The following is a 72,089-nucleotide window of genomic DNA, read 5'->3' on the forward strand; positions in this document are numbered from 1 at the left end:
GGCTCTGACCAAGGAAATTTTGCATTGGTGACATGTGAATGCTAAAGGCAGGACCTCTCAAGGCCTTGCACCTTCTTCTTGTCCTGAGACTGCCATGTGAAGAAGCCCTGACCAGCTTCTTTGAGGGCAGCAGACCACATGGAAAGAGTGGCTTTAAGGATGTGTGTCTACTCTAAAATGGGGATATTTTTCTCTTACTTTACAGTTACCAGTCCATTTGTTTCCCCTTTTGGGGAATTACAAAAAAAAAAAATGTTCTAGTACCAGAATTCCTATTTTCCAGATTTTCTGGAAATGTTAAATTATGAACAATAAGCCAAGAAGAATTTACTGGTTTCTCCTTGCTACCTCACATAGATGGGAGCTAATTCTCATGCCTAATCAGTTCTGTGGTGTTCAGTGATTGTAAAGGGTGACTGATGACCAGCAATCCACTGCCGAAGATCTTGTACATGCAGAGGATCCCTTACTCATATGTCTTGTGTCTGAGCAGGGAAGACTTGAACTGCTAGTGGTTATAACAGCTAGGGTTCTTGGCACATCTCTATCTCAAGTTGATCCCTGCATGGTAGCCTCAAGGTGGTGAATCTCATATGCCAGCTCAGAGCTCCACAGACACGCGCGCGTGCGCACACACACACACACACACACACACTCACCTTCTCTAACATTGTCTTGGACATACCATGGTTTAATATCTATTGTAGATATTACAGTACAAATATGTATAACATATTTGTGCACAATCAAGGAAAGGAAATACAGATGTTAGTTCTCAAAGTAGAAGTGTCCCTATCATCACAAGAAGATCATCTAGATAAGGATGCATGAAAAAATAAAAACAGTGCTTTCCAAAAGCACCTCTGATAGTTACTTATTCAAATTCAGACTGACTATTTCTATGTTTGAATAGATTTATTCCATTTTTGTGCAGTCTTTAGAGAAACTTTCATATAAGAGGCTTCAAAATGAATCTTCTTCTTATAATTAGCCTTAGGCTTATCTTCTATTGTTCATAGGGTGGTTCTGCTTACGGTGAATAAAGAAGGATATTGGATTTGACAATTTCAACGTTGAATCTTTCTCAAGTATTCTACATGTGAAAGCTTAATATATTGGCATAAAGCATTTTTCCCTCCTAAATATTTTTACTAAACATACCTTGAATTTCCTGTGCATCATCATATTAAGTTAATACCTGGATATCTCACATATCTTCATATGTCAGTTTTCTTAAAATTTTCTGATATATGCCAGCAATTAATTTATCTTAATATGTCTTCTGGTATTGTGAAAGTAGTAGTAAATGTTACATAGTAATGGGATAGAGATTCCTTTAGGGTGTCACCAAGCAGTAGATTGCTGAGGACTTCCTGTTTCATCATACTTAACTGGTAAGGTTATTTATGTAATGGTAGGAGATAAAAATTATACAATGCAGTAGGATGCTGGATGGGAAGTGATGAGAACTGTGTTCTAACTTCTAAAAACATCGTCTTATGAATAATGTTGATCTAAATGGGTATTTATTGTGCCAAAAGGATCAAAATTAGTTAATATAAATTAACTTCCATTGAAAAGTAAAACAGAATTTTATTATGTACCAGAAAATGTAAGTTGAAGGAGAATGTAAAATTGATGAATTTCTGAAAACACAAGGCTGAGGTGACCGAAGACTTCTGTTAGAGTCTTGATTTGTGTTAAATGGTATATGTTCCCAAATTCTGTGGTTTTCAGAGGTATCCTACCCCTTTTGATAGGAAAAAAGTGCAGCTCAAATACTAACCAGGTATACCTTGAGGAATGATCCGGAGAAACTGTTGGTAGCAATTGAGAAGCAGGAGAAGGATGAGATCACTAGGAAACAACCATGTTTTGAGAGTTCTGTGGGTCGTGGAACTTGACGGGTAGGGTAGACCCAAGGACTTTAGTTGGGCTCATTGGAAGCAATATCCTGAAGGATTTAGACACCTAGTTTACATTTTAAAAGTCTGTTCTATGTCTTTGCTACATAGAAGGAAATCAGAAAGGGACCATCTTTTGAAATACTATAGCTAAAATCTATAGCTAAAGGGTTTGACCAAGGTTGGCAACTTCTTTTCTGACTTGGAGTTGAAAACACTGGGTTTAGAATTGTTAACTGAAACGAAGTAACTGTGAAATCTACTGCAGAGTGGCTATGTTAGGAAAACAATCATTTTGCTACCAAAACTCTACTAAAAACAATGGAATTGGAGAAAATATTGTTGATTTTTCTGATTACACTTACACATATACATTATAGAAATTTGAAGAATGGAGAAAAGAGTAAAATGCATACCTTTTCTCTCTGAAAATGATTACTTGATTTGAGTCCTTTTCCATTCCAGTAGGAGCCATAATGCCTCTATGATCTTTTAAAATCTCTTTCTCCCTATCTAATATTAACTAGGGTTGTTAAATATTTTTTTATAATCTTGATATTTAATGATATTTTTGATGATCTACATTTTATTTAGTTATAGGAATTTAGAGAGCATTCTCAACTTTTTCATCTCACCGGTTTACAAACTGAGATAGAGATGTGGGGAATGAATTGAATTAAATGTGGAATTGGAAATTAGGTAATCTGATGTTCTACTATTCCTCTATTCCCCTTAGAAAATAATGGTTGCTTTTTGACTCAAGGGAATAATTACACAATTTCAAAAGGTTTACACATGTTCAATTAGTATAGTTTCTAATATCAGGAAACTGAAAAGAACCCACATTTCCTTGTTAGAAAATATACAAATAAATTAGAGAATATAAACACAAGATAATATAATGCTATCGGGTAAAATGACAATACAAAATATATTGCTCTAAATAAATGTCCATGATGGCTGTTATTTCGAAAAACTAAATAAAAACTAATCACAGAACAGCACTGTATAGTTAGTACACTATAGTCCTTTGTGTTTAAAATTATAAGCCTGCATCCACTTGGGGACTGAGTACAGGGAAATATCTGTAATAATGTTAAATGTATTAAAATAATAAAATACAGGGGTGCCTGATTGGCTCAGTCGGTTAAGCTTCCGAATTCGGCTCAGGTCATGATCTCACTGTTGGTGAGTTTGAGCCCTACATCTGGCCCTGTGCTGACAGCTCAGAGCCTGGAGCCTGCTTCAGATTCTGTGTCTCCCTCTCTCTCGGCCCTTCCCCTGTTCACACTGTGTCTCTCTCTCTTTCCAAAATAAATAAACATTAATTTTTTTAAATAATAAAATATAAATTACATGAATATATAACATTATAAATATAAAAAATGTTAAAAGTGTAAGAGTATTAAATTATTGAATTATTTTATTATATTATTAATTATTGAATATTATTTTCAATGATATTTTAACTTTCTAAACTTTTTGAATTTTTCAGATATGTATAATCATTTACCATTTATACAAAAATAAAATAACATTATTTAAGTCAAGATAGCAATTCTTTTTTTTTTAATGTTTATTTATTTTTAGAGAGAGATAATATCCCAAGCAGGCTGCATGCTGTGAGCACAGAGCCCCATGCCAGGTTTTATCTCATGAACCATGAGATCATGTCCTGAGCTGAAATCAAGCGTCCAACACTTAACCAACTGAGCCACCCAGGTGCCCCAAGACAAGACACCAAGTTTGATCCTGTGTGTTGTCTTTAACTGTTCAAACTAGTTTTTATTAAATTCTCTAGCTGGCCTTTTCATTTCTAATTCCACATGTAGTTTCCTACAATCCTGGCCAAAAGACATTTTTTTTTTCCATTCATTTGTTTTATATCTTTCTAGGTAAATGGAACCTTGGAGTTTCTTATATTTTATTGCAGTTAGCAAACATAAGTTTTGGGAATCATTTTCTTGAAGTTGAAGCACACCATTATATAGCCTGTAACACTACTCAATAATTGCCTTTCCCAAGAGAGATCTTTTATCTTCATACCCTTGACTGAGGATCTTCTCTGATTTTATGGCACTGTTACCTGTTTAAATGTATGACCAACTTGGGAGTAATCATGCTTCCCAAGAAACAATGGTAATTGTCAGGCTATTCAGCAAGTTGAAATGAAGTCTTAGAATGTTAATTTTAAACATATTTCCTTTGTGCATTTTTATAAATGTCAACTTTGAGAGAAGATTTTATTTCTCAAAGTTAATATGAAGGTGTAAAGCATTTAAATACCTGCCTTAAATTAGTCTTAAGAATGGCAATTTATAAGAATGAACTAAGCTTTCATTAATAGATGCTGTATGGGTAAGAGCCTAGACTTGTTTTTGTTTCTAGCCTTGGCTTAGTTAATTTCTTTATAGATTTTATTTCAGTATTCAGCACTGATATGCAAGTAAGAATAACTATTACAGTTACTGTGCATTTAATATGTGTCAGTCCATGCACTACAATACTTTACATTTGTTCCATTTGATTCCCAAAATGATCCTAAAAGCTTGAAACTAAAATTACCTCATTTTGCAAATGAGTTAATTGAAACTTAGAGTTCAGCAACTTTATCGAGGTTAAAATGATAGGAAGTGTTAAGTTAAATATGAGTCAAAGTATAACACTTGACTACAACATCCAAACTCTTCATCTTTGGGCTATCATTTAAGATTTCCAAATAACAGTTTTAGAACATACTAGAGTTTTTGTTTGTCTTTGCTTTTTAATTAATTAATTAATTAATTCTTTTTATTTTTTATAGCAGCTAGTATATTCCTGGCCTTGAATTGTTTTGATAATGGACTAAACTGTGTGCTATCTGCTTTGTTTAGCCATTGACACTCTCCTAAAACACATTCTGATCGACTCTTAGACAAGAACCTCTCTGCCATTTCATGGAAAATTGGTTCTTACATTTTCTTCTTTTTTAGCAAGGGAAACTCATTGGCCCATCACTGTCACTGAATGATGTTTACTCTAACACCTACCAGGTTCCAGCACAATAAATCCCAGGTATCGGTAACCAATTAAAAATTGAAGATTTTTATCATAACCCCTGTTATCATAGTGTGAATAGTGAAACTGAATAGGTGAGCTAAAGAATTCAGAGCTGGCAAGACTTTGCTGCTCACGGGAAGCTCTCATGTTTCATTCAGAACTAACATTGAAAATGATGGGAAATAAACAAAACTTATCAGAACATACCATCAGGTTATGTTAAGTATTTCTCTCTGCATATCACCTGCCTCCCCTATCCTCTGTGCCCTTCTTTCTCCAGTGTTGCCTCCTTCTTCCCTTCAGGACCTCAAATTATTTTTGAATTATTATTGAATTATTATTGACTATTAAATGCCATAGACTCTGAAAGGGGTTTTAAATTTTATCCAATATTATTGTGAATAATGCTTCAATAAACATGGGGCTGCATGCATCTTGTCAACTCAGTGTTTTCATTTTCCTTGGGTAAATACCCAGCATTGGAATTACTGGATTATATGGTAATTCTATTTTAATTTTTTAAGGAAACTCCATACTGTCTTCCATACTGTGTGTACCAGTTTGCATTTTCACCAACTGTAGTGAAGGATCCTTTTTTTCCATATCCTTGCCAACACTCAATATTTCTTGTCTGATGTGAGCCATTACAACAGGTGAAAGGTGATATCTCATTGTGGTTTTGATTTGCATTCCCCTGATGATTAGTGACATTGAAAATCTTTTCCTGTGTCTGTTGGCCATTTGTGTATCTTCTTTGGAGAAATGTCTATTCAGGACCTCTGCCCATCTTTTACTTTTTTTTTTTTCTTGGTGTTGAATTTGGTGTTGGTGTTCTTTATATGTTTTGAATATTAACCCCTTATTGGATATATTATTTGCAAATATCTTCTCCAGTTCAGTAGGTTGCCTTTTTATTTTGTTGACGGTTTCCTTTGCTGGGCAGAAGCTTTTTATTTTGATGTAGTCCCAATAGTTTTTTTTTGCTTTTGTTTTCCTTGCCTTAGAAGACATATATAGAAAATTGTTACTATGATGTCAGAGAAATACTGCCTGTGCTCTCTTCTAGAGTTTTTTATGGTTTCAAGTCTCATATTTAGGTATTTAATCCCTTTTGAGTTTATTTTTGTGTGTGGTGTTTTTCTTTTCTGTAGCTGTCTAGTTGTTCCAGCATCATTTACTGAAGACACATCTTTTGGGATGTCTGGGTAGCTCAGTCAGTTAAGCATCAGACTTTAGCTCAGGTCATGATTTCATGGTCCATGAGTTCGATCCCCACATTAGGCTTTCTGCTGGGTAGCTCAGTTGGTTAAGCATCAGACTTTAGCTCAGGTCACGATCTCATGGTTCATAAGTTCGAGTCCCATGTCAGGCTCTGTGCTGATAGCTTGGATCCTGGAACTTACTTCAGATTCTGTGTCTCCTGCTCTCTGCCCCTTTTCCACTCGTTCTAAACATTAAAAAAATTTAAAACAAATTTTGAAGACAATGTCTGTTTCCCATTGTATATTCTTGTCTGTTTTGTCATAGATTAACTGACCATATAAATGTAGGTTTATTTCTGGAGTCTCTATTCTGTTCAATTGATCTATGTGTCTGTGTTAGTAGCATACTAGTTTTGATTACTACAGCTTTGTAGTACACCTTGAAATCTGGAATTGTGTCCATCAATAGATGAATGGATAAGGTATGTATGCATGTGTGTGTGTGCATAAATAATTACAGTGGAATATTACACAGTCATAGAAAAGGATGAGATTGTGTTATTTGAGACAACATGGATGGACCTAGAGGGACTTAAACTAAGTAAAATAACAGAAACACAGATACCATATGATTCCATTCTTAAGTGGAATCTTAAAAAGAAATAAGAATAAAGAGCAGAATCAGACATATAAATACAGAAAATTAACTGATGGTTGCCAGAGGGAAGGGGGCTAGGAGATGGGTAAAACGGGTGAAGGGGAGGGAGATTCAGCCTTCAAGTTATGGAAAGAATAAGTCATGGGAATAAAAGCACAGCATAAGGAATATAATCAAAGATGCTGTAATAGAAATGTATTTGGAAAGATGGTAGCTACACTCCTTGCAGATATGGCATAATGTGTAAACTTGTCAAATCACTAAGTTGTACACCAAAAGCTACTGGAACATTGAGTGTCAATTGTACTCGAATTTTTAAAAAAATGCATTTATTCATAAAGAAAATGGATTTTATCCAATATTGACAACAACCTTTCTAGTCTCAGAAAGATTAAATGCCTTCAAGGTCACAATTTCAAAAGAGGCTAAAATGAGATCTTATTGTAGGGTTACCAGATTGCCAAGGTGGTATTTTTGTTTGTAAACAATGCTTTCTTTTACTAAGCTCCCACAATCAACAACATTTTGCAGGACATATTTTGGTTCCAAATATTTTCCTAAAATGTAAATTTCGGTAATGACACAGTATCTATCCCCTCATAGGGATCTGCTTATGTTTTAAGGGCTCTATGTTACTGGTGAATGGAAATTTATATACTACTGTGGATATTTTATGTAGCAGTATTTGAAAAAGTATATTTTGGATCAGCAGATCTCTCCTGTGATTTTGAAATGGATTTCAAGTGGCAAAACACCCATTTTACTTATGTGTAAGAACAATAATTTAAAATCGTGATAGAAAACTAGGGAGACTTAAAATTATGGGCATCTTCCTGCACAAAGGAAGACCTGTCTTTCCTTGAGGATAAAAAAAATAGTGTTATTGACAAGCTGTATTATGACCATCTAGGCTTTTCTTTCTTCTTAAACTCTTGCTTGAAAACTCTATTCCTCAAAATATATTTGAAAGGGAGATTTATTAGTGTACTCAATGTTGGTAACATATGCACTGATGTGTGTATATATGCATGCAGTATGCCTGTATTTGTTTAAGTTAGTATAATTTTTAGTGTATTGTAAAACAGTAAATAAATGGTATCCCAACTTTGCTATTTCATGATCTTTGTTATTAAGGAAGGCAGCTGGGTCTGGGTCTGTTAATTCAATACTATATATGCTTAGATCATCCAGACACCATCTTAATTGAGATTTCCAAGAATGCCAGGGACATTCTATTATTTGTCACATGAGCTTCTTTGTTGAGATTACAATCTATGAGATCCATTTAGCTTTGTCCCTAACTGAATTAAAAATAAAGTTTGCTAGAGATAACTAACTTGATCTAATTATTATGCGGTCCTAGGACCAATTCCAGTTCATAAATTACTTTGTATCTATGTAGGAATATGAGAGTTCTCTGAGGCCAAAAAGAGGCTAACTCAGGCTTTGGATGGTAGTTCATGAAAGTAAGGATTTGCGGTGTTAAGGGATATCTTTATGAAGATCTGATTCTTTGCTCAACCATTTTTATTTCACAAATATAGAAAGGAAGTCTACTGAAGCCTCACTGGATGTTTCTGAGTTTCTAACAGAATTATTTTGACTGAAAATAACAAAAAGTCATCTCAGAATTGTTTAAATAAGGCTAGAGGTGGGATTCAAGTTTTATTTAATCAAGATGCCAGTTCTTTTTTTTTTTTTTTTTCTGACAGATTCCGCACCCCGCCCCCCCCCCGGCTCCCTCCCCTGCCCCAGGTATATCCTTCTGTTCTAGATTCATTCTCAGGATGCTTTCCTCATGATTTTGATGTGCCTGCCACCAGAAATTTAGGTATGTTTTCTTCACTCACACCTGAGGGGCAGTAGAAATTTGCTTCTTATAAATATCAACAAAAATTCTGAATTTTGATTAAAATATATATAGTGTCAAGGAATTCAGTGACCTGATTTTTCTTAGCCCTGCATTACAGAGCTCTTAAACTGACATTGTGTCAATTTGAATGAGATTGGATTCCTTTCCCTTTAACTATCACCCCCTGAAAATATGAGAGAGGTGACAAAAGTGGAGGAATGGAGACCAACTCAGCAACAAAGTCCATTACATGAGAAAAAAAAAATTTTTTCTGTAGTCTTCTATATTAGATTCCTTTCTTTCTTCCTTCCATTATTATAAAATACAAAGATTGTAAAAATAACTATATTTTAAGTTTATTTATTTATTTTTGAGAGAGAGAGAGAGAGAGAGAGAGCGTGAGAGAGAGAGAGCACATGTGAGGGGGGAGAAAGGAAGAGAGAGAGGGAGAGCACAGAGCCCGCACAGAGCCCTACATGGGGCTGGAATCATGAGGTCATGACCTGAGCTGAAACGAAGAGTCAGGACACCTAGTGGGTGAGCCATCCAGGCATCCCTAAAAATGACTTTTTTAACCATTTTTAAACGTACAATTCAGTGGCAGTAAGTTCAATCAATCACTGTGCAACCATCACCACAACCTCATCTTAAACAGAACTCTCGACCAGTTAAGCAATAATTTCCCATCCCCGTCTCTAGCCCCCATTAACATCCTACTATTCTCTGTGTCTATGAATGTGTCTATTCTAGGTACATCATATAAGTGAAATCTTACAACGCATGTCCATTTGTTTCTGATTGTTTCATTCAACATAATGTTTTAAGGGCTTATCCATGTTGTAGCATGAATGCATTATTTTTCATTATTTTTTAAGGTTGGATAATATTCCATTGTAAGTATATACCCTATTTTGTTTACCTCTTCATCTTTCAATGAGCATTTTGGTTGTTTCCACCTTTTGGCTACTGTGAATAATGCTGCTGAGAACACTGGTGTACAAGTATTTGGTTGAGTCCCAGGGAGGGACTCAATTTTTTGTATATATACCTAGAAGTAGAATCATATGGTAATTCTATGTTTATCTTTTTTTAATTTTTTAAATGTTTTTATATTTTATTTTTGAGAGAGAGAGAGAGACAGAATATGAACAGGGAGGGGCAGAGAGAGAGGGAGACACAGAATCCACAGCAGGCTCCAGGCTCTGAGTCATCAGCACAGAGCCTGATGCGGGGCTTGAACCCACGAACCATGAGATCATGACCTGAGCCGAAGTCAGATGCTCAACCAACTGAGCCACCCAGGAACCCCTCTATGTTTAATTTTTGAGGAACCACCAAAGTGTTTTCCACAGTGGCTACACCATTTTATATTCCCATTATACATTTGCACACAAAACTTCTGAATTCTAGTTTCTCCACATACTTGCCAATAATTGTTATTTTCTTCTCCTCTCTCTTTTTTTAAATAAATATCCTAATGGGCATCAACTGGTATTTCAATATGATTTTAATTTGCATTTATCCAATGGATGCTTATGTTGAGAATCTTTTCATTGATCTATTGGCCACTCCTTTTTATTTTTATTTTTCTCATCCTTTTCTTCCCTTTTTAGTTCTCTCCCTATTTTTCTTCTTTTTACTTTCCTCTTTCCACCCTTCCATCCCTCTCTTTCTCCCTCTCATCCTCCCTTCATTTTCTTTTTTGTTATTTTTGTCATTTCTGCCTTCCTTGAAGGGCAATGCAAAATTTGGATTGACTCTGAACACTCAGAATGTGTCCCCCATTGAATCAAATCCCTAACTAACCCAGAGTTACATGTCTAGTAGATTATAATCAGCATTCAGAATCATATGTGTGGTTCTGGCTTTAAACTCATAAAAATATGTTATACCAACTTGAACAGCATCCTCTGAGTTTTATTTACACACATTTAATAAACTGCTATGTTTCAAGTATTATTTTACCTACTGGGGATCCATCCTTGAATAAAATCAATAATCCCTATCTTCTTGGAGTTTACTGTATGATAAAAGTAAAGAAATAAAGGTTTTAATGGATTTTCTGAGTAATCAATAAATATATCACTTCTCTCTAGACCTGTTTTGTCAACTGAAATTAGAACATTTTGCGTTATCATTTAGCGCTGGTTCTCTATGACCACAAGGATTTCTTTTTAAATGCCTACTTTTTTCTCCTTTAGCTCACAGTCCCAGTCCATTCTATCTTTAGGCCACTTTTAGTTCTTTTAATTTTATGGCTTTCACTAGGTTTCATTTTACAGTATTTTATTTGTCCCAGACTGTCAGTAACCATGAATGAAAGCAAAAAGGTGATCAGGCTGCTACTATGAATGCCTTGGCTTGGTGGCAGCAATATTGTGCCAGCTCTGCTCCACCCACTCTTCCCCTACCTGTGCCAGACAGCCAATGGCCAATGACTGGCCACTGTGCTTGTGGGCTCTCTGCCATTCTCACAGATGGGCCCAGATGATGGGGTCAGGGCATCATGTGTCAGAATCAAATGAAGTCATTAGAAATTATTGCCAGCAGCTGTTCATGGGTTTCCATAAAATGAATTGATCCACCCATCTGGGCCTCAGAAGATGTCATGGGTCAGTATGTTTGAATTCTTAAGCAAGATGCTATAATTTAGGCATTTCTAATATGGATTTCCTTCTAATAAAAAGAACTTGGGAGATACTGGAATTGGGAATGTATTTGCTGTAGGATAACTCTGCCACAAATTGTTGTTATTAGATGTTCCTCTCAATTTTACAGTTAATTTTTAACAAATAACTAGTTTATTCATTCAGCCATATACATCAGCATACATTTAATATACATATTAGCAATATATAAATTATCCACAGAGTGTATCCCTTGTCCTTAATGAGTTCACATGGCATATGTGTGTGTATACTTTTTTCCATTTTAGATAAAAATTGGATATGTTTAGTAATGGTAAGAAATTTTAGAGTTTTAGAAATGTGCATGCAAGTAATAATGGAGATACACAAATGAAGACTGTTGATGTATGAAATATATAAAGGTACCCAGTTTCATAGGAAAATAGCATAAAGCTCATATTCACGGGTAGTGAGTTGGTAGAAGAGGAGAAGTTATTGGTGTCTCGGGGATTTTCTGGACTTTGCACAACCTGGCAGTTCAGACAGTCTTACAAGTAGACAAAATAATCTTACCGATTATTCTCACATTGCAGGGAAGAGATAGTTTGAATCTACAAGAATGTGTTTAGATTCCTATCAAATAGGACCCAAATACACAGCATTTGCCTTTCTTCTATTTTGAGCAAAACAGCCTTTCCTTTTGAGCACTCTAGTGCAAATAAGTAATTTAGAGTGACAAGTCTTTGGATTGCCAAACAAAGTCTAAGAATTTTACATGTCTAAAGTACTTCACATTTAGACACATTTAGACTTCATTTATGAGATGAAGCAACTCATAACTATGTAAATTGACCCAAGAATAGTCTTCAATAAACACTTATTGTTCAGATGTCCTGTCCACTTCCCTCTCCAAAACTTCCTAGTTGAATGTTATATTTTATGATCACTGTACATACAGAGATCTTCACATTCTCTCTACAAATTCAAATCCCAAGACAAATGTGATACCCCAGCACTTTACAGGCAGATATTTGGCCAATACAGGAGGAAATTTGGTAACAGAAACTGTCCATGTGTCTGTTCCCTGTAGTTAAATTTTCCTGACAACTCAGATATTTCCTCATACTCTAAAGCCAACTAATGTGATATTTGCCTTATTGCTTTAGCAACAGGGGAAAGTAGAGGGGGCTTGGGCAGAAAATAAAATAACAATAAAACTCAATTGCTTGTTTAAATGGATTCCCATGTCTAGTACAGAAGGATGCGATATGTATTTAATAGGCCATGGCTGAACATTACGTGGTCGTGAACAGCAAATTGCTGAAAACAGCAGAATGGAACATTCTTTTCCAGGTTGCAAAGTATGGTTGCTGCTGGGAGGGCTCAGAGAGTTCCAACAAGAATTGGAAAGATTATTTTTCTTTAAGAAGATAGTATTAGAATTAAAATAAGGAATTTCAAAGTACTGTAGATCTGGGTTTAAATCCTGTCTTTAAATAACTGTCATTTTAGGTCTCATGCTTATTAATTTAAATGCTTCAGTTTCCTAATTCCTAGGAAGTGAGTAATAATTCCTTTGTAGAGTTTTATGAGCATTGATTATATAAATATATGTGTATACATGCATTACTTACAGCATAAATATATACTATATACTATGTAATGTGTGTAGGTATATATGATTGTGGATATATTTACACATGAATGTGTATATGTGGTGTGTTAATAGCCCTTGATATATACTAAGAGCTTAGTAAATTTTATAATTAGTGTCACTCTTCTTATTAGAACTGATGCTCTGTATCACCTCTTTTCTTCCTTTTTATTTTCCCTCTTTTTTTGGCTTTAGCCAAATTCTGGCTGTGTATGAAGGGATTAATTATTTCTTTGCTGTGTGTAGCTTCAACGCATTTATATAGCTCTTTGAAAAAGTCTGTGCTTACATTATATACAGGGCAGACTCTCTGCTTTTTTTGTTTTTTTTTTTTTTATCTCTTTGATGTCTCCATTCTTCACGGTTAGGGTAATTTATTTGTTCAGTGTTTTCAGGTTTTACTCTTATGTGTGAATTTGTTTGCCAGTAATAATTATTCAGTGTTTTCCTTGGGAACAGAAGCAGGAGAAAGAGGGAGAATGCTTCTGCATGTCAAAGGATCTTTGCTCTGTTTATCCTGTGCTTCTCATCCTGAAGTATACTTTAGGCCCTTTTTATCCTTCTTTGCCTGGGTTTTATGCCAGCCTACACTGTGATTGCTGGTGTAACCACAGCAACCCCAAGCACAGTTTTTGGAAGGTTTTCATTCTTGATTTTTGGAACATTGTGCTGAATTCAGAAGCCAGAAGTTGCCATCACTTGAAAAGATAAAGGAAAAATGGAGAAATAAGGAACTCTTTGAGCATCTTAAAAAATAAATACAAACTAAAAGAGACAAACTGTTTTTTTTAATTTAATCTGCTTTGGAATTTAGAAAGTGAAGGTCTTTCTGGAATATGAGGGAAATGGGAAAAGCAACTAGCATCATTATGTGTGAAACAGTGACCCTGTATACAATTGGAGTTACCTCTGGTCACAGAAATACTTAAGTTAACATTCCATTGGCTGCTTCTTAATCCTGCAGTTATGGGCAATTCACTTACCCACTAAAATAGTGGTCCTTCCTTTCTTCCTCCCTTCCTTCCTTCCTCCCTTTTCTTCTTCTTCTTCTTCTTCTTCTTCTTCTTCTTCTTCTTCTTCTCACATGTAAAATGTGGGTAAAAGTTCTTATCTCAGCAGATTGTTTTGTTGAATGAAATGAAACAGATCATACACATAAGCTAATTACTAGAGTACTTGAAATATTAAAAGTACTCAATAAATTTTAGTTATGATCATTAAGATTATGGATTGTCTGTAATTTCATACACAATCTTAGCCTAATATGCATTATCTTCTTTTATCTATAAAATAAAATGATAGATGTTAAGCACCCCCAAATCAATACTAGCCAACTGAAAATTCAAAGAGCTAAACAACATCTTCCTGTAAAATGGAACTGGATTTAATCCCATGTTTGCTTGATCCCAAAGACGTCTTGTTTTCATCATAAGGCATCCAGGATAAAGTGAATACATTCTTATTAGACTCACAGTAGCTTGAAAACTGTTTCAAAAAGAAAAATCAATGGATACAGAGAATTTGAATAAAGTAGAATAGAAGAAACTATAAATATTTAACATATTTAAATAGGAAATACTTCAAATGCTATATATAACCATGATAACAGCAGAAAGGTAAACTCTTCCAAATATTTGGTGAAGGGTTTGATAATTACCAAAAGATCTAAAGAAATTTTTTTCTGCCGATCTTCACCTTAAATTCCAGTAAGGAAAGATAGGCAGTAAACAGTGAACAATAAATAAATTTAAAATGCGTGTTTTAAAATAACGTAAGTGCTCTGTAAACAATGATATCAGTAACAACAAAAATAATAGACCAAGATAAGAAGGATGCATGATTGGGGATGAAATGAAATGGAGTGATGAAGTGAAATGAGGTGACGTTGAAGTAAAATGTAGGACTCATTAAAGGTGATGATTCAGAAAGACTTTAAATAGGTGAATAAGTAAGCCATGAGGATATCTGAAAAAAAAAAAAAAAAAAAAAAAAAAAAAAGGTCCAGGAAGAGGTAATAGCCTGAAATATTGAGGAGGCCAGTGTGGCTGCTTTGAATGACTAGGGGGTAGAGAAGACGGAGCTGGATTTAGAGAGAGCACAGTGGGTCAGGTCACATAAGTACATTTATAGTACACTGGGAGAAATGAGACTTTGGAGCGTATGATCAGAGATGTTCCTTCTATTGTTTACCCACTTCTCGTCTATGATCAGGTAACTCTGTTCAGAATCTACACCCTTCTCACTTAACTCTTAGAAGGGGTTATTGTGTAGATAATTATTGAAGAGAGAAAAGGATTCCTCCTACCCCACCAATTGGAAATTTTCATAATATGTGAACCATTTTATTGTTAAAACAATTTGGCAGAATAAACATTTAAAATGAAAAAGATTAAAAAATTAGCCTTGAGAGGTCTCAAAGTTCAAATCAAATCCTATGTAATAGTATTGAGAATCCCCCGTCTCTCACTTTTATCAGTCACAGGAATGGAGATATACTCAAAATGGATTGCAAAAAAAATTTTATACTCTCCAAAGTGCTACACACCCCTTCCAGAGGGAAGGAACACTCATATATATTAGTCATATTACAGAATTGAACTATGATGAGAGAACAATCACAACTTTTAAAGACAAATTACACAATGCAGTGTTTACCATCTGTTATTTTTTTAAATCAAGGTATAATAAAATATAAATATAATAAAAGCACATTTTATTTTGATCACAACCACCAACACAATAGGCCATTTTTTCTATTATCATAGAAATTTCCTTTGTCCCATTTATACTATAAATGTAGTTTAATATCCTTGTGTTTGAACTTCATCTAAATAAAATTACACAATATGTATACTTTCGTGTCTGGCTCCTTTAGCACAAAAAATTTGAGATATGTTGTTGCAGATAGCAGTAGTTTATTTGTTATATCAGTCAATGTATAGTTCACTATAGGATATACCACTTTTTGTCCATTCTTTCCCTGATGGACATCTGGTGGGGTCCAGTTTGGGGCTATTATAAACAAAAGCTTCAATAAATATGTACAACATATGTTGCAAACATAAGTTTACATTGTATGTTTAAATCCCCAGGAGTAGAATTATTGGGTCATAGGGTAAATGTATGCTTAACTTCATACGAAACAGCCAAAGAGCTCTCCAAGTTGTTAGGACAGTTTATATTCCATCTATGATTGTGAATTTTTCTATTTCTTCTACTTAGTTCTTCCTAATTTTTATTTACTTCTTTTGAAGCTCTTATTAAATAAGTAAGCATTTAGGATTGTTATATCATCTAGGTGAATTTTCTACTTTATTGTTTTAGAATGTCACTCTTATCTCTTATAATACTCCTTAATGTTTGTATAGAATGTTTTTCCTTATTGTCTTACTTAAAACCTCACTACACTTTTATACAAAAAAAATGCATCTATTATATACCACAAATATTGGGTATTTTTCAATTCATTCATAAAATCTCTCTTAATTTTAGTAAATATCCCATTTATATTTAATATAATTGTTGGAATAGTTTGGTTTAACATACTCTCTTGTTGTTTGTTTTCTGTTTGTCCCTGTTCCTCTTCATTTCTTTGATCCTTCTTTCCTACATTAATGTATGCTCATTGTTTCTAGCTATTCCATTTTGCCTATTTTATTAGCATTTTACCTATACCCTTTTGCATATTGGTATTGTTGGTGCTTTTATGGTTATGGATATGCATTTTTTCCAACATTCATTCTTAATTTATCCAGTCTATCTTAATGTTATACTATTTCACATACTATGGAAGAATCTTAAAACAGTATAATTCCCTTTGTTACGTCTTTGTGCTATCTCCTATGGCATTTTCCTACATTTACTTCTATGTATGCTATAAACCTCAAAGTACATCCTTTCAATTTTTGCTGTAAAGAGCCGATGTCTTAAAACATTAAGAGGAAAAAATTGTATATTTGACCATATATTTAGCATTTCCACTTATCTTATTTCTTCTTATAGATCGAGACTCTCTCTTAATTTCATTTCTCTTCAGCTTAACAAACTGACTGCCTTCTTCCCCACACCCAGTTCTTTTAAGGAAAGTATTTGGTTGTCTTTTATTTTCTCTCTTTCTGGTGAGAATTCAGCCATCCTACTCATTGTTTTTCCTTCACATGCAATGATTTTTTTTTCTAACTACTTTTATGATGGTCTCTTTATCTCTGCTTTCTGGTGAGAGTAATAAACTGTGCTCAGGTGTGGTTTAATAATTGTTGAATAAATACTTAAATATTTCTGCTGTGCAACAATTCTTCCCAATATAAATGATTATTCTCTTTTCTCCCTAATTTCCAAAGGTCTTCTCAAAATTTCTGGTTGATTTTAAAGTTTGGTTATTTTTCATTTCTTTAATATTTTTTTAATTAGCTCAGTGGCTTTTACGAACCTTCCCATGAATAATTCAACATGTATTTACTGTCACAGAACTCTTATTTCTAGTCTTAACTGCCCTCCCTCCTTCATCTTTTGCTTGACTTTATTTTAGCCTGTTTTCTTTTTATTAATATCTGTGTTTTGGTAAAATTTATTTCACAACTTGACTTATTAAGCCTAAGTTCTTTTTTTTCTTCTCAAATATTTTTATTTTTTTATTATAAATTTTATTTTTTTAAATTTACATCCAAATTAGATAGCATATAGTGCAACAATGATTTCAGGAGTAGTTTCCTTAATGTCCTCTACCCATTTAGCCCACCCCCCCTGCCACAACCCCTCCAGTAATGCTCTGTTTGTTCTCTATATTTAAGAGTCTTTTATGTTTTGTCCCCCGCTCCCTGTTTTTATATTATTTTTGCTTCTCTTCCCTTGTGTTCATTTGTTCTGTGTCTTAAAGTCCTCATATGAGTAAAGTCATGTGATATTTGTCTTTCTCTGACTAATTTTGCTTAGCATAATACCCTCTAGTTCCATCCATGTAGTTGCAAATGGCAAGATTTCATTCTTTTTGATTGTCAAGTAATACTCCATTGTATATGTATACCACATCTTCTTTATCCACTCATCCATCGATGGATATTTGGGCTCTTTCCCTATTTGGCTTTTGTTGATAGTGCTGTTATAAACATGGGGGGTGCATGTGCCCCTTCAAAACAGCACACCTGTGTCCTTTGGATATTGTAGAGTAGTTCTATTTTTAGTTTTTTGAGGAACCTCCATACTGTTTTCCAGAGTGGCTGCACCAGCTTGCATTCCCACCAACAATGCAAAAGAGATCCTCTTTCCCCACATCCTCACCAACATCTGTTGTTGTCTGAGTTGTTAATGTTAGTCATCCTGACAGGTGTAAGGTGGTATCTCATTTTGGTTTTGATTTGTATTTCCCTGATGATGAGAGATGTTGAGCATTTTTCAATGTGTCGGTTGGCCATCTGGATGTCTTCTTTGGAGAAGTGTCTATTCATGTCTTTTGCCCATTTCTTCACTGGATTATTTGTTGTTTGGGTATTGAGTTTGAGAAATTCTTTATAGATTTTGGATACTAACCCTTTATCTGATATGTCATTTGCAAATATCTTCTCCCATTCTGTCGGTTGCCTTTTAGTTTTGCTGATTGTTTCCTTTGCTGTGCAGAAGATTTTTATTTTGATGAGGTCCCAATAGTTCATTTTTGCTTTTGTTTCCCTTGCCTCCGGAGACATGTTGTGTAAGAAGTTGCTGCAGCCAAGATCAAAGAGGTTTTTGTGTGCTTTCTCCTCAAGGATTTTGATGCTTCCTGTCTTACATTTAGGAATTTCATGCATTTTGAATTTATTTTTGTGTATGGTGTAAGAAAGTGGTCCAAGTTCATTCTTCTGTATGTCGCTGTGCAATTTTCCCAGCACCACTTGCTGAAGACACTGTCTTTATTCCATTGGATATTCTTTCCTGCTTTGTCAAAGATTAGTTGGCCATATGTTTGTGGGTCCATTTCTGGGTTCTCTATTCTGTTCTATTGATCTGAGTGTCTGTTCTTATGCCAGTCCCATACTATTTTGATGATTACAGCTTTGTAGTATAGCTTGAAGTCCGGGATTGTGATGCCTCCTGCTTTGGTTTTCTTTTTCAAGATTGCTTTGGCTCTTTGGGGTTTTTTCTGGTTCCCTACAAATTTTAGGATTGTTTGTTCTAGCTCTGTGAAGAATGCTGGCGTTATTTTGATAGGGATTGCATTTAATATGTAGATTGCTTTGGGTAGTATTGACACTTAAACAATATTTGTTCTTCCTATACAGGAGCATGGAATCTTTTTCCATTTTTTTTTGTGTCTCCTTGAATTCCTTTCATAAGCTTTCTATAGTTTTCAGTGTACAGATTTTTCACCTCTTTGGTTAGATTTATTCCTAGGTATTTTACGGTTTTTGGTGCAACTGTAAATGGGATTGATTCCTTGGTTTCTCTTTCTGTTGCTTCATTGTTGGTGTAGAGGAATGCAACCAATTCCTGTGCTTAGCTTTTATATCCTGCTGAATCCATGAATCAGTTCTAGCAGTATTTTGGTGGAATCTTTTGGGTTTTTCATATAGAGGATCATGTCATCTGTGAGAGTGAAAGTTTGACCTCCTCCTGGCCAGTTTGGATGTCTTTGATTTCTTTGTGTTGTCTGATTGCAGAGGCTAAACCTTCCAATACTATGTTGAATAACAGTGGGAAGAGTGGCCATCCCTGTCTTCTTCCTGACTTTACAGGGAAAGCTCTCAGTTTTTCCCCATTGAGGATGATATTAGCAGTGGGTCTTTCATATAAGGCTTTTGTGATCTTGAGGTATGATCCTTCTATCCCTACTTTCTTGAGGGTTTTTGTCAAGAAAGGATGCTGTATTTTGTTAAATGCTTTCTCTGTATCTATTGACAGGATCATATGGTTCTTGTCCTTTGTTTTATTGATGTGATGAATCACATTGATTGTTTTTTGATTGTTTTGTGGATATTGAACCAGCCCTGCATCCCAGGTATAAATCCCACTTGGTCATGGTAAATAATTTTTTTAATGTATTGTTGGATCCGGTTGGCTCATTTCTTGATGAGGATTTTTGCATCCATGTTCATCAGGGAAATTGTTGTATAGTTCTCCTTCTTAGTGGGGTCTCTGTCTGGTTTTGGAATCAAGGTAATGCTGGCTTCATAGGGAGAGTTTGGAAGGTTTCCTTCCATTTCTATTTTTTGGAACAGCTTCAAGAGAATAGGTTTTAAGTCTTCCTTAAATGTTTGCTAGAATTCTCCTGGAGAGCCATCTGGCCCTGGACTCTTGTTTTTTGGCAGATTCTTGGTTACTAATTCAATTTCTTTACTGGTTATGGGTCTGTTCAAATTTTCTATTTCTTCCTGTTTCAGTTTTGGTAGTGTAACTGTTTCTAGGAATTTGCCCATTTCTTCCAGATTCCCCATTTTATTGGCATATAATTGCTCATAATATTCTCTTATTATTGTTTTTATTTCTGCTGTGTTGGTTGTGATTGCTCCTCTTTCAGTCTTGATTTTATTTATTTGGGTCTTTTCCTTTATCTTTTTGATCATACTGGCTAGTGGTTTAGCAATTTTGTTAATTCTTTCAAAGAACCAGCTTCTGGTTTCATTGATCTGTTCTACTGTGGTTTTGTTTGTTTGTTTTCATTTTGATAACATTGATTTCTGCTCTATTATTTCCTATCTTCTGCTGGTTTTGGGTTTTATTTGCTGTTCTGTCAAGCCTAAGTTATAATTCAGTCTCCTATTGTCTCCTGTTTCTTCTAATAGATCTATATACCAGGACAGAAACTTTGGCTTATGGTTGTGGAAGGGAAATTCCACACTTTGCCCCATAAGCATTACAGAAAATACAACCAGATTGGATGTTCTCCCTGATATCTGTCTTACTATTTTCCCTATAGTCTGTTTTCTCCTTTATTAACAAGGGCTTTTCTCCATTCTGTAGAAGTTTTTCAAAAGAATAAATAATATTAGAGAAATTAAAGTAATTGTTATAATTGCATGTATCTAATCACTACAATTATTTTTATATACAAGCTTTACATAATATTATAAGACAAGAAAAAAGTAAAAAGTAATGCTACTATCCATAAACCATTTACATTTCTGACCCCAACTTTGCTACAGTATTCATATAATACAATTTTTTCTTTGTGGACTCCTGCTGACTCAGAAAGTTGGAATAAAATATTTCAGTTAAGAGACAAAGTCATTTTGATGTGATATTATGTTTTTCAATTAGTTACAAACATTTCATCGTTGTGCATATTTTATTCAAAGTTTGACTTCCAGACTAGAATATCCAAAGTGCAGGTCACAAATTATAATGAAAGCTCATTGCTAGCAAGACTGAGTTAATCAATCATTGGTCTATTTAATGGCTAATGGAAAACTTACTTTTCCATCAGCTCTGCTCTTACACATTTGTGCATTTTTGGACTTTAATACAATAAAAATAGATTATTTGATATAATTTTATATCATGTAAAACACATTTTAAATTGACTAATTCTAAGTATTACTGCAATATCTTGTATTGGTATCCCTACCATTATGAAGCCTCCTTGTTTAAACGCTTAATTAATTTATTTATTTACTTACTTACTTATTTTGCCTGAATCAAGACTAATCATTCCTAATCACTTTAAAATGGCCTTGATTTGTAAGCACAAAGATGGGGTGGTATTTTATTGATTATATATCACCTGTTAACCACCTGTTATTCTCAACTAAGCTTCCAATTACATGATTTTGTTCAATATTTTGATGAGATACATAAAATAATATTTTATTAATCTCATCTGTAGGATTTCTAATATTTGAAAAAATATAAAATGAAATATTTTGATAATATAAAAGCACTGAATCCCATATTTTGAATAAGAAGATATAGGGCTTTTAGATTAGCAGACTCTGTACTCCTAATTGTGTGTGTGTGTGTGTGTATGTGTGTGTGTGCGTGCGCGTATGTGTGTGTGTGTTTGTGTGTGTAGTATTTCAGGATATTGTAAAATAGAGGTTGTTGATTTGCTTCTGTTTTACAAAATAATGGCTTCAAAAATATTTTCTGCAAATATACTAACATGGTATGATAACAATAGCATATTGCATTTATACCTCTTTTTTCCTCATTTACCTTTCATTCAGACTTGTTAGTCTACTTCACTTCATTGAACAAGATTTTCACATCTGAGAACACAATAGAATTGAAGTGTATCATAGTAGATTCTGGATTCAAGCGGTCCAAAATCATGTCCCAACTCTTCCACTTGATAGTTCTGTTACCATGGGTGAATCACTGAACCTTCCTTTACTTATCTATAAAATAAGGTTGGTATTAGTACCATTCTTCCTAGGGTAGAGTTAATATTTCCAGAATGTAGAATGGCATTGAACAAATGCTATCCATTATTGTGTGATTTCACTATTATTAACATGCAATAATCATGTGTAGTGGGCCCCATTCAAATTGCCTTTTGAGCATCACTTCCTCCTTCCTTTGGTAATCATTCCTTGAATTTCCTTTGGAGACACCTCTCCATTATACAGGGTTCTCATACCCACTGTCAGTTGAGATATCTTTCCTCCTCTAGCCAAGGGTGAATGATTAGGCAAGTTAGAACTTCTCTCCCAAGAGTTTCAACCTTGGACAGTTACAATAAGGGTGGATTTTTATAGGACAGGTTGAAGCTAATAAATACCGTGCATGGGTTTGTAAGAGAATATATTATAGTCCTTGCCACTCAGATCCTAATAGTTGTCCTGTTGCTGCATTTTCCCTTTTTAAGGGTTTGTTGAGACACTCCTTTGATTTTCTAAAGTCCATATCTTTCCAATAAATTCCTCTTTATCTTTACTGTAGCTGAAGTTAGTTTCTGTGCTTGCAATCAAAGAACCCTAACTGGGCCACACTGTTCATACTATTCTGTACTTTGCACCTCCTCATTATCTTTCTATTCATACTCTGACCTTTCATCAAGCTTTGATTCACAGTGTTTCCTCTTTAAGTAATTCCTAACAACCATAAGATTCTATGATGTCTCCCATTCTTCAGATAATTACTTTTTTAAAGTTTATTTATTTATTTATTTGGAAAGAGAGAAGAAAGAAAGAAAGAGAGAGAGAAAGAGAGAGAGAGAGAAGGAGAGAGAGAAAGCGAGCAGGGCAAGGGCAGAGGGAAGATCCCAAGCAGACTCTGCCCCATCAGCACAGAGCTCGACACAGGGCTTGATGCCATGAACTGTAAGATCTTGAGCTGAGTTGAAATCAGGAGTCAGATACCTAACTTACTGAGCCACCCAGGTTCCCCAGATAATTACTTTTATTAATTTTTTGGTCTGTACAACTTATGTTAGTGTCCTATATTTCCCTGTATGGTTTAGGTTAGCTTTCTTTGTATATACTTACCAATCTTTGATTGCAGCATATCAACAACAAAAACTCTGAATCACAGTATTTTATAGAAATAACTATTTACTTGGCTCTAGATTCTACATCATCCTGGGACCGATCATAACTTTGCGTCTCGATGCCAGTTCAGTTGGAAGATGGCTCATGGTGACGTTGGTAGTCGTGGAATAGCACTGAGATGGTGATGTGGACTTGGATTCCATTCTCAGGCAGATAAAAGAGCAGGTACATGAAACAAACATTTCAAAGAGTGGAATTTTATTGCTCAGGAAAGTTTAATTCAAAAAGTGGTTACAACACACTGAAATTTATTTCTTGGTTAGAAGTGTTCCTAAAACTAGTTCTAGCCATCAAATGCAATATAATGATTATAAAATTATTATTCTGCCACTCACACTTAAAACTGGTATTATTTTACACTAGAATTGAAATGAACAGATTTTCAAATCAGTGTCTCGTCATGGGTAACAAGTAAATTTTTTACCTTGAGTGGGGCCCTTGTTACAACTAACGTGAGGACTTAGATATTCATATTCAGTCTTCTTTGGGTTTTAGCTACGAAAGACCTAACAAAGATGGACATTTTCCGGAAAAGATAGGATTGTAAATACTGAAGAAATGAGATATTATCTCTATGACCTAATTATTTATTTAAAAATTGATAAAGGATACAACATACCCCAGGTCCACATTGACTTTTTCCTGAAGTACAACCAGCGCCTCTTACTATACTCTCTACTTGAAGTCTTACTTCCTTTAAATTCATTCCATATTGTCAACTGTGTGATGTATCTCTGAACATGAGCTGACCCCATGTTGCACTTCCCAGATAACATTTTTGTGTGATGAATAGGTGACCATGTTGTTTTCCTACAACACATACCAATTCAACAACTGAAATTCTATTTTCAAAGTTTTTTAAACTATAATTCTGTATACATTTTACCAGATCAAAATTCTTAACTGATAAAAATATTTTTAACTGTAGTGTTTCCATGCGGAGGGAGTCTACTGTGACTTGGCTTCTCTCTACCTCCTCAGTCCTGGCTTATATTTTTTTTCTTCAGCTTAATTGACCTGTCATGCTGTTGTTAGATTTTGTGTCTTTGCTCGTTACGGTTGTAGCTACTAGGCACATTCTTTGTCGTGTTTGTCAGGCTAACTCTTAGCTGAGTTTAGGAGACATCTCTGGGAAACATTTTCCTATTTCCAAATAGTATTAGAAACACTTCCTCTTAATTCTCTGAGCATATTTCTGTGACCAAACTTCCACAATATGTTTTATGTCTTTTTAATAGGAAAACCCTTGAAATATATTAGAATTCCATGGCAGGTATGAGTAATTAGATTTTCTAGAGAGAGATCCCATACATCCTCCAGATTCTAGGAAGGCTCTAGGGACAAAAATAAAGTTAAGTTCTAACATCATGACCTGTTTGACTCTCTATCATAAGAGTGAAAAAATGGTATTCTTGTCTATGTCTTTAATCCCTAACAAAACACCCGATAATTTGCATAGTGGGAGCATACTAAGTTGTGTTGAATGCATGAAAAATTGTAACATATGACTCATTTTGTTTGTGGATGTTCACTGTTCACTTTAGCCCAGTATTGTCAAGGAATACTTCCTTTATATGAACCATAGCCACTATTCCAAAGACAGCACTTCTGTTTGGACCATGTAGATGCTGCTAGATGACAAGAAATCCATTCCTAAGAGTGAAGTCTCTCCTATCAGGAATAAGCATCAATCACTTTCTCCCTGACACAGTGTGATGATTGCACAAATAGCTTCTACCCAAGCTTCTGTGAGACTTAGGGTTCTAAAAGGTTCTATAAAGGATTCATATATTCACTGTAACTTTTTCTCCCTAGCAATAAAACTACGAGTAGGATTTATCTTGGGGGAAATGACTACATAATTTAAAGCATTAAAAATAAAAGTATACTGATATAAGCAAAAAATATATATAAGAAAAAGGAAGGAAAGGAGGGAAAGGAAGAGGACAAGCCATGCCCGATATTTAAAGTGTCATATTACCATAAACTAATGGATATGTCCTTGGGATAAACCACCAATTTCATTGGAAAGCCCTGAACATATATGGAAGTGGGGGTTGTGATAAAAGGCATAAGGTATGCTCCTGAGGGACCTGCTTCAGAATTCTTCCTTACAAATTCAACCTGGTCCCTTCACAGTGTATTTTGAGATGCTGATGTTGAATACAATTTAGTTTAACCTAATTTATCCTTGGTAAAAGGTGGCTTACGGAAGGCCCGCTTTGCTTTTGTTCTACCTGAGAAAACTATAAAGAGAATCTTTTCTCACTCACTATTAAAATCAAGTGCTTTTACTGTTTGAACACTTAACATGTGTCTGGTATTATGCTATACTATTTAAATGTATTACGACATTTCATTTTTATGCAACCTTCTAAGTATTTTTATCTTACTCTCAAGAAAAATGGACAATCTGGAACAGCAACTCCAAAGTCAGATTTGGGGGAGCAGATTCCACAATTTCTGAAAATCTGTGACGTTTTGATTATGAGACCCATTCCAGTTAGTTATAGGGTACATTCAAGTTTATCACTTCACTGGCCACCCCAGTGCCACGACCCCTGCCTAGGCTTTGCAGATGTAGAATTGGAGCAGGACTATATGAGAAGCTCTCATATCCCACTACCTAGATACCACTTTCAGGCTAGCATTCTACTATTCATATAATGCAGCACATAAACCTTCTCCATCATGGGCGGTCTCCTGCTCTCTTCTGTTTTGTGATACCCTAAACTTTAATGATTTTTCTCTCTGGTTTCTTTCATCTTGGGAAGTGTGTGTATGGGCGGAATAATGATCTTCTGTTTAGAAAACACCAGCTTCTAAACCCTGGTTATTTTCTTCTGTTTCCTTATTTCCTCTAACTGTTAAAAATTGTCAACTTTAGGTCAAAAGTGGGTCCTTCTGTCATTATGCGTTTTGTTACTCACTTAGTAGTCTGTTGTTTAAATTGTTTTGTAGGCATTGGCTCTTTATATATAAAACCAAGTTTTAAAATTAAAATTAAAGTTAGAAAGCAGAGGGACACGTGGGTGGTTCAGTCAGTTTAATGTTCAACTTCAGCTCAGGTCATGATCTCATGGTCCGTGAGTTTGAGCCCCATGTCAGACTCTGTGCTGACAGCTCAGAGCCTGAAGCCTGCTTTAGATTCTGTGTCTCCCTCTGTCTCTGCCCCTCCCCTGCTCATGCTCGCTCTCTCGCTCGCCCTCTTAAAAATACATAAACATATTTTTTTAAGTTGGAATGAAGAGAAGAAAGGATAACCTTTTTTTGTTGTCGTTCCCAAGTACTTGCTTCTGGAAATAAAAAATCATCGCTGCATATTTACTAGTGTTATTGAAAGCTTGAAAGTTGAGATCTGACTCCTGGTTCTTTGTGTTTTATCCCTGTCCAAAAGACAGTTCACATCTTATGCTTTCATATACACTTGAGTGAGAAAGGAGGTGGAGGGAAAAGTATAAGGTAGAAAAAATCAAAAGCAATCTAATTTAACATCAAAAATCTACCCCGTCACATGAAGTTTCCCATGTAATCTTCCCACCAATAGTACAGAATTTATACTGTTATCTCCTATCACTGAAGGGAAAACGAAAGCATAAAGTAGTTAGGTATCTTACTTAAAGTCCCACAAGTGAGACCAGAACAAAGATTTGCTGCAAATTCTTTGATTGCGACACCTGGGCTCAAACCACTTACATTACCCTGTTCTGATGTTATCTAACTAGCCTTGAATTGTAACTGAAATTAGAACATTCAAATTATTGTGGCTCACTCTACTGAAGCATTTATTATGCATCCGATGTTTTTACAAACAATGAGTATAAACTCTTTTATTGCTCACCAGAAGTGTGGCTAGGTAATGTTGTTATAGGTCTATTTTACGCTTTAGAGACTGAGTCAGAGAGAAATTTGAAAACTCACATAAGATTACACAGCTAACTGGTACTGGAGACAGGATTCACACCTATGCAATTTGGCTGCAGACTCAACTCATGCTGCTTCCCTTGCTTGTCTAGTACTGTCTGGTGTCTAGAATTTAGGGAGATATTGCCTGACCAGCCTTTCCTGATTTATTCAGTTAGTCATGCTGGTGAATTTTACTGTTATTGGGGTAAGCTCTCATGTCAGACTAATAGGATCTTACGTCCTAAAGAGACTGTGAACTTTAATATCAGGAAGGTACTAAATTCTACTTGTAGAGGTAAGCAACAAAATATTCTAATGGCACTGCACAGGCTCCGAGCATTAAAGCATCCATGTGTGAAATATGGCCTACCAGGCATTTGAAGCCAATGCAGGTTTTTCATCTGGAGGCTCCCTGTCCTGGATGCAGACTGCATTTTGGCATGTTTGCAATAAATGTCCACTTGGAAATTGAGAAAAAGAGCTTCCTGTTTCTCCCATTAAAGAAAAGACTCACACAGAGAAGCACACACACATGCACGTGCACACACACACACCCTTGTCTCCACTTCTCCCTCCATCATTATGTGCTCTGCCTCCCTTGCTATGTTGAGACGGTTGTCTAGTATACTCAGTATCCTCCCATTTTCATCTCCTGTTTTCTCCTGAGCTTTCTCCAATCACCACTAATCCTCTGAAATTACTCTTATAATGGTTACTAATGATATTTGCTGAACTTAATGATCAATTCTCACCCATCTAAGATAATCCAGAAATAGTTTACCGATACAACTAATTTTTCCTGGAACAGAAGGAGTTTGCATCTATTGTCTTAATTGTTTATAGCATCCACTTCCACTCAGTAATGCATCCAAGCTGGGATGATAAGTTATAACATCACCCTATCTAGTAGCAGTTTATGAACCAATCAGTCCTCCATGAAACACTTTTTACATTTGGCTTTCAAGTCACCACATCCCTTGTTTCTTCTTCTCCTTGACCTCTTGAACTTTGCTGATCACTCTTCATATAACCAAATATTCAAGTACCCCAGGACTCAGTAATTGAAACTCTTCTCTTTTCTATATATACTTTCACCCTGGATAACCTCATTTTATATTGTCACTTTATGTATGATGAGACCTCCCAAATTTCTACCTTTAATCAAGATGCCTTACAAATCTAGACTCTTATAGCTACTCTGCTACTTGACATATGTAGTAATTGTCTAATAGGTATGTCAAGTGTACTCTTTCAAAAAGCAAATGTTTATCAACACCTCACATATTAGCCTTGAAAACCTACCCTTTGTAAACTTGTTTAGTTAATGACTACTTCATTTTTTCAAGTTTTCAAAGCATAAATCTTTGAGTCAATATCCAGTCCTCTCTCTTTCTAGGATATTAAACATAAACACCTCTGTCAAGCAAGAACTATTTTTTTTCCTTTGTTAGCTGTGGAATGCCTAACAAGCCTTATCTAGTCCACTCTTTCCTTTGTTAAATAAACACATATATTATGATCCCAAGGGACTGATTCTTAGCCAGAATACCTTGTTATGGTGCTCCTTGTATTTGAAATATTAAAACATATCCACATCATTTGACAAATAGACCATGAGCTCAGTCACTACTCTTTTAGCTGTACTGGCCAGTAACCACTTTTGCCCTTCTTTGGAAGTCTCCAGACCTCTGTGTACTCCAGTGCCTGAAAGGCCACAGCACCTCACTCCCAAGCTATGGGCTGGCATCCCTTTGGTCAGTATTCAAGCCACTCTAATCATAAAATATTTTGACTCTCACTGCTGCTTATCCCTCAGTGAAATCAAAATAAAATGTGTAAGTTCTTATGAATAAATCACCAATGCGAATTATCATTAAATAAACTTTTAAGCTCTAAGTCACTTTTAACAAGAAGCAGCTGCCACTCCATCATCTGAATGATTCATTTCCTTCACCATGCTTTGCTATGTTTTAAAAAAAAAAACTAATTTCTTTTGTGATGTGTTGGCATCTTCTACATTACAACTTCAAATAGCTATTTTCATATAAACCCACAGTCTTCCCGCTGCTTTGATGAAACCTCCTGCATCTGCCACTCTTAGGTATAGAATATGAGCAACTAACTTTGCCCCTAATTCAGTGTCTGTCTCTTTCTTTCTTTTCTTTTCTTCCTTTTTTTTTTTTTCTTTTTTTTTTTTTTTGGCTGTTTCTTGGGAGCACAGGTGATTAAGAAAAAAAAAAACTGATGGCTATGTTTCTGGGTTAAACAAGTCTCTAGGTGTCTGGGAGTAGAGGCAGAGAGAGCCAAGAACTATTTTAATGTAGAATGTCCCATGAGGGAGAGAAGGAGAGACCATATGACTCAGGCCTGGGCTGAGAGATACCTTCATACTCCTTAAAAAACTTCAAATAAGAACCTCTGGAATAAAGCCTCATGGACTCACTAATGTGTCATAAATCTGTTAAAATTGTGACCACTCACTGTCAATTTATTTAGATCATGTTTACTTAGTGAAAACTACTGTATACTCTTGGGAAGACCAAACAGATATATGGACCAATAATTTATCAACTTCTTCAAACTAACACTCTCTCTCCTCTCTCTCTCTCTCTCTCTCTCTCTCTCTCTCTCTCTCTCTCTCTCTCACACACACACACACACACACACACACACACACACACACACACAATTTCAAGTGTTGGAGACCACTTGAAATTACAACCTGAAATTTGAACCATTACACTTCTTTGTTATCTTGAGAAGTTCAGATCTGTCAGAAGTTTGCATACTCCCCTAAACAAAGTCAGTGACCTACAGTGTCCAGAACTACCTACCATAGAAGGCAGTTTGATGAGATTTTGTTAACTCTTAGGTCCTGCCTAATGGAGAGTTTCTCTGGATAGCTCTTTTAACCATACAGAGTTACAAATACAGTTACAATATACACTTAGGAGATCTATATATAATTTTAGAGAGAGTATGTGTGAGCAGGGGAGAGGGAGAGAGAGGGAGAGAGACAGAATCTTAAGCAGGCTCCATACTGAAGAGCCAGACTCAGGGCTCAGTCGCATTGCCCTGGGATCATGAACTAAGCTGAAATCAAGAGCTGGACACTCAACTGATGAAGCCTCCCATCCATCCCAGTGAGTGGAGATATTTACTATATACAAAACATCTCACTGAAGTGAAGTGTGAAATACTGATATTGTGAAGTCATATAAATACAAATGTGTTATTAATTCAATATATAGGCATTAATTCATGAGTGGATTTTTTGTTGCCCTGTCTATGTTAAGCTCTGTAACTAGGTTTGTAATGTAATGATGAGTAAGACAGTCCCTGCCCTCAGAGAGTTTTGGAAACAAATGAAATTCTGTTAATATTTTATATTGCACTCACATTGGATGCTGATACCCATTAGTTTTCTTCTTCCACATTAGATCTCCCCTATGTTAAAATGTGCCTCAGTTATTTCTGGAAATTTCTCAGTAACATCCATTAAACACACCTTCCAGGTACTTCTAAAATTCTCTTTACTAAATTGTGGCATTTGTTTAAACAGAATTTAATTTAGCTAAAAGAATTTCCACTTAAAATGTCTGAAAATAAGACAGGAAGGAATTGTCATAATGAATGCCATCTAAAATGCTTATAACGTGGGATTTGCAAATTCAGTCTGCCTTGCCTTGATCTTTCTCCTGCCCACTTTAGGCTTCATTTCCTATGTGTCTGCTACAATAGCATGGTGGGCAGAGATCTCTCCTTTTCTATAGTGTGTAAATTAGTGTTGAGAGAAAGAAGAAATTAATAGCATAGGAAGCAGTAGCAAAACTTATCTTGGTCATGGCTAAGTATTTAAGAAATCTTGATAGAATACCTTGATTCAGGTCATGGTATTTTTCTATAGTCCTCTCTAGAATTTTTATTTCCACCACAGTTTATTTCCCAATGCAGTCATCTGGGAAATTGTGATTTGATTTGTGACAGTGACTCTTAGCATTTAATGGTATGATATCAGGAAGACATGCCCCAAACATGTAATTAATCTGCTTTCAATTTTCCACTGGCTGTCCCTTATTTTGGCAGTTTTTTTTAAATAATAATGCCTGTTTTATCATCTGAGTTGAGATACAAAAATAGGTATGTACCCTCATTACTCCTTTGATATTGCCTAGGATTTATGAATCAAATCTGTTCCATGAGTAGCCCCTCAACATATTCATTTCTTTATATGTTTTAATGGAAGATGACTGGGCAAGCAGGATGAGCATTCCTTCTTCTTCTTTTTTTTTTTTTTTCTTCCAAGATTTTGTTTAAATACAAGTTAGCCAAACACATAGTGTAGTACTGGAGTAGAATCCAGTGATTCATCACCTACACACAACATCCAGTGCCCATCACAACAAATGCCCTCCCTGATGCCCATCACCCACCAGTCCCCCCTCCCCTCCAGCAACCCCCAGAATGGACATTTCTTTCTGAGACAGAATAGGGATTTAAACTAAATAAAAGATTGGGTCCAAAGAAGAGAAGCACTGAGATAGTGAATCTCCTTAGATATTTAAACCAGTTTAAATCAAAACCCTTCAGATATTATAGTAGGGAATAATTTTACATTGACAACAGACTTTTGCTGGAGCAGGTGACTTATTGTAGCAGGTCTTTTTTTCCTCTTACTTGAAAAATACCATTATGATGGAAATGGACTGGTTGAATGAGTTCCATTTGAATCTAGTCTTCAAAAGTCATTTTAGAGCTGCTTTGAAGCTGGCATTTAAAAATATAACCTCCAGATAAATTTTGCAGTCCATCTCCATTAAAGAACTAGTGATTATTAATATTAAGTGGATAATTATTCCCAATACTCTTTATCATACAGAATCATTAAATTACACCTCTCCTGGGTATTTAAGATAAACTGTACATGTTTCCCTAATTATGAATATACCCCTATCTTTTTCTTCATTTTGAATAAAGTCTTTCCAGACAGTGCTTATTCATTTTTATAAACAAATATTCAGTTAATATGTTTAAGAAACATTAAAACAACTCTAATAGGGTAGAAATATATTTTCTTTCAATATATAGGATGACAACTTTAACAGAACCAATAAAATTGAAGGACACAGAAGGAAAATCCACCCTTAATGAAATTTTAAAACAGTGTTTTCCTGTGAATTTTATCTAAAGACTAAATAAGAGCAGAGTTCGTGTAGCAAAAAACACTCAACAGTACTTTTGCTGAGACTTCAGTGACTTCTGTCTCCTCCTGGTATTTTCTCCTCCTTTTTCCCCTTGTTCATTTATTTATTTTGTCTTGACAGTAACCCATGCTTCATTTTCTCTATATATTATTTTTTTCAAAACCAGAAAATGCCCCATGATTATATTAATTTATCCAATAAACCAGGGTATTGGAATGCTTATTTTAGAGAGTGCTAGATCATTTTGCCTTGAGTCACCATGTAAAATCCCAAAGTTCTAGAAGTTTGTAAGCAGACTAGTAAATTCTCTGGACCCATGAGTCAAAAGACTGAGCTTGAGCTCTTTGTCAGTTGAATTTGATCTCTCAGAGTTGGTGGCAACCAAAGTAGTCTTAGTACCATGGAAAGTGATAGAGTTCTCCTCCATTTGGGGGGTGGGGCATCGCTGGCTAGCCTACTACTGCACAGTGAGAACAGGGTAAACTGGCATCAGGCACCATCAATTAAGTAAGGGAAATACTTGCATCAAAGGAAAATAGCAAATTTTGACAAGGTCTTCTGTTGAAAATATAGTTTGCATATCTCTACCCCTTATGTCACTTAGATGATGTGCAGTGTTGTGGCTAATGAGCTTCTTAAATGAAAAAAAAAAAAGATAAATTAGAAAAGCATTCTACCTTCTATTAAAAAACCATCAAAGCCCAGGTTCTTGCCTTGATAATTAAATCCTAATACAGGATATTCATTATGGTAACAGTTCCTTCATTACCTGTGCCTATGAATCTGTGAATGTTGATACCCAGAGCTTGGCTTCAAATTAATTATTGTGATCCTGTATTCAAATAACATCTTCTAACCAAGGAATCACTAAGCATGGCAAAAACATTAGCTCCATCACTATTTGTGAAGCTCTATAGTTTTATGTGAGATGCACCTTGAGATGAATTACCCTGAATTTCAACTTATTAAGGAGTTATTTTAGTAATCACTTGCTGAGCAGATAAATGATGAAATAATTATTATTGAGATAGGTCACATGTGTCTCTGTAGGGCTTTTTGTTTTGTTTTGTTTTTGCAGGTTGTTGATATCCCCCATGCTTAAAGAATTCTATGCTCTGAATGGAGTGATGTAATGGTTTAAAAAAAGGTTGCAAGAATAGCATAAAGACATAATTAGTTGACCCAGTTATGTATTCAATTTAGAGTATCTCTTTTTTTTCTTTTATTGACAGTCGCTTTGTAATTATCCTTCTATTTTTTAATGTGCACATATCTATTTCCACAACCATGTTGTGAACTCTCTAAAGGAAAGCTTTGTGCTGTCTCAGTTCTTGAAAATCTAGGATATCCCAAATTTAATACAAGGGAAAAACTAGCTTCTTTACTAACAGGGCTAAATGCAAAACCAAAACTAATGTGAAAAAAGTGGGTTGATGTGGAAATAATAGATGATGCTCATAAAGAGACTGAAATGATTAAAAGTAATAAAAGTTTGTAGAAGGGGGCAATATGGTGATTCATTAGTACATTTTTCCAACAGTGATTTAGGGTTGAATAAATAATGTATTTCAAAGACTTGTATCCATACTTTTTTTCCATATGTTTGTATTAAATTCCATTTATGCCAAGAACTATAGCATTTCTGTTAAGCGTAATAAATGATACCTAGTTATTGTTTGGTACAAAAGGTGGTTTTTGTAGTTTGTTCAAGTACTTGCACTATTATTAAAAATATATATTTCATTATTATATACTCTGAGAAATAGTTAATCATGAAAAGCAAAGCTGTTTTAGGGAAATTGAAGGCTGTTTAAGTTGTATTTATTTATTCTGAGAGAGATCAAGAGAGAGAACACAAGTGGGGGAGAAGCAGAGAGAGAAGGAAAGAGAGAGAATCCCAAGCAGGCTCTGCACTGTCAGAGTGGAGCCCGGTGTGGGCTCCAGTCCACGAACCGTGAGATCATGAGCTGAGTTGAAACCAAGAGTCTGAGGCTCAACTGACTGAGCTACCCAGGAGCCCCAGATCTCATGTTTATAAAAATGGTTAATGATACTTGATATACATAAGGGAAATGATGAGGCGTCTTGCCTAAATGTCTTGGAACTAGTAATCTAGGATTATATTTATGTTTGGCAAATAGTAAGATGAAAAAAAAATCCCTGAGATATTTTAATCACAGATCTTCTGAGGTCATATTATCTCACATCTCTTCCTAATGATTAAGCTAAATTTCCCTGATGTTATAAAAACTTTTGAGTGAGAATATTCTGCAGTGTGGCTCTAGTTGTCTGAATTGACTCTGCAGCAGGCCATTAGTACAGAGAAATTAGAAAACATGAAATGCTTCTTAATTGCTAATGAAGTATATATATCCAGTTCTAAGACAAACAGGGAAGATGTGTTCCTCCTGCGAGTTTTTTCATCTTTTATCCCCTGACTTCATAGCTAAATGGCTCTGAAACTCATCAACTGAATTCCAGTCCTCAGACCTCACCTGAAGCTAGGGAAAATGTTAAATGTTGAGGTGAGAGGGTTATATGGTGGGAATTTGTTGTAAATGACCTCTCAACTAGCTATGGAGGTTGAATCTTGTCCTATTTTTGCAACAGCAAATTATTTCTAGTAGTGGTATATCTGTTTGCAGTTGTGATCTCTAAACCCTGCTCTGGTGCTACCCCACTAGTATTTACTGAGTGGCAACTACAATAAGAGTTCTTGAGTTCAACAAATTCAGAATCATCTATGGCACTTACTGGTAATGTGAATTGGGTTAAGTTAACTTACTCTGTGCTTTAGTTTCCTCATCTGTAAAAAGAGAAAAAAAGTAACAAAAACTATCTTAAGAGTGTGTAATATTTTTAATGCATAGAAAACACTTAGCAGAGTACTTATATATTTCAGGATTATTAATTGTTACAAGAATTTTTAATGAATGCCACCTGTGTCAGGCCCTATACTAAGTGCTGTAGTAACACCAACTTAAATAATGTTTTGCCCTTCAGAATGTCATTAAAAAAAAAAAAAGGATGTAGAAAAGAGAAAAAGAATTTTGTGTGTGGGGAGGGCAGGTGTAGTAGGAGCATGGGTGGGGGGAAATAAATAGATCTTCTGTGAATCTGAAAAGACCTATGAGTAGCTTCACAAAGAAAGTGATGTTTGATGTGTGTCTTAAAGGATAGTAAAAATCTGACATGGAAAAGAGGTGTGTGGAGAGGCAAACAGAATAACCTAAATAAGCATAGAATAATTACTCAGCAGCAAGGAGTTTCCAATGCCTTAGCACCTATTCTTGGCTCAGGATGTCAGGATTCTCTGTTTAGACCAGAGTGAAAGCATTGGAGACCAGAACGACACAGGTAAACAATGAACTTGTCTAGGGCCATGGCAATTGCACATAATCCAGGATCAGTGATGCACCTTTAGTGAATGTAGTCCTTGAACCCAAGTATTCTCAGTCCTACAATGCAGATTTTTATCTTTACTTAATACCTTCTAGGTCCTCAATGCCCTCACTGCTGAAATGCTTTATGGTTATCCCACAGGTCACATAGATCATAAATTAATTGAGTTTTCCAAATGTATTCTTTCTAAGAAAAATGTTGTTTTTAAATTTGTATTTAATGTTTATTTTTGACAGAGAGAGACAGAGACAGAGCATGAGCGGGGGAAGGGCAGAGAGAGAGGGAGACACAGAATCCGAAGCAGGCTCCAGGCTCTGAGCTGTCAGCACAGAGCCTGACGCGGGGCTTGAACTCACAGACCACGAGATCATGACCTGAGCTGAAGTCAGACGCTCAACCGACTGAGCCACCCAGGCGCCCCTTAAGCAAAATGTTTTTGACTATTCTAGGTCATTTAAAATTTTTTTCTCTATGCTTTTTTAAAAATCTTTTTTCTATATGGTCTATCTTGTTTTTCCAATCCAATATATTTTTAATGCAATTTTTACAAAGAGCTTCATTTTGGATCTCTTAAAAGTGTTTTCTTTCTTACTTTATCATGTTCATGTGTCCCTCTGCCTCTTGAATATATGGAACATATTTATCATAGGTGTTTTTACCATACTTGTCACTCAGTTGTACTGTCTTTATCATTTCTGGATCCATTTCTATTGAATGATTGTTTTTTGTAACTATAAATTATATTTCTTGGCTTTTGCATAGCTAGTAACTTTTTATGACTAGAAATTTTATACTAAGATGCCGGACATCTTAGGGGTGCCTGTGTGGCTCAGTCAGTTAAACATCCAACTCTTGGTATCAGCTCAGGTCATGATCTCATGGTTTATAGATCCAGCCCTGCATGGGGCTGTCAGCCCAGAGCCTGCTTAGGATTTTCTCTCCCACTCACTCTTTGTCCCTCCCCTGTTCTCTCAATCTCTCTCAAAAAAAAACAAAAAAACAAAAAACATTTTTTAAAAGATGCTGAGCATGTTAAAAATTTTACAGTGAGTACTAGGTTTTGTTGTATTCCATTAAATTTGAGTTTTGTTGTGATGTGTAGCTAAGCTACCTGGAATTGGTTTTGTTGTACAAAGACATGCTTTTGATTTTAAGTTTAGTTAAGACCGCTTTTAATTTAGAGCTTTCTCCCCATAATTAACGCAATAATTCTCTGATGATTTTACCTAATGCCCATGTATCATGATGTCTTATCACTCTGGTTGGTAAACACATCAACTATTTGCAGCCCATGGGAGTGCTGAGAATAGTTCTTTGCATTCTGTTCTTGTGGTTGTTTCCTCTCACAAATGTAAAATTGAGTAGTCATTTGGAGATTCAAGGGGTACATTCATTTCCAGAAATTTCTTTCCAAAAATTTATTGCTTCTCCAGTAGTCTCTCCCATATATTCTAGCTACTTTGGTCTCTGAACTTTTTATCTTCTAAACTGAGTAGGATTGGCTTCGTTTGGATTCTTGTTTCTTATACTTCAGGTTGGAAATTGCCTCTAGGCAGTTATCTGGGCAACACTAAGGCTGACCTCATGTTTTACTTTCATGCAGGGATCACAATACTGTACTGTCATTCAGTTTCTGAAAACCTTTGTTTCATATATGTTGTTTGATTTTTACTAGTCGTTTAAGATGCAAGGCCAAATGCGGAAATCGTTTTATCACAAACATGCAGTAAACACCTAGTTTAGGTGCCTTTCCATAATGTTTGCAGATACTTCTGTATCCATTAGTATTTATGTTCTTCTGCCATCTCTGGTTACTGTTGCAAAATAGGATCTTTGATAGCATGTTCATCTGGGTGTACTTGAACTTCTTGAACTGCTGAGACTCTTTTAGGCCACTATTGCCACAAAAGTCATCTATATAACTGCCCAAGAGTGGCAGATTGTGACCCCTGATACCTACCAAGTGTAGTAGACCATACTACCCTCTTAATAAATAAAAACATAAATTAACTATTAAAATTTCCAGGAGACTGCATAATGGAAAGCAATTAAAGCAGTTACCCATGCTTTATATCGGTATAATTGATATGGTAAACCAAAATAAAATATTTGATAAAATTATTAATAGGAAGGGCAAAATTCTCCCTCAATTTTTTTATCAAGTTAAGATATGTAATTAAGCTGATGCTTATTTAGAATATTGTAAATTTAATTTACTGTGTTCTTTTCTAACTAAAAAGTTCTTATTTTTTTAAATTTTTTATTTTAATTCCAGTTAATTAACATACAGTATTATATTGTTTCAGGTGTACAATATAGTAATTTACCATGTCCCTATGTCATACTGTGCTCATCACAACAAGTACATTCTTTAATCCCTTCACCTATTTGACCCATTCTTCCACCCACCTCCCCTCTGGTAATCATCAGTTTGTTCTCTATAGTTAAGAATCTGTTTCTTGATTTGGTTCTTATTTTCCATTGCTCATTTGTTTTGTTTCTTAAATTCCACATATGAGTGAAATCATATGGTATTTGTCTTTGTCTGACTGATTTATTTCACTTAGCATATTACTCTCTGGCTCCATCCACTTTGTTGCAAATGTCAAGATTTCATTCTTTCTTTATGGCTGAGTAATATTCCATCGTGCATATATACCACCTCTTATTTATTCATTCATCAGTCGGTGGACACTTGGGCTGTTTCCATAGTTTGGCTATTACCAATAATGTTGCTTTAAACATTAGGGTACATGGATCCCATTTAATTAGTGTTTTTGTTTTTGTTTTTGTTTTTATTTTTTGGAGTAAATACCTAGTAGTGTAATTACTGGATGATATGGTAGTTTTACTTAATTTTTTGAGAAACCTCAATACTGTTTTCCAGAGATTCTGCACCACCCCTTATTTCTTGTGTTGTTGATTTTAGCCATTCTGACAGGTGTGAGATGATACGTCATTGTAGTTTTTATTTGGATTACCCTGATGATCAGTGATGGTGAGCATCTTTTCATGTAACTTTTGGCCAGCCGTATGTCTTCTTTGGAAAAATGTCTATTCATGTCTTCTTCCCATTTTTTAATTGAATTTTGTTTGGAAGGTACTGAATTTTATAAGTTCCTTATATATTTTGGATGCTAACCCTTCATCAGGGATGTCATTTGCAAATATCTTCTCCCATTCCATAGGGTTTTTTTTTAGTTTTTTTTTTTATTGTTTTATTCACTGTGAAGAAGCTTTTTATTTGGAATTACGGGCCAATATCCCTGATGAACATGGATGCAAAAATTCTCAGTAAAATACTAGCAAACTGAATCTAACAATACACTAAAAAATCATTCATCCTGATCAAGTGAGATTTATTCCTGGGTTGCCAGCATGGTTCAATACTCACAAATCAATCAACCTGATATATCACATTAATAAGAGAAAGAATAAGAACCATATGATCAATACAGTAGATGCAGAAAAAGCATTTGACAAAGAACATCCATTTGTGATAAAACGCTCAACAAAGTAGGTTTATAAAGAACACACCTCAACATCAGAAAGGCCATCTATGAAAAACACACAGCTAATATCATTCTCAGTGGAGAAAAACTAAGAGAAAAACATTCCTCTACAGTCAAGAACAAAACAGGGATGTCTACTCTCACCACTGTTATTTAACATAGTACTGGAAGTCCTAGCCACAGCAATCAGACAACAAAAAGAAATAAAAGGTATCCAAGTGGGCAAGGAAGAGGGAAAACTTTCACTATTTGCCAATGACATTATGCTCTACATAGAAAACCCAAAAGACTCCATCAAAAACTTGCTAGACTGATACATGAATTCAGTAAATTTGCAGGATTTACAAAATCTGTACAGAACATACAGAACATACAGAAATCTGTTGCAATTCTATATACCAATAATGGAGTAGCAGAAAGAAATTAAGCAATCAATCCCATTTACAGTTGTACCCAAATACAATAAGATACCTAGGAATAAACCTAACCACAGACCTGTACTCTGAAAAATGTAAAATATTGATGAAAGAAATTGAAGATGACACAAATGGAAAGATATTCCATGCGTATGGATTGGAAGAACAAATACTGTTCAAATGTCTATACTGCTTAAAGCAGTCAACACATTTAATGTAATCCTTATTAAAATACAACAGAATTTTTCACAGAGCTAAAACAAACAATCATAAAATGTGTATGGAACCACAAAAAACTCTGAATAGCCAAAACAACCTTGAAAAAGAAAAGCAAAGCTGGATACATCACAGTCCTGGACTTCAGGTTATAGTACAAAGCTCTAGTGATCAAAACAGTGTGGCCCTGGCACAAAAATAGGCACATCGATCAGTAGAACAGAATAGAAAATCTAAAAGTGAACCTACAATTATAAGGTCAATTAATCTTCAACAAAGCAGGAAAGTCTCTTCAACAAATGGTGTTGACAAAACTGGACAGCAACATGCAGAAGAATGAAACTAGACCACTTTCTTACACCATACGCAAAAATAAACTCAAAATGGATTAAAGACCTAAATGTGAGACATAGAAGCATAAAAAAATCCTAGAGGGAAACACAGGCAGTCACCTCTTTGACATCAGCCATAGCAACTTCTTTCTAGATATGTCTCCTGAGGCAAGGGAAACAATAGCAAAAATAAACTTTTTGGATTCACTCAACTTTATATAGCCATGTCAGTATAATTCTTTCAATTAGGAATCACAATATATATATTTTTAAATCTGCCTATAAAAGTAATGAAAATCATTATAAGATCAATTGGGGAATATTCTAATCCTCAACAGAAACTGGTTTGATTGTTAAAGTTTTACACCCAGTCACACCTTATAAAGTGACTGTTATGTGATTAAAAACCCATGGGTAAACAAGGCTAATTATATTGTTGGTCTTAGTCCAACAATGATGTACTCTTGCAATTTATTAATGAGTTTATTAGGTTGCCAGATACCAAGTGTATTAAACCAAACTGTTTTTTCCTTAGTGTTGCCAAAACATCAGGGCTATAAAGTAAGATATTTTACATTAAAAATGTTAAATAAAAGATAACAGGCTTGAGTTCCTTTATAAAAAAAAGCTAAGGGGTTTTAAAATTAGGAAAGCTTTATCACTTCTCAGCCTTTTGGCTAAGATCAAGTGTAGTAAAATTAGGAAAGCTTTGTTTTATACTTTAAGATCTTAGCAAACCAACTATTGTTTGAAAATTGTTCTGTGACATGAGAGAAAACCTGTGTCTAGACTTGGAACAAGCAAGTACAAAATGTGGAAAATCATCAATATCTAAATGACATAGAAGGAGAACTTTTATTTTATAGCTATTGGCTGTTAAAGGGGCTAGTAGTGTCAGAATTATTTGACAAGGGTAAGACTTTCCTCTTGACCTTCATGAACTGCCATTTGAACCTACCTTTCCTGATATCTGATACATATCATCAATAATGAATTGTAATCAAGGAAATCTTAATTCATGGATATTTTTAGATTATGAGTGTCCTATGTCTCCCTTGGAATGTATACTCCTATCTCTTGTCTATCTAAATGTGATGCCTACCTTAAAACCCTGCTGTGTTTCCTTCTGTGCTATAACATTTTCCATGACTAACTCCAAATCCCAACACATGCCCATAGAATGACAATTTATATTAATCCGTTGAGTATGTGATTCTCTGCTACTCAAATGTTTATTTGTATTATCAAGGGTGACAATTTTTCCTCCCAACTGAACTAAAAACTGTCATATGGCAGAAATGCTAATATATAACCAAAAAATGAATTTGTCTTTTCTTAAAAGATGATGCATCCCTGTTACTGGCTGAGAGGTACATTGTCTTTTCTGATGGCAGTTTAATCAGTTTTTCAGTTGGGAAGATGACCTTAGCCTATGGTCCATTTCCAAACTGGGCTGAACCATTTTATAATCATAAAAAGTTTCCTTCTTGGTACTTTTCTCAAGTGCACTGATCTAACTACTCCCATATTTAACAGATTGATAATAAAATCAATGGGATGAAATAGAACCTAGGAAAACACAGTAGGTGATTTATTTTTGCAGCAGGTGAATATGAGTATAGAGCAGAAAGTTAGGAAATAAGCAGCTAAAATCTTAGAGAGATTCAGATGTTCCTCCTCAATTTGTTACATAGGGCTGTCAAAAGTTTGTTTTCATGAGACTGCAGGGGTTCCCTGGAAAGGATTTTTTTTTCCTAAGGGAAGAATAACTCATTAACAAAGTTGTCATTATGGGATGATGCTGAGCACAGGTAAAGTTTGTCACTTATTTGATCCAACTCCCAAGGGATTCTATTCTAAGTTAGATACAGAGCAAGAGTTTCAAGATAAAAACAGAAAGCCAGAACTATTATGCTAAAACATCTCTAATGTGCTAAAGAACTAGTTGCAATCATTGAATTTACCTCTAACAGAGTGTGACCAAAGAGGAGTTAGAAATTCTTCACATTCTCATGGTAATACACTTTACAATTTAAGTATCTCAAGGGACCTTATGCCTTCATTTAGTAGAAGTCAGAGGACATAGTAATTTCTAGTAAACACCTCCCAGAAACAGCATTACCTTCAGGCACAGGGGACCCAAAATGTACCTGGAGGAGACTGAAGGACAGGAGATGGCATCAGTATCCAGTTGGAGATGGCTTGTTTGTGAGTACATAGTAAACATCATTCTTGAGTATTCAGTATTTTTTGGACAAGAGCTAGGGTTTGGGGGTAAAAGGATACTCCTGAGCATTGGAGGTGGGGTGACAGCCAACTAATCTGAGTTATTATTGTTACTAAAATGTCATATGTAGGAGAGTCAAATAGGACATAAGGGATCTTGAGGTTTCAATGATCCTTTAGGAATGCTTGTTAGCCTGTAGTTTCTGAATAAGACAGATGTAACCCTTCACTAAAGAGCATTTATGAACTATGAGTATAACATCAGTAAGAATGGGTTGACCTAATGTTGTTACAGAAATTGAGCATGAATTTATTCTTCTAGTCATGATACAACTTACTCAAAACAGGTCCTTTTTATTTCCCCAGGTAAGTTTTCCAACACTGAATTTTCCCCTCAGATAAGTGTTCCAAACACTGGAATATATAGATACATGAAGAAATATAGGGGGACTTTACATCAGCAGCAACAACCAGCATCTTTTCAGAAAGGAAGGGAAAAGAATCCCAGGAATGAGAAAATGAGAATGTTCCATGCCTTTTGCTTCTAAATGTGAAATTTAAAAAAAGTATTTTGTTTGCTGTTGATACATATGAATGTGTACTTTAAGACCTAGTAAAACACCATGGCAATTTTTCTTTTACTTCCAGAGCTTTCATTTTATAGTTTTAGAAAACACAATTTTGATTCATCCTCAAGAAAATAAGAGTAGGGATATGAGTGAGCTCTGAGTGAGTTTAAGATGTCTGCCTCTTCTTATCTTTAGAAACATTGTTGAGTTCTTCCAGAAATGCTTGTGAATAACACAGGAAAAGGGTATTATGACCTGCCTAGATGTCTGTTTCCTTTCCAGCCAAATGTGTAAACGTCATTATAGTCACAGCATCCCCATGAAGGATAATTATTGAGCACTTTCTATATGCCAGATTCTCTTCTTAGTTGTTCAGTTTTTATAATATCTCAGCAAATTAATTACATTCATCCTTATTTTTCAGATGAGAAAGCCAAGAAAAATAACATGTCCCAAGAGATGATAAGTGACACAGACTGACTCCAGGGCCTGTTCTCTTAACAAATACCCTATTCTCCCTACTATTCCTAATAACTTAATTCACTGTTCCTTTACCTAGCCCCTAAACTCAAGTGATGAAATTTATTCTCCTTAACACATGAACCAGAAAATAAGGCAGTACAATCTTTTTTTCCTTTTCTTTCTCACAGGAGGATTCTTCTCTTGTCTCCCAAAGAGAGTTAGAACAGGATTCATTACATATGAGTATAAAAGGGAAATGAGTTTCCACATTTAGAGGAGTTTGAACTTTTGGGGCGCCTGGGTGGCTCAGTCGGTTGAGCATCTGACTTCGGCTCAGGTCATGATCTCACAGTTTGTGGGTTCGAGCCCCACATCCGGCTCTGTGCTGACAGCTTGCTCAGAGCCTGCAGCCTGCCTCAGATTCTGTGTCTCCTGGCTTTCTGCCCCTCCCCCACTCATGCTTTGTCTCTCTCTGTCTCTCAAAAATAAATGTTAAACAATTTAAAAAAAAGAAGAGTTTGCACTTTTAAAATGACACAGTTGCTTGTCTCAAACTACAAAGCTCAGGTGCAGGATGTGTGGTATCGAACCTGTTGATCTTAACAATGCAAATCAGTATATATGTCCAGGTGTTGAAACTAGCCCTTCTCCATCTTTCATGCAGCCGTCCACTACATTGATGAATTCTCTCCCAAGTTCCTGAAAGATCTCTTTACTTAGATTATAATATTCCTCTCAACTCCTCTGTTAGCTATCATCTCTTAATACTCTAACAAATGTGATGGGAAGTGATGGGAATATCCTGGCCTCAGAATTTTGCCTTTTCAACTCCAAAAACCCTTACCACTCTTCCATCATAGCAACCCAGAGATTTCCCTTAATTCTTGACCCCATGTTTCTTTAACTACAAATATCAAACTCAGAATCATCTAGATCTAACTTATTTTTCTCTTTGCCCCTTTCTTCCATTTTCCTTCTTATTGAAAAAAATCCATGTTCACTCAGTAAACAGGGATGTGATAAGTCATAATTTCTGAATCAGAAAATCTAGTTTGGGAAGACTGATGTGGATATATGATTTTAATGTATCTCAGTGATGGCTGAAAGAGTTTTAAATAAATACTAAGGGAATCTAGACGTACTGAACCATAATGAGTATTTCTGTGTATGTGCTGAATGTGTCTTTTTTTTTTTAACGTTTATTCATTTTTTGATAGACAGACCGTGAGTGGGGGAGGGCCAGAGAGGGAGGGAGACACAGAATCCGAAGCAGGCTCCAGGCTCCTAACTGACAGCACAGAGCCTGACGCGGGCTTGAACTCACTTTGTTCTTTCTCAGGATTGCTTTGGCTATTTGGGGTCTTCTGTGGTTCCATACAAATTTTAGTATTATTTGTTCTAGTTTTGTGAAAAATGCTGTTGGTATTTTGGTAGGGATTACTTTGAATATGTAGATTGTTTTGAGTAATATGGACATCTTGACAATTTTTCCAATCCATGATCATGAAATGTTTTTTTTTTTTCCATTTGTGTCGTCTTTAATTTTTTTCATCAGTGTTTTATAGTTTCCAGAGTACAGGACTTTCACTTCTTTAAGTTTATCCCTAGGGGGGCACCTGGGTGGCTTAGTCGATTAAGCATCTGACTTCAGCTCAGGTTATGATCTCACTGTTCATGAGTTTGAGCCCCACATCAGGCTCTGTGCTGACAGCTCAGAGCCTAGAGCCTGCTTCGGATTCTGTCTCCCTCTCCCTCCCTCACTTGTGCTCTGTCTCTCTCTCTCTAAAAAATAAATAAACTAAAAAGTTTTTAATAAAAAAAAGTTTATCCCTAGGTATTTTATTCTTTTCAGTACAATTGCAAATGATGTTTGTTGTTGTTGTTGTTGTTTTAATTTGTCTATAACTTAATTGTTAGTGTAGAGAAATGCTCCAATTTCTGGGTACTGATTTTACATCCTGACACTTTGTTGAATTTATTTATTACTTCTAGCAGTTTTTTGGTAAAACGTTCAGGATTTTCATCTGTAATATCATGTTGTATGAAAATAATCATAGTTTAACTTCTTTACTAATATGGATGCCTTTTATTTCTTTTTCTTGCCTGATTGCTGTGGTTAAAACTTCTGGTACTATGTTGAATAAAAGTGGTGAGAGTGGACCTCTTTGTCTAGTTCCTGACCCTGGTCAGTTTTTCACCATTGAGGATGACATTAGCTATGGGTATTTCATATATGCCCTTTATTTTGAGGTATGTGTCCTCTAACCCCGTTTTGTCGAGGTTTATCATCATTGGATCCTGAATATTGTCAAATGCTTTTTCTACATCTGTTGAGATGATTGTTTTGTTGATGTGGTATATAACATTGATTTTTGAATATTGAACCACCTCATGTCCCAGGAATAAATCCCACCTGATCATAGTGAATGGTCTTTTTAATGTACTGTTGTATGCACTTGTTAATATTTTGAGAATTTTTCCACTCATGTTCGTCAGGGATATTGGTCTGTAGTTTTCCTTTTTTTTGGTGGTATCTTTGTCTTATTTTGGTATCAGGGTAATGATGGCCTCATAGAATATATTTGGAAGCTTTTCTTCCTCTTCTATTTCTTGGAATATTTTTACGACAATAGGTACTAACTCTTCTTTACATATCTAGCAGATAGAATGAGTATTCAGAAATACATCTAAAAAATTGGATTTGGTTATTGCCTAGTGAGAGGTCATCTGTTGAACAAATAAGTAGAAGAATGAATTTGAAGCCTATAAAATATAGTGAATGATTAGACGCTTGGAGACCAGATAAAATGTTAGTGAAATAGTTTAGGTAAGATCTAATTAAGGCATTAAAGGCACAGACTAAAGACTATGGGAATGGAGAAAACAAAATTAAAAAATACATTTGCCATAGTTTCAGCATTACTTGATGACAGATGGATGTGGGAATAAACAAATAATAGTTCCAATATTTTTACCTTGGGGTTCTTGATGATGGCACAATCAGATGATACCGTGTAACAAATACTTTCAAAGCAAAATGATAGAAGACTTTGCTCTTTAGCTGATACCCACTGGTCTGGCTCACCACTTGCTTATTACTGTTGTCCATTCTGATTAGTTGAATACCCAGTTGGAACCTGTTCCATATTGACTGTGAACATTTCTAATACCATCCCTGGTCAGAAATAATAGAATCAGTTTAGGAAATGGGTTAAGTTTGAAGTGTCTATTGAAAATCGAGGTAAAAACACAAAACAGTTGTAAATAGGATGTTGAAGCTTTAGAGAGAGACCAGGACTGGGGATGTAAAAATTTGGAATCAGCAACATGTGGACAGTCACAGAAGCCAAGGCTAAAAGTCAAAGTGTGTATCTCAGCCTACTGAGAAAGAGAATATTTTTGCCCTCAATTTTCTCCATTCTACAATACCTACTGGACCGGTTTTTGCGTGCCACCTTGATCTCTACATCCATATCCTCTTTAAGCCTTTTAATTCCATTTGCACCAATCTAGATTCCATGGCATGCTATATCAATTATATACTTATTTCCTAACTAGAATTACATACTCTTTCAACTCTTTTTTTTTCCCATTTTTCTTAGCAATATCTTTACACATTCCAGAACATTCTTCTCACTTCTCTTTTACTATTTTCAGTTAATAGCACTTCTTTACCAGTAGAATGACTTTTAGCCCCTCCCTTGTCTCACTTTTCTTGACCCGATTACACACTCTTGTTCAATGTGCCTCCCTAATAGCTCTCATATCCCAAACTCTTCTCCTTTATCCCTGCTGCCACTGACTTAAGCTCATCACTTTTCAGTCGGACTGCTGAAAGTCCTCTACTTGTCTCCTCCTCCAACCCATTCTCTACCCCCAGAACAGAGTCGACCTGCTAAAATATTAAATGGGTCATGTTATACACTTGTTTAAAATTGTCTAATGAATCCTTTTTTTCTTCATGATAATGTTACTGTGTAAAATCAAGTTTTTAATCCTCTTATTCTTGCATATTTATCAGTCTTATCTGTCCTCACTTTACTCTTCCCTCAAATCCTCTAAATTCTCAACTTTTTAATGGTTAGAACTGTGTCCTGTGTTTCATTTTTATATCTCCACCCGAGTCATATCTACTAAAAGTGCACAGTATATTCTTAATATTTGGCCATTGAATGTGTTGTGAAATAAACATGTGAATTGAAGAATCATGCTTATGTCTGGCCCCAGGCTCCAAAGTATGAAAGCATTCTTATGTTGCTAGGTGAATCCACAAATTTGTTTTTCTTTTTTTGCAAAAGTTTATGCTTTTGTATCATAGTGGATCTCTCACTGCTGCCAAAATATTATTTTATTTCCTCTTAACACTGGATGTATTTTTAGCGATGGCTTTTACCAATATTTTATTCTTTTTCACCCTACAGTTTTACTTCTGGCCCTTTTATTTCCATAAAAGAACCCCTTATATTATTACTTGGGTTAATGCCATATAGAGTTGCCTCCTTTTTGTTGTCTTGAAATTTCCATGTTTATTCCTCTACCGGCTTTTTTCTGTTGTGTAAATGGCCCTTTTCTATCCTTTTCTGGCCTCTTGGATGTCTTGTTTTCATGTTTAAATCCATATTTTAAATAGATTTTCATGGCAACTGAACAACAAAAATATTGTCAGTGACAAACCATTTGTTTATCTTCCTAAGAGAGTCTTCCTTCAACTGGACAATTCCTCAAGCTGTTTTGGCTTTCCCCCCCTTTATTTGTGCGATAGATTTTTCCAAACAATAGTCTATAATAGCTGACTCCTTTTCTCCATCTACTATGAAATCCTTAACTCTTTGTAATCTAGCTTGGTAAGTTAGAGGGGTTTTTTTGTTGTTTTGGTTGTTTGTTTTTTGATATTTGTAATATATTCTAACGTCACATACACCAACTCCAAAGGGGTTTTTCTCACCTGCATTTTGTGATGCCTTTTGGTACCAAGCTATTTCATGCCACTCCCTTATTCTGCTACTTTCTTGCTTATTTCTTCTGTTATCTTCTATTGAAGATATTGTTAACTTCTCCTTTCATTGTATCTTTTCCCTACTTACCCCTTAAGTAGTCACAGTATTGATTAGCTTTTCCGGGCAATGGTACCTATCCCACAGCATCATCTGTCATATCTATACTAATGACTTTCAGCTCAGTGTCTGTATTCATGGTCTCTCCTAGGCTGTAGCCACACAATTTCAAGTGCATATTGGATACTTGAAACCAGGAACTAATCAATATTTCAAATGACAAATTTGAGTTTATCTTCAGCTCATTCTCCATCTGCTCCTATTAATTTGACATTTTAGATATTTGTCTCTACCATTTTCTTTCATTTAAAACTCCACATTCACTTTTACTCAACTTGCCCTAAGTCAAAATCCAATACTATTTATCTATACTAGTCTTCATACTTTGAGGCTTCACCTATCCCAGAAAACCGATTCTCTGCCAGGGTAATTTTCTTAAAATCAGAGCCCTATTCAGACCACTCCTTTGAAAAACATCTTCGGATAACTGTTCATTACTTTCCTATTGATAAAGCAAACTCTTGGGCCTGGAATTAACAACACTGTATTCAGACCCTAAACTCCTAACGTGCCTGTTGTTCACTACTTTCCCTCTTCTTAAGTTCTCGTGTCAGAGACATCTTTGAGCCTACTTAGAACTCATTTACAACTGTATCTGGTTATTTTTTTTTTCCTTCTACTTAACTAAATTAATGGATGTTTCTGTTATGAAATGTTCTTTAATGCCATCATCGCCAGCTGTTGTAGCATGTTCATGAGCTCACTCATTCTCTCTCTCTTCCTCCCTCCCCTCTTTATTACACCATAGCATTCAATTATTTTTTCCCTTTTTGCTTTGCACTGCAGTTTGTGCACCATCTCTTAATGGAGTGCATTCTTTAAATACAGGATCTTGTATGTTAATATTGATACAAGAATAAAAAGAGAATAAGATATTTTGACTCCTTTTTAAGCAATCTTCATCACTGTGTTTACAAACTGGGCTCTGTTCCCTTCTGAATGAAGACAGAGATAATGAAAAAAATAAATCCTCTCTGGCAAAACACCATATTAAAATTCAGATAGGTGAAAGTTAAATGTAAACCAAACCAAAAAGTATGTCCTTAAGTATCTCACAGAATTATTGATGGATATTTTATTCTATTCTTGATTTAAAAAATCTAAATATTTTGAGACCAAAAAATCATGATTTGATCAGTTTCCAAGTTTAGAAACTCCACATTTAAATAAAATACTAACAGCAAACCAGAGAGAATAATTGAATCAAATGATGATAATAATACCCCCCAAAAATCCATAAAAACTTAAAAATACTTACAGATTAGAAGGCAGAGGAGAATATGTGACTTACAGTTAATATAAAAAGCATTAATGGAAAGAAAAAGTCAATGCTTTAGTTTTTAAAGTACATAAAACCAACATTATAATATGTTGGTTTTGTTCAGATAAGAAATGATGGAAATCAGTAACTCCCATGTTGGTAATGGTGACAGGAGTAAAATATGGGCAGTTTAGTTATACTTCCAACATGGTTTTACACTGATGTAACCTTTCCAGAAAGCAATTGTCAAATCTCTACCAAAAGTGATCTAAAGTTTATACCTTTTAACCTACCTTTTGCTCATGGAAAATCTATACTTAAATAGGAGAAAAATCCATTACGCACATAGAGTTTGGTTTTTAAATCATTGGAAATAATTAAATGTTCACTATTGCATGATGGTTAAATAAATTTACCATCCCAAAGAATAGAATATGTTGCAAAATTCACAGTGATATTTCCAAATATATTTAATAACAGAAGGAAAATCGATGACATAATAAAAGAAACGCATAGGGAATTTTATGTCACTACTATAAGACACATGTGCAACCACAGAGTCACAGAATAAATAATACGTTGTTTTGTCTAAAGAAGGGTTTCAAGTGCTATTCTTTTCCATTTCCTTTTCTTTCCAGAGTCTGCCTGTCATCATTACTATTTAAAAATTTTAACATTTATTTATTTTTGAGGGAGAGAGAAAGAGTGTTAGCAGGAGAGGGGCAGAAAGTGAGGGAGACACAGAATCTGAAGCAGGCTCCGGGCTCCAAGCTATCAGCACAGAGCCTGGGTGGCTCCCCTGTCATCATTACTATTTCAATTAAAAATGTATAAAACAATAGAAGGGAGGTAGGTGGAGGCATGAATTAAATAGCTGAGAGGGATTAAGGTGTGCCATCATTGTGATGAGCACCAGATATTATATGTAAGTATTAAAACACTATATTGTACACCTGAAACTAATATTACACTGTATGTTAACTGGAATTTAAATAAAACTAAAAAATGAGTAAAAAAAATTGTGTGTTTATATAGCTGTCAGCATGTCATCAGAAAGTGACCTCCTACTATAGGAAGGAACTCAGGCAAGGTAAGTAAAATTACTTGCTCAGGCAATTTGATGCCCGAAAGTGGGGAGACGAGAGTGAATATCAGAAGAATACTCTCTTCTTTTCTCCCTTGTTAACACAAAGTTCTTTGACACCTGCCTCAACCCGCAGGTGCTCAAGAGAAAATTACTTTGATGTACATTTGTCAGTCTCAGCTCAAGTCTCATTAGATAGTTTGAATGCTTTTGCTACATCTTAACATTCTTATCAAGGACAGGCTGGACAGGTAGCTGACCAAGAACCAACTATTAGAGGAACCCCAGAGAGTATGCATCTTATATGTTTTCCCTTTGGGGAAATTTGGCAGCCATGAGATTTACTAAGACCCTCTAGGAAAGAAAAAAAAAAACTTCATATACAATACCATTTTATCTTGCCAAATGCTCACTATTTGCTTATTTTAAAACTTAACCCTTCACTCCTATTTTTATGACATAACTGATTTCTGATATTGCAATTTCTTTTTCCGTTGCAAAGATAAATTTTCTTAAATGAGCAATTCAATGGATTTGGTGTTGTATCGAGGCATTTTTGATTCCAGCCCAGATAATTGGTAGCTTAGAGGTCTTGGATAATTAATATAAACTCTTTAAGTTTCAGTTTTAGCAACTTTAAAATAGATGAAAATGCCTATTTTTATAAGATAGGATGTTTTTGGTTACAAGTTATAGACAATCCAATTCAAAATAAATAAGGGAAATTATCAGTTTATAAATTCAAATATAGGCTACAGGCATTAAACATTTTTTCAGGATTCTGGCTCTGTTTTTCTGCATTTTTTTCCTGGCTTTACCATATTCCAAATGCCTGTGTTACCTCAGGCAGACTTCCCTTATGATTGCAAGATGGTTGCCACAGCATGGTACTACACAGTTCTTTGTTTAACCAAGGGAAAAGTGTGGCTATAATTTACAGTGGCTGTTAAACAAATGTTCTGAGAATAACCAGGGTGTACCCCTGGGGAACAGTAAAAGTAGAGGTCAATCTTATTGAACCACATGGTTCATTGTTCAAGGAGGAGGAATAGAATAAATGTTGAGGAAGAAATCTCAATATTTATGACTTAATTCCTCAGCATTGCTGTAACAGAATACCATGGACCTGCTGAACACCCCCCCAGGGTTATCTCAATAACATAATACATAACGTTGTGTAATTTTGAGGTGTAGAAAGTTTTTGTATGGTACACATATTTTTCAAAATAATTACCACTATAGCTAATACCTCCATCATATCACATAATTACCATTTCTTTTTATGTGTGTGTGAGAACATTTAAGATCTATTCTGTTAGCAATCAAGTATATAATATTGTATTATTAACTATAATCATCATGTTGTACATTAGATCCCCAGAATTCATTCATCTCATAAGTGGAAATTTTTACTCTTTGACCAACATCTTTCCATCTCCCCATCGCTGGGAATCACCTTTCTAGTCTCTGTTTCTATGAATTTAGCTTTTTTGGTTTGTTTGTTATAGATTTCACATATAAATGATAGCATACAGTATTTTTTTTCTCTGACTTATTTAGCAAGCATAACATCTATGCTATGTTGTGGTAAATGGCAGGATGCATTTTCTCATGGCTGGGTTATAGTTCATTGTATACATATATAACACCTTCTTTATCCATTCACCCATTGACACTTACGTTGTTTCTATATCTTGGCTATTGTGATTAAACTGCCACAAATGTGGGAATGTAAATTTATCTTTGAGATTCTGTTTTCATTTCCTTTGGCCATACACCCAAAGGTAGAATTGCTTGGTCATATGGTAGTTCTATTTTTACCTTTTTGAGGGACTTCCACACTGTTTTCCATATCAGGTGTACCAATTCACATTCCCACCAAAGGTGCTTAAGAATTCCTTTTTCTCCAGATCCTCACCAACACTTGCTATTTCTTATCTTTTTGGCAATAGCCATTCTAGCAGATACGAGATGACATATCATTGTGGTTTTGATGTGCATTTCCCTTATGATTAATGATGTTGAGCTCCTTTTTAATGTACCTGCTGTCCATTTGCATGTCTCCTGTGGAAAAATGCAAGTCTTCTATCAGATATGTCTCTTGCAAATATTTTCTCCTAGTCTGTGGCTTAACACTGTCTCTTGCAGATAAAAAAAAAAAGTGTTTAATTTCATTGAAGTCCAGCTTATCAATTATTTAATTCATGGATTATGTCTTTGGTATTGTTTCTGAAAAGACCTAGCCATACTCAAGATCATATATATTTTCTCCTATACAATCTTCTAGGAATTTTAACGTATCATATTTTGCATTTAGATCTATCTTCCATTTGAGTTAATATTTGTGAAGGTGTTATGTCTGTGTCTAGATTTATTATTTTGCATGTGAGTTTAATTGTTCTACCACCATTTGTTGAAAAGAAGATATTTGTTGCATTGTGTTTTCTTTGTTCCTTTGTCAAGGATCACTTGACTGTATTTATTTGGGTCTATTTCTGTGCTTTCTGTTTTGTTCTATTGATTTATTTGCGTGTTCTTCCACTAATACCACATTGCCTAAATTACCATAGCTTTGTAGTAAGACTTGAGGTCAGGTAGTGTCAGTCTTTGGACATTGTTATTCTTCTTCAGTATTGGCTATTCTGGATCTTTTGCCTCTCCATATAAAATTTAGATTCAGTTAATTGATGTCTCCAAAATAAGTTCCCAGGATTTTGATTGGGATTGTATTGAAACTGCAAATCAAGTTTAGATTTCCTACACAATCATGTCAGTTTTCTTTCTTCCTTCCAAATCTGTATACTCTTTATTGTAAATTTCCTTCTCTTGTTTTATTACATAAGTTTGGACTTCTAGAATGATATTGAAAAGAAGTAGTAAGATAGCACATTGGGGCGCCTGGGTGGCTCAGTCTGTTAAGCATCGGACTTTGTTTCAGGTCATAATCTCACAGCTTGTGAGTTCCAGACCTGCATCGGGCTCTATGCTGGCAGCTTAGATTCTGGAGCCTGCTTCAGTTTCTGTGTCTCCCTCTCTGTTCCTCCCCCACCCATGTTCTGTCTCTTTCTCTCTCTCTCTCAAAAATAAACATTTAAAAAATTTAATAAAAAGTAAACAAATAAATAAAAAAAAAAAAGATGGCACATAGTTGCCTTGTTCCTTATGTTAGTGGGAAAGCTTTGAGTTTCTTACTATTAAGTATCAAGTTAGGTGTGAATTTTTTGTAGATAGTCTTTATCAATTTGAAAATCTTCCCCTGTATTCCTATATAAGTGAGAATTTTAGCAGGAAAGGGTGATGGATTTTGTAAAGGGCTTTTTCTGCATCTATTGATGTGATCATGTGATTTTTCTTTTTATCCTGTTGATGTGATGGTAACTACATTAATTGATTTTTGAATGTTGAACCAGCCATGCATACCTGGGATAAATTCCACTTGGTCATGTTGTATAATGCTTTTTATATATTGTTGGGTTTAATTTGCTAATATTTTGTGCAGGATGTTTGCATCTATGTTTATGAGAGATATTACTCAGTAGGGTTTTTACTTGTAATGTCTTTTTCTAAATTTTTTTAAAGTTTATTTATTTTGAGAGAGAGAGAGCATGAGCCAGGGAAGGTCAGACAGAGAATCCCACTCAGGCTCCACAGAGTCAGACAGAGCCCAACATGGGGCTTGAAACTCACAAAACCATGAGATGACCTGACCTGAAATCAAGAGTTGGATGCATAACTGAATGAACCACCCAGGGGACCCTACTTGTAATGTCTTAACTGGTTTTGGTATTCTGGTATTGCTGGCCTTATAAAATGAGCTAGGAAATATTCCCTCTGTATAACTATTCTGAAAGAAATTATAGAGAATTATTATAATTTTGTCCTTACAAGTTTGGTTAAATTCACCAGTGAATCCATCTGAGCCTGGTGCTTTCTGTTTTGGAAGTTAATTATTGACTCAATCTCTTTAATAGATATAGGCCTATTTGGATTTTCTATTTTCTTTTTGTGTGAACTTTGGCAAATAGTATCTTTATAGGAGTTAGTTCATTTAATCTAAGCTTTCAAATTTATGAGCATAGAGCTGTTCATACTATTCCTTTATTATCCTCGTAATGTCCATAGGATCTGTAGTGATTTTTCCTTTTACATTTCTGATAATTATAATTTATGTCTTCTCCTCTTTTTTCTTAGATAGCTGGCAAGAAGCTTAGGGATATTTTTTTCCAAGAACTAGCTTTTGATTTCACTGTTTTTCTCTATTGATTTCCTGTTTCAATTTCATTAATTTTTGCTCTAATTCTTGTCATTTCTTCTGTTCATTTTAGGTTGAAGTTGCTTCTATTTTTCTAGTTTTCTACGTGGAAACTTAGATGATGGTTTTAATTCTTCCTTCTGTTCTAATATATGCATTCAATGCTATCATTTTCCCTCTGACTACTTCATTGTATCCCACAAGTTTTGGTGAGTTGTGTTTTTATTTTCATTTAATTCAATATTTTCTTTAATTTCTCTTGAGATTTCTTTGACCTATGTGTTACTTAGAATTGTATTGTTAAATCTCCCCATATTCTGGGATTTGCCACTTATCTTTCTGTTACTGATTTTTAGTTTAATTTCATTGTGCTTGGAGATCAAGTACTTTATAAATTTTATTCTTTTAAATTTTTTAAAGTGGAGAAGAATGTATCTTCTATTATTGGATGAAATATTTGTAAACATCAATTATATGCTATGATTGATGGTGTTGTTGAGTTCTACTATGTTCTTTCTGATTTTCTATCTGTTAGATCTGTCTATTTCTGATAAAGAGGTATTGAAGTCTCCAATTATAATAGTGGCTTCATCTCTTTGTCTTTGCAATTGTATTAGTTTGTGCCTCACATAGTTAGATACTCTGTTGTAAGGTGCATACACATTAAAGATTGCTATATCTTCTTGGAAAATTGACCCCTTTATCATTATGTAATATTTCCCTTTATTCATGATAACGTTTCTTGCTTTAAAATCTGCTCTTTCTGAAATTAAAATAGATATTCCTGGTAACATTTATTTACTTTCCTGGTAACATCTTTATATTTAAAGTAGGTTTCTTGTGGATAATATATAGTTGTGTCTTGTTTTTTGTTTTGTTTTGTTTTGATCCATTCTGACAATTGCTGTCTTTTAATGGATTTATTTGGACTTCAACATTCAAAGTGGTTATTGATATAGTTGGATTAATGTCTACCATAGCTTTTACTGTTTTTTCTATTTATTGCCCTTGTTCTTTGTTCCTGTTTTGGTCTTCCACTCTTGCAGTGTTTGTTGTTGTTGTTGTTTTTTGTTTGTTTGTTTTGTTTTGCTTGCTTTTGTAGTTTGCATTGAGCTGTATATATGATCCTGTTTTCTTCCCTTTCTTATCAGTTATACTTCTTTTCTCTTTTGTAATGGTTACTCTAGACTTCACAATATAAAGTTAAAGCCATTCTGTGTATATAATCCAATATAAAGTTAAAGCTAATCCACTATAGCTCTTTACGTGTAGTATGAATACCTTACAATAACAAAATAGTCCTAATTTATCCTTCCCATCTCTTGTATCATTGCTGTCATTCACTTTACTTATATATAAACATACATAATTAAATACATTTTAGGCAGTGTTACTTTTAACAAAGTGTTACCGGTTAAATCAAACTAACAATAAGAAAAAAAAAAGTTTGTATTTTACCTTAACTTACTCCTTCTTTGATGCTCTTTCTTACTTTACATAAATCTCAGTTTCTTGCATACTATTATGTTTTTCTCTCTGAAGAACTTATTTTAACATTTGTTGTAAGGCAGGTTTACTGGCAATAGATTCTCTCAATATTTGATATTTATCTTTCCTTCACTTTAATTTAATTGTTATTGTTGTTAAAATTTTAGAGCATTCTTAGTTTTTGTCTCCATTTCTGAAGAGTAATTTCACAAGGTACTAAATTCCAGTTGTTGTTTTTTTTTTTCCTCTCAACACTTTAAATATTTTACTCTCTTCTTGATTCCATGATGACTGAAGGGAAGCCAAATATAATTCTTATCTTTATCCCTCTGTACTTAAGGTCCCACCTTATCTCCTTCAGCTTCTTTCAGAATTTTTTTTGTCTTTGATATTCTTTAATTTGAAAATAATATGCCTACATGTAGTTTTTGCATTTATCTTCTTTGGTATTCTCTGGCATTCCTGGATTTAATAGTATGGTCTCTGATATTAATTTGGGGAAAATTCTTAGTCATTATTGTTTTAAATATTTCTTCTGTTTCTTTCTTCTCCTTTTGGTATTCCCACTATATGTTATACATTGTGTAGTTGTCTCACAGTCCTGGATATTTTGGTCTTTTCTTTCCACTCTTTGTTTTCTTTGCTTTTTGGTTTTAGAGGATTCTCTTGATACATACCCAAGGTCAAAGATTCTATTGATATATACTCTAGCTCACAGATTCTTTCCTCAGCTGTGTCCAATCTACCAATAAGCCCATCAAAGGCATGCTTTATTTCTTTTATAGTTATTTTTCCCCTAGCATTTTGGTTCTGCCTTAGGATTTCCATATCTCTGTTTGCATTGCCTATCTGTCCTTATATTATGTATACTTAATCTATGATAGCCCTTTGCATATTATAAGTGTTTTAAATTCCTTGTCTGATAATTCCAACATCCTTGTCATGTCTGGTTTGGATGCTTGCTCTGTCTCTTCAAATTGTTTTTGTTTTTTTGCCCCTAAGTGTGCTTTGTAATTTTTTCTTGATAATCAGATATAATGTAATGGGTAAAAGGGGCTGCTATAAATAGACTTTTAAAAATATGGTGGCAGGGTGTGGGGGAGATAATGTATTTTGTGGTACTACAATTCTCAATCTCATAGTAAGCCTCTAGACTCTGAAATTTACAAGGTTTCTCAGTACCTCTGTCCCTTATGTGAGACAGAATGGCTGGAGTGAAGTGACATTAGGTATTTTCTTTCTGCCATATGGAAAGCTAGGTAGGGCTAGAGTTGGATATTTCTCTTCCCTCAGGTTAGTTAGGATCTGATAATACCCCAGTTAGTTAGACTCTGGTTACTTTGCCCAGAAACAGGCTTTCTTAAAAGAATTGAGCACTTTGGCATATTTCGAAAATGGTTCCTTTTCCCCTTCCCCTCCTGGGAACATGAGGGAATTTTGCTCTGATATTTATTGTAAAAGGTAGTTGAGCTCCTGGAGGCGTAAATCTCACAAACTTGTGAAGACCTCCTATGACTGGATCTCCCTGGAGTTTTTAACTCTCAAGGGTTGTCCAGACTGAGCATCTAGCAAATTATCAATTAAAGTTGAGGTTTTCCTATTCCATCTCTGGTTACCAAGTTTCCTTCTGCTGGTGAGTTTCTGTTGCAGTAAGGTGTGACTCTCTATTAGCCTGTCTCTGAAATTTAGAGGGCAGCAGTATGCCTGTGTCCTCCCTTCTCTTGCACATCCAAGAAAAGTTGGGTTTTCATCTGTTCAACTTTTTCACTTCTTTTTAGGATGGGACGGTGACTTCCAAGCTCTTCTCATGCCTAACCATAATACTATAATCTTTATTGCAGAATTTTGAAGGAAAATCTCTCCACACATTAGTTTTTATATACAGGTATTAATGTTGCTCACTTCTTCCCAAAAGGGGCCTCCTGAGGTTAATAATACATAGATGTTCTTCTTTTCCCCACTAGTCTATAATCTTAACAACCTACTGTCTTAATTTTGCCTAAGAAGGCTGGTCACCAAATCCCTTCACTATCCATTTTCAGTTGTTAACCTGTGAGTTGTCTCTATTCCTCTTAAAGCAGATACCTGCATCAAACATGAAACACAGTTCATTTTATGTCTCATTTCTTTCTTGAAATCAAGATAATTCTGGTTCCATTTGAAATCATCCAATGGTTTCAAATTGTTGACTTGTTTACTGATTTGGAAATTTAACTGATCACAAGTTGTTTTTTTGTGTCTTCTATTTCTCTTGAGTACACTGCAGCGTCTAATTAGAGTAGGTGTCCACGTGTAAATTATAGGATCAAGAAAGTGAGCCATATGTAAGGAGGTTAATCTATACTATTAATAAGGGCTTCCCCCTTGAGATTGTGCCTAATTGTGAAGTATGAATTTTCCTAAGAGATCTGAAATTCAAAATAAGGAAAATATATGTATATGATGAGCTCTCTGATTACACTATATAATTCCTAGTGTAGAGAAAGATGTGTGTGTGTGTGTGTGTGTGTGTGCATGTGTTTGCACGTGCACACTCACTCTTGGAATGCTTATAATTCCCTGCACTATTTTTGAGTTAAAAGTGTTCTGAAATAAAAATTGATCCCGGAACAAGATTAAAGTTGATGAGAATTCTCCAAACATGATATTACTGGTAAACCCTATAGTTTAACTTTCTACTTTCATAGGATTTCCAAGGAAATAAATTTATTTTTCCCTAAGACAAATGTATTCGTATTTAATAAAAACCAATCCAGATAAGAATGTTACAGAAAATAAGGATTTTGCATAAACCTCTTATATATTTAAGAAACAGAACAAAATTGAGAAGTATTACCACCTAGTCATGAAAGGGGCAGGGGTGAGAGGGAGAAAATTACGCTAAAATTTTTGGTTGTTAAGCTGTAAAATATCAAATTAATCTGTGTGACGAAAATAGACTATATTCTTACTTTCAAATATTTTCCCTTATAGCTAGGGGCTTTGGTCAGGAAATACTATCAGAAATTGCCAACTATATACAGAAGAGTTTATCTACCACACAACTTAATATACCATGGAGCATACAGAAGACATTTAATATCTCATTACTGTTCTTTTGGAAAATGACTCCAAACATTCTAGACAGTTTATTTCTGGCATACCCAAATGGGACATGAAACCTGTCTTAGCTCAACAGATTATTCTATACTCCAGGTCACTGACCTTTTTTCAGATTTGGACATGAGACCCAAGTCAATCCTGGGACTTATGCTAAGACCATTGAAAAGAGGTGCTGGTATTAATCAGGTTTGACTACCCTATGATTTGGTAACAAACCCTGAAATCTCAGTGGCTTCACACATTATATTTATTTCTCAATTATATAAAATCTAGTATGGATTGGATGGCCCTCATTCATCTTGTCACTAAACAACCTCTACACTACCTTAGAATGCACTACATGTGCATTCCCAGAAACACCACAGCAGTGGAGGAATTGCTGAATGAAATTAGCTGAATGAATTGCTGAAATAAAACTTAGAAACTAAAAAGTTTCTAAGTCTAGGCATGGACTTACCTCACTTCTAATACATTTCAGTGGCCAGTATTTCATTACAACCCTAAATTTCTAAGGAGATTGATAAACTTCACTATTTTGTGTACCCATTAACAGGACACAGTGTGATAAACACATGGCACTGTCCCTGATTCAGTGCTTTTATATTGGGATTGCTAGTCTCAAAGTTGAAAACTTCACAGTAATTGTTGATTCAGTTTACATACCATGAAACAGCTTTACCTATAAAGTCAACATGACGGCCGAACTAACACATGAATAAAATGTTGGATTGATCTAAATGAGTTTTTTGATCAGTATACCTGCCAGCTAATAAATTGCTCCTCTCATTGTATTGTTGATTTAAGTCGAATTGAGTTGGAGTTCTTCATGTAATCAACAGTCCTCATTATATTTGCTTTTACCACTCATACATACACACTTACTAAAACAAGGTTTTTTAATCAATTGATCAATCCAGTTATCAATGAAACAACTGGCAACTCTTTTCTTGAGTATCAGCTAAGTTCTTAACATGCCTAATAACTTGTATTCATTTGCCAAACTTTATTCCCATATTACCTCCTCAATGCAGTCTTACTTACCACAAATCTCCATAAATAGTCTAGCATCAGCTCAGTTCTGATACATAGCAAGGAGTGGTGTAAAAAGAAGGGCTCTCGAGTTAAACTATGTGGTTCAAATCCTGGTTTTGCCCTTTACTAGATGTGTTACACTAAAAATGACATTTAATCTCCTTGTGATTCAGTTTCTACAATAGTAAAATGGGGATAATATTACTTGCTGTAGGGACTAAAAAACCGAAGACATAAACATCTTAGAAGAATTCTTAACACTAGGTAAGAGCTTAATAAATGTCACTATTTGATTAAAAATGCATTTATTGTTGAAATGCCTATTTTCATTTTACTAATTTTTTTAAATTTCCACTATTTATAACTGCTTGAGACATAAAAACACTTCCTTGTCTTCTTCCCTTACTACATCTACTGAGCAAAATTTCACATCAAGTTAACTAAGAGGTTGTTGAATATTTTCATTTCCACTTAAATTTCATTGTCTTCATTGCATTAACGAGTTATTGGTTTAACCATTTGTAGATAAAGTAATAGGCTCAGTGTTATTTGCTTTGATTACATGATACCAGCCCTTACAATATATTGAGGAAAGAAGAAGTTAAAAGGGTGTTTCTGGGTGGCTCAGTTGGTTAAGCATTCAACTCTTGACTTGGGCTCAGATCATGGTCTCATGTGAGTTTGAGCCCCACATCGGGCTCCACTCTCACAGTACAGAGCCTGACAGGGATTCTCTCTCTGACCCTCTCTCTCTCTGTCTCTCTTTCTCTGTCTCTCTCTCTGTCTCAAAATAAATAAACTTAAAAAAAAAAAAAGAATAAGTTAAAAGCATGTTTCTGAGAAGTTAAAACTTGGTTTCCAGCGCTCATCCAAGCTTACTCAGAAGACAGGCTTTTATCAAGTATGATGCAGATGTGTGTGTGTATATATATATATGTATGTATGTATGTGTGTATATATATATATATATATATATATATATATATATATATACACACACATGTATATATACATATATATACACACATGTGTATATATATATATGTGTGTGTGTGTATATATATGTATATATATATATATAGTATGTGTATACATATATATATAAGCCCTTTGTTATAAGCATAGAAAATGTTTTCCCCACATAGCAGGATATATTTCACGTTCCTAATGGTGTTCTTGGATGAACAAACTTTATTAATTTCAATAGAGTCCAAATTTTAAACTTTTTCTTTAAAATTAATACCATGCTTGCCCTTTTTGAAACTACTAGTCTACCCTATGGTCTTGAGGATATTTACCTATACTTTCCTTTTTAATTATTTAATTATTTAGGAGAGAGAGAGATTGTGTGAACAGGGGAGGGGCAGAAAGAGAGGGAGACACAGAATCTGAAGCAGGCTTCAGGCTCCGAGCTATCAGCGCAGAGCCCGATGAGGGGATTGAACTCATGAATGGTGAGATCATATCCTGAGCCAAAGTTGGATGCTTAACTGACGGAGCCTGTAAAGCTTTATTGTCTTATCATCCATACTGTGTTACAACGTCTTTTATTGTTTATTATTCAGATCTCTGATTCCCTTGTCAGCCATAAGTTCTGCTAAAACTGCTTCCCATGTACAGAGATGAGAAATGTGGTCTGAAGTGGGTGATAAAATCTCTGGGAAGCAGCAGACAGATGATAAGTGAAAAGAGAAATGGAGGGAAATTATAAAAGTCAAGCAAGTAAGAAGAAAATCCCGAACTACTTTTGGCAGTTTTTTTTTTTTGGAAGGGGCGGAGGCAGTTATATTTAGAAATGTTGTATTTCCACAGACCATCTATGTCAGGCTAGTATTCAGTGAAGACACTTTCCTATAAACAGATGTGAGGTGAATGGTACAAATAACTCATGGTAGAACCTGCATGTGTAGGCAGGGAACAACATGTAAAATCTACAAGTAAATAAAAACAGATACAAATGAGCCTTAGAAAGATGAAGTAAAAGCCCATGAACTTTACTAATAGATTCTGCTTGGGAATTTTATACCGTCTAGTCTAAAGTTTCTAAATACACAGTGACATCAGAATTAGTCATAGTTCTTGTTAAAAAGAGAGATGCTAAGACCCCCACTCTATACTTACTGAATCTGAAATTTTGGGGTAATTGCCTAGATTATTGGCATTTGCAAAAAAAATTATTCATGAAATTCAGCCAGGATTGAGAATCAGTGATCTAATCCAATCCCATTTCCTACATGTAGAACAAATTCCTTCAAGCTAGACTGGTTTATGTATTTGAATGGGATTACAGACTCCATGTGACAAATGTGACTCTTATTCCCACTCTTGAAACAAGACTTCATTTTGCTTAGAATACCTTTAAAAAAGTGTCTGGAGTCCCTAATTGTCTAATGTGCGCTCACAAATTAGTCAAAGCAGATGCTATAGAACATTGTGTGAAGGGCTTATTAAAAATGCCATGGGCTAACATAAAGAAACCATCCTGGAAGCTGTGGCGTTCACCTCAAAGAAAGCCCCTGGCCATGCAATGAGGGGACTCAGGCCAGAATAAGTGGTCCCAGGTATCTCTGGTCTCAGTCCCCTACCCAGGTTCTTCAGATGTTATTAGTCAATCTTCCATGATTCATTACTCCATTTCTTGATTAGCTTTAGCCTAATGTTTTTTATAAAATTATCTTTTCAAAAAAATAATCTATACTCTCTCCTTTTAAACAGAGGGATCTAAATTGTAAATCTGAGAGGAAAGAACAAAATCTAGGGTGCCTGGGTGGCTCAGTTGGTTAAGCATCCGACTTCAGCTCAGATCATGATCTCACCCTCCGTGAGTTTGAGCCCCACGTTGGGCTCTGCTGACAGCTCAGAGCCGGGAGCCTGCTTCAGATTCCGTGTCTCCCTCTCTCTCTTCCACTCCACCACTCACGCTCTGTCTCTCTGTGTCTCTCAAAACTGAATAAATGTTAAAAAAAAGTTTAAAAAAAGAAAGAACAAAATCTTTCAGCTATATAAAAAATACTAAAAAAAAAAAAAAGTAACGACAAAAAGAAATGCCAATTCTTTTATAAATCTGTTTTTGATAATTTGAGTCATGTTATGGGTTGAAATTAGAAACGATATATTTTCCTAGAAAGGCTATGTACAATTTTCAGCCCCAATAATTTATTTACTCTCTCAAGAGCTAAGCTGTCATCACTACAAACTATAATCTTCTCTCTCTTATATTACATATGAAAAGCATTAGGTCTCCTTTCTTGGAGAATTGAAAGGAAGAGCCATCCACTGTGCCTGAAATGTGTTGTTTTATTGATATTAGGCTGACATTGTGTAATAGCATATGGGTACTAATTGTGTACCCTCTGTAATCTGTAGTGTAGAAATAACTACCATACAAGAAAACTTAATTTGTAATAATTATTGCTCCAAATTTTCTGTATGGCATAATATATATGTATATTAGTTGTAGGCATCAGGGGCTATGGAATAATTAAGTTGTACAGTTGCAGTATTTCCTTGGTTTCTTCATTGTCATAAGAAAACTCTTAAAGACTGGCACATTGTAGGGTGCTTAGGTGGCTCAGCTGGTTAAGTGATCAACTCTTAATTTCAGCTCAGGTCATGATCTCATGGTTCATGAGATTGAGCCCCGTGTGGCAATGGCATAGTCTTTGGCAGCTTAAAAAGATGTGGGGCAAATTGGAAATATTAGGCTGGCAGAAACCAGTTTAAAGTAAAAACAAAATCTGAAAAGTATTTTTTTAGAACTAAACATAAGATTAGCAAGGAAATAGAACACTTAAACACAACTCTATAAAGCAACTTAACCTTGCAGACACCTATGGAACTCTACTCAATGTCAGCAGACCATACATTCTTCTTAAGTACACATGAAATAGACCATACATTAGGTCATAAAACAAGCCTCAATAAATTTTAAAACAATAAGAGGAAACAAAAAAAAAATTGGGAGCTCACAAATATGTGGAAATTAAACCTCATACTTGTAAATAATCCATTGGTTAAATAAGAAGTCCTAAATTAGAAACTAGGATAAATGAAAAAGAAAACAAAATAGAATATTTTGTGGAAGTAGGGCTTACAGGAAACTTTGAAGCCATAAATGCCTATATTAAAAAATACCTAAAAATAGTAACCTAAACTCCAATCTTAACGTACTAGAAAAAGGAGGAAAAGAAACAGGAAGCAAAAGTAGGAATGAATAATTACAAAATATAGAATAAAGAATAGAAGACCATAGAGAAAAATGAGGTTCTTCTCTGAAAAGGTTGACAAAACTGACAAACCTTTTACTGAACAAGAGAAAAAGAGACAGGGTTTCATTTATTAAAATCAGGAGGGAAGAAGATGCATAGCTACTGACTTTACAGAAATGATTATAAGGGAATTCTGTAATTTTATGCCATGAGATTAGTAATGTGTCATCTTATTAACCAGACAAAATAGACTAATTCCCAGAGGGATACAAAGTACCAAAGCTGACTCAAAGAATCTGAAAAGCTGGAACAAGTAAAGAGATTGAGGTTAGCAATCAAAAGCTGCACGAAGGAAAACTGAGCACCAGATAGCTTCATGGTAAAATTTTACCAAATGTTTAAAGAAATGACACCAGTTCTTTACAAGCTCTTTCCAACAATGGAAGCGAATGGAAACCTCAATTCATTCTATGAAGCCATTACTGCCAGCTGCCACCCTACCTCCTTTTCCTCTGTTAAACCTTGCAAAACAAGTGTGTCCCTCACCCTCTCCACTGTTACATGCCATCCTCACAAAGTATGTTAGAACAAGTCTCCTACCCTTTCCCTCCCAAAACAGCTCTCTTTCAGACCAATGATAATCCTCTTAAGTCTAAATCTAACGTGGCTCTAATTCTTATTTTACCTAGCATTTCAGTGACATTTGGGATAGTTGACCATTCTGTTCTTCCTGAAACTTGCACTTTGCCTTCTGTCTCTTCTGATTCTTCACCTTCCATACTGGTAGCTCCACTTTAACGTGTGTGTGTGTGTGTGTGTGTGTGTGTGTGTGTGTGTGTGTGTGTTTATAACCTCAAATGGTCTCAAGTTCAGGACTCTCTGGATTCTGTTTTCAGCTTAACCGCCCCCACCCCATGAACTGTGGGTGGGTACATTCGACTTCCTACTTAGCATATGTAATTGGATGTTAAAAACCCACCTCAACTGTAGCTAACCCAGAACTATAATCTTGTTCAATATTCCCCCAAACTGATTTATTTTCAGCATTATAAATTTTGTGCTCTAAACCTCCATTATGTTAAACAGACTTAGGAACCATCCTTGATGCCTTTGTACCCATTTCTCCCCTACATCTAGCCCATTATCCATTTCTGATGATTCTAAGTATCTCTTGATTGTGTGGCTCAGTAAATAACTGCAAACTTTCGGGATGTAGCAGTTCATGTGATTCCAAACCTAAGATGAGAACTTTTTTTGTTAGCCCTGGTTAATGCTGTGGTTGTGCCTTCTAACTCTAAGCCAATTGTGGCCTTTAAAGTTTTATCAGGCAAGAAAGCACTCTGTGTTATGACTTAATAAGCTCAGTTAGCTCTAATGGTGCATCTTCTTTCTTCAGTAAAGATAATTTCCATGATGGTAGATTCAAGTAAACTTTATGTTTCTTTATTATTTTTGCTTTACTCTCTGTTGTTTGAGAGACACTGTCAATTTAACACAAACACTTTTCTTACCTTTGTCATTGAAATAAATTATATTTTCTCCCACTTTTCTCTCAGACTGCTATAGAAGGACCAAATGCAAAACAGTCCTGGTGCCATGCTGTTTTTAGGGACATTCTACATTACATTGATAAATCATGCAGGCACAAGTCATTTGTCAAAAATACATTTACTTGAATCAAATTTGCTTTGCATGCAGAGGGTGCTGGATTCGTATCTAGTTTTCACTAAATAATTTATCAAACTGATTTGCTTGAAATACAATAAAAAATCCATAATAAAATTAGGCAGAAATTTCTATGCCTGGGAATCAAAAAATGTACAGCTCATCACAATATCACAACACCATTACACTGATTTCAATTGTTAAAAGGTTGGTAGTGCATTTCACTGTAGACACAATAAATTCAATTTAGTATAATTTTATAAATTACTGTTGATTTCAAAATTATGATATTCTTCACTTCTTTTTACTTTTCCACTTTTCTACCCATGCTCTGACTTTTTTCTGCTATAGGGTGAGAAGAAAATAGTAATAATTTCATGTGATGAAGATGAAACTTTTGTTTTTTTCCTTTGGTCTTAATTGAATTCCAGTAGCTGAGGAAACATGACTACTCCATCAATGAAATGGTCTAGCATACAAAGGAAAATACAGTACTTAGTATAAAATCTCTCTCTCTCTTTTTGATTTGAGAAAAACACATACTAGTTTTAAATAATAGGTAGTTTGAGAGGTGGCTATGTCTTAGAGCTGGTGGATTGGTGTGTTTTTCTGTCACTAAAAATGTTCCAACAAATAGAGAGGTTACCATAACATAGTGACTAAATACATGCAGGCTCTAGAATTTGGCTGAATTCTGTCATTATATTGTACAACTTTGGATAATTTACTCACTCTCCCTCCCTCCCTCCCTCTCTCCTTCTCTTCAGTTTTCTCATTTAGTGTAGATTATATTGGTGTCTATGGCTTAGAATTATTGGGGGAGTTAAATTATAGAATCATGTGTCTGACCCATAGTAGGAACTCAGGATGGACTGAGGTTAGTTCCATTGACTTAATCCAATTTGGTCAAAAAGAACATTGAATCAGACACTTTCAATTGAAATGAATGGAGCTGACTACCTTCTGCATAGCTCTAATTTCTGAGACATTCCTGAGAAGTTGGAATTTAAATAGCACTTCAAATAGTCTTGTGAACATAGACCTGTTCACAAGATCTGTAATGACTCTTGATCTAATACAGCCTTTTTTCGTGGTCTGGGTAAAAGTACCCATAATATGACAAACTTTCAACCTCATCTCCCTCCCTTTTTGGTCCTGTCCATAATACTGAGTATTTCTTTGTTGGCTTCTTTGCACTAACAATCTTCCAGACCAATTTTATGAATTCTGGCCTACTTGGCAAAGTCCATGATATTCTATCTACCCTTATCCTGCTATTGACTTTTCCTGTGAAGATAAATTTTCTCCTTGTATCATTTACCATGGTCTAGTTTCTTGTGATAAATGTACTGATTACCCAGAGCCACAGTAATTCTGTGTATCTACACTGAAGATGCTCCTTTCTCCTGAGATACTGCTGGCATTTCTGGAATAAATCTCCATGAATATTGGAACATGTCTGGAATTTTTCTGTTTGCTGTTTTGGGATGTATGCATTCTACAGCATATTAGGGTCTGTTATAAGGGTCAGTCTTTTAGTCTACAGGTTCAGGCAAGGTTTCTTCCCACTTGCTACAGGACCAGAATATTTACATCCTAGCTTGCTTTTCAGTTAGTCTGCATGCAGTTGTAAAATACATAAAGGATGCTGGATTTTCCTTTGATTCTCAACAAGGTTTTTTATCTTTAGTCTGTGTTGGAGCCAGTTGGATGATGGCATCTATAAAACTCAGCTTTTAGAAATACCTTTTTCTTTTATTCTCCTTTTTTTCTGTGCAAGAAAATATCACTATCAGTGAAAATTCTGTCATGGAATCTTTGCCCTACATGCATTAGGTTCATTGTACTATACTTCTCATAGTATAGTTCTAGTATTCATGAATTCTTTCAGCATTTGTATTTCTGGAAGTTCTTTATTTCACTTTTATTTAATCAGCTTTATCGAGATATAAATGACACATAATAAAATATATATATTTAAGGTGTAATTGGATGTTTTGATAAATGTAAATCCTGGAAACCATCACTGTAAACAAAATAGTAAATATTCATTACTCTCAAATATATAAATGGTCCTCTAATATTGTGATTTATAATAAGAAATCTATATGTTTTGTCTTTTACCCCTTTTCTGACACATAGCTCCTAAAACCCTTGGAATTTCCTAAGTGATAAGAGCCAGAAACTTATCTTTTGTTATGTTGTTGAGTTGACTTCTGGAAAGCCCCTAAGAATGGGAGCTGGTTGCCAATGGAACCAACCTTTTGATTAGAGAGTTGGAGCTCTCAGTACTATCCTCCAGCATCCATGGAAAGAAAGAGAGGCTGGAAGTTTAATCAATTACCAATGGGTAATGATTTAATCAGACTTATGTAATTGAAGCCTCCATAAAAACCCAAAAGGACAGGATTGTAAGACTGATGGGTCGGTGAACACGTGGAGATTTGGCGTGAGTAATGTTTTCCAAGAAAGCATGGAGGCTCTTTGCCCTTTTCCCATATTTTGCTCTATATATCTCTTCTATCTGGTTCTTTCTCTGTTATAATCTAGTAGGTAAAGAAGTTTCCTGAGTTCTGTGAGTCATTCTACCAAATTATTCAAACTCAAGGAACAAGTTGTGGGAACTTCTGACTTATAGCCAGTTTGTCAGAAGCGATTTGAATTTGCAATTGGTGTCTGAATGAAGTGTGTGTGTGTGTGTGTGTGTGTGTAGGGGGAAAGTTGCAGTCTTGTAAAATTGACCTCTTAACCTATAGATCTGATGCAATCTCTAGGTAGACAGTGTCAGAATTGAGTTAAATTATAGAACATCTAGCTTGTATAGGACCACCTCCTCATCTCCCCCACCCCCATATATCCACACATTAGTATTAGTTACCAAAATCTTTGGTTCTTGTGTAAAATATTCCCCTCCAACTACTTCCATCCCCCTCAAAAAGATTAGTTTGCATTTTCTAGACTTCTATGTAAATTGAAGAATAAAGCATGTACTCTTTTTGTCTGGTGTCTTTAATTCACCATAATTATTTTCAGATCGCCTATGTTGTTGGTGTACCAATAGTCCATTCCTATTTATTGCTAAATAGTATCCAGTTGTTTCCACTATAAAAATATATCACAATTTGTTCTTTTACAGTAGACAGTTGGATTGTTTCTAATTCATATTTATAAATATTCCTTACAAAACTTTGCACAGACATTTGCTTTCACTGGGCAAACCCTGGGAGGTTGAATGCCTGGACCATATTGTAAAAGTATGTTCACCTTTAAAAAAAAAAAAAATTCAAACTCTTTTACAAAGTGCCATACCATTTTGCCTTCATGCAACAGTGTGTGAGAGTTCCAGTTGCTCCAATTCCATGTCAACACTTGTTATAGTCTTTTTAATTTCCACCATTATAATAAGTAATCTATTATATCATTATACCATGTTGAGGGATGTATAATGTGGTTATAGTTTGAATTTTTCTAATAAATAATATGCATCTTTTAATGTGCTTATTTGAACATTACATAACATCTACAGTGAAATATGTCCTCAAGTTATTTGCGCATTTGTGTATTATTTGTTTATTATTCAATTTTGAGAATTCTTTATATATGTTGGATATGAACTTTTATCAGGTATATACTTTGTAAATATTTTATCAATGTCTGTAGCTTGTGTTTTTGTTTTCTAAAAAGTGTATTTTGAAAAGTAGAAGCTGTTAATTTGGGGCATGTGGGCAGCTTAGTGAGTTAAGCACCTCGTTCTTGATGTCAGTTCAGGTCATGATCTCATGGTTTGTGGGATCAAGCCCCAAGTCGGGCTCTGTGCTGACAGCGTGGAGCCTGCTTGGGATTCTCTCCCTCTCTCTCTATGCCCCTCCCCCTGCTTGCACATGCTTTCTCTCTCTCAAAATAAATATTTAAAAATTAAAAACTGTTAATTTGGTGAAGACCAATTTGTCAATGTATTATGGATAATAATTTTTATGTCATAAATAGGAAGGATTTGCGTAATCCAAGGTCACAAATATTTCATATGTTCTAGAATTTTTAACCTATAGTCAATGTTGAGATGATTTTCATATATGGTGTGTGGTATGGATTGACATTCAAATTTTGTCATATAGATATCCAATCATTTCATTACCATTTATTGAAAAGACTGTGTGTTTTTTTTCTCTTATTGAGTTACCTTTGTGCCTTTACAAACAATCAGCTTCCCATATATGTGTGGATCTACTTCTGGACACTCTATTCTGTTCCATTGATCTATCTGCATATTTTGACATGAATACTTTATTCTCTTGATTTCTGTAACTTTATAATAACTCCTATACTCAAGATAGATTTAACCTTTAAATTTTGTTGTTTTCCCACGTTATTTTGACTACACTAAGTTCTTTGCCTTTCCATACGAATTTTTGAATCAGCTTATCAGTTTCTCAGAAAAATACTGAATAGAATTCTTACAAGGATTGCAATTAATATGTAGGTAAATTTGGGAAAATTACATAACAATATTGAGTCTTCTAACCCATTTACGAGGTATGCATCTCTGTTTACATAGGTCTTCTTACTTTCAGCAGGTTTTATAGATTTTAGTTTACAGATTTTTCACGTATTTTGTCAGATTTATCCCAAATTTTTCATACTTTTAAGTAATGTCCATAGTATTATTTTTAATTTCATTTCCTGACTGTTCCTTGCTTATATATAGAATATAATTTACTTTTTCATATTGATCTTGTATGCTAAAGCCTTGCTAAAGTCCATTGATAGGTAGGTACAGCTGTCACAGCAAAATATCTCAGACTGAGTGACTTAAATAGCAGAAATGTATTTTTTCACAGTTCTGAAGGTTAGAACACTAAGACCATGGTGTTGGCAAGTGTATTTTCTTTTGTTTTCTTTCTCTCAGGCTTGTACATATCCTCCTTCTCTCTGTGGGCTCATATATTTAGTGTCCCTTTGTGCATCAACATGTTCTCATCTTATAAAAACACCAGTCAAGTTGGATAAGGGTTCATCCCAAGGGCTTGTCTTTTTAATTATATCACCTCTTGAATTCTCTATTTTCAAAAACAGTCAGTTTGAGGTACTAGGAGTTAGGATGTCAGCATATAAATTTGGGAACAAATTACATTTTAATTTTATTAGCTTTTATATAGCTTCAATCAGATCTATGCAGTCATGCCTTAGTTTTAATATTTCATTTAAAATAATATTGTATTTTCCTGATAGTTATAGGCCCATGTAA

Source organism: Panthera leo, chromosome D2 (assembly GCF_018350215.1).
Source record: "Panthera leo isolate Ple1 chromosome D2, P.leo_Ple1_pat1.1, whole genome shotgun sequence".
Lineage (NCBI taxonomy): Eukaryota > Metazoa > Chordata > Mammalia > Carnivora > Felidae > Panthera > Panthera leo.